The sequence below is a fragment of the Elaeis guineensis genome, chromosome 5 (assembly GCF_000442705.2).
Source record: "Elaeis guineensis isolate ETL-2024a chromosome 5, EG11, whole genome shotgun sequence".
NCBI classification, from domain to species: Eukaryota; Viridiplantae; Streptophyta; class Magnoliopsida; order Arecales; family Arecaceae; genus Elaeis; species Elaeis guineensis.
In genome coordinates this window covers 20,140,932-20,213,020 of record NC_025997.2, presented here as the reverse complement: position 1 = coordinate 20,213,020, position 72,089 = coordinate 20,140,932, and the positions used below count along the sequence as shown (strand labels likewise).

The following is a 72,089-nucleotide window of genomic DNA, read 5'->3' as shown; positions in this document are numbered from 1 at the left end:
TAGGTCCCTAAAAATGAAATGGTTATGGTGATAACTAGATCGTAGCCTCCTATTAAATTGGGTGATAATGAATCTAACAGTTTAGATGATCATTGAATGTGCCATATATCTGGTGCTTATCTGACTGTCGGAATTATCATTCATAATATATTGAATTAGTTGTGTCTTTCTGATGATGATCAGGTTGGTCGAGCTACACTCGAGCCTGATCACTCGTTTGTTAAATGCACTAAATTCTAGCATGTTAATAGTTGGATCTAACCAAAACTTTCAGTGAAGGTGCTACACACCCGCTGAAGAGGTGTTTGGGATAAAATTGAATATTAAAAATTATTTGATAAAATAATTGGTTAAGAACCTACCCATAGGTGACAGAGGTTGGTCGAGGCACACTCAGACCCGTGTGCAGCCCATGTAGATTCTAGTACCCACTAAGAAATTAGTGTAATTTCTCGAATTGGAGGTAGAGACTACTAATTCGAATAAAATAGTGAGAGAATCTTTAGACTAAAATTTATGTCTTTAGACTTAATCAATTCATATGCTAATTAGGTTTTGATTTTATTTTTGCAGTTATGGCCACCATCTTGTCGCTCCGATCACTATTAGCTAGTGATAAATTGATGGGATCAAATTTTGATAGCTGGTATCGAAAGCTCAAAATAGTTCTAGAGCACGAACGGATTTTGTATGTATTGACAGATCTGACATCCGAAGAGCCAGCTTCGAACATATGTAGTACGGTTAGGGACACTTATCAGAAGTAGCTCAACAACTAAACTATGATTCGTTGTATTATCTTAGCGGCAATAAATGATGAGTTCAGCCATCATTTCGAGAATGCTCAGCCACAGGACATGTTGCAAATGTTGAACAAGTCTTTTGTCACACCCGACGATGTTGAGAGGCACAAGACTAGTTGTGCCATCTTCAACGCTCGAATGAAAGAAGGAGCATTAGTCACTGATCATGTACTGTTCATGATCGAGATGATTGAGCGCTTAAGCAAGCTCGACTTTTTTCTGCATGAGCAACTGAGGAAAGATGCCATTCTGAACTCCCTGCCCAAGTCCTACCTCTCTTTCCTTACTCATTTTTAAATGACAAAGCCTGCAGTCAACTACTATAGTTTGCTGGGGTTGCTGCAAAATTTTGAGAAGGATCACCAGCTCCACAAAGAGTCGGTGAATGTTGTGGGAGGGTCTTCTTCTAGATGTCGACCCTTCAAGAAAAAAAAGAAGAATAAGAAGAACAAAAAAAGGATGCAAAGTGCTAAGGTACCCAAGCCAAGTCTGACCAAGAAATTCAAATTCGATTAGAGTCAGGCAGAATGTTTCTACGTAAGAAGCAGGGGCACTAAAAAAAATTATCCTCAGTACATTACCTCTCTGGATCCGAACAGACTGAGAAAGAAGCAAGTTATTACAGGACAAGATAATTATATGATAACATCTTATAATTTTTTAATTTATGATTCTACTATCTGGATACTGATACCGAAAGCCCTTTTAATATTTACAATTTATTACAAAATCTACAAGTCAGTAGGAGATTTGAAGAAGATGAAAGATTTCTTAATGTTGGAGATGAAAGATTAGTTTCAGTTCTAGCATTAGGGATTATTAAGCTTGTATTCAAGTTCAATATAATTATTCTTAGTGAATATCATTTTTGTCCTTCCTTTTTATTGAACATTATTTTTGTAGGCCTCTTGGCCATATACGGTTATGAAGTTTTAATAAAAAAATAATTTTAATATCATTATGAATGGTGTTAATGTGATGAATGGACAGCTGAACAATGATATTTATATATTGTTGCAACCTGTTAGTGTAATGTACATGTCCAGAAAATATCCTACAATTAGTGATATCTCCGATATCTATCTTTGGCATTGTAGGTTAGGCCATGTTAATAAGAACAGAATAAACAGGTTGACACAAGAGAGAATTTTTGAAGTCAGTGATTGTGAATCACTTTCAATCTATAAGTCTTATCTTCTTGAAAAAATGATCAAGTCATCTTTTATTGGAAAAGATGAGTGAGCCAGTGAAGTTTTAGGTCTGATACATACTGATGTATGTGGATCGATGAATACCAGTGCCAAAAATAGATATTATTATTTTATTATATTTATAGATGACCTATTGAGGTATGGGCATGTCTACTTAATGACACATAAGTCAAAATCATTTGAAATATTTAAACGATTCCGTAATGAAGTAAAAAAAATAAACTGAGAAGAATATTAAAACTCTTCGATCTAATCAAGAAGGTGAATACTTCTCCAATGAGTTTCTAACATACTTAGAAGAGAATGAAATTCTCTCATAATGGACCCCTCTTGGAACATCACAGTATAATAGTGTATCGAAAAGGAGGAATCGAATCCTGTTAGACATGGTTCGGTCCATGATGGGCTTTATAAGTCTGTCGATCTCCTTTTGGAGATATGCACTCGAGTCAGTTTGTTATATTTTAAATAAAATTTTGAGTAAGTCCGTAAGTAAAATACCATATGAGATGTGGACAGGACGTAAGCCAGCACTCTCTCACCTTAGTGTTTGGGGATATCCGGCTTACATCAAACATTTGAAAATTGACAAGCTTGGATCTAAGTCTGACAAGTATTTATTTATAGGGTACCCAAAAGAGATCAAGGGATATTACTTCTACCATGCTGATGAATAGAAGATGTTCATCAGCAATAGGATAGTCTTTCTAGAAAAAGGTTTCTTGGAGAAAGAACTAATGCTTCAAAGATTGAACTTGATGAAGTTCGATCGGTAGAAGAACCAACACAATCTAGTAAACCCATAGAGTCAGACTTGATTAGATCAAATTTAGAACCTATTGTAGAAACATCTTTAAGAAGATCCGGTAGAGTACCATGTCAACCAGATAAATACTATGATTTTTTGATCTGGATGGTGATCCAGTTGAACTCAATGAGAACAATGAGGATCCGATCATCTATATGGATGCGATGCAGAGAGTTGACTCTGATAAGTGGCTGGAAGTCATGAAATCCGAAATAAAATCCATGAAGATCAACAATGTATGGACATTGGTTGACCCACCTGAAGGGATAAAATCCGTACGGTGTAAGTGGATCTTCAAAAAGAAGAGGGGTACAGACAGAAAGGTGGAGACCTATAAAGCTCATCTGGTTATCAAAGATTATTGTCAGCATTATGGTATTGACTATGACGAGATATTTTCTCCTGTGGCAATGCTCAGTCTATTCGGATCATGCTTGTGATAGTAGCATATTTGAACAATAAAATCTGACAAATAGATGTGAAAATAGCCTTCCTAAATGGAGAGCTGGAAGAAATGGTGTATATGATACAACTTGAAGATTTCATATCCATAGATGAGTCTAAGGTATGTAAGCGTCAGAAGTCTATTTATGGACTTAAACAAACATCTCAGAGTTGGAACATGTATTTTGATAAAGTGATCAGAACGTATGGCTTTATCAAGAATGGAGAGAAACCTTACATATACAAGTGGGTTAATAACTCTATGATAGTATTTCTTATTTTGTATATGCATGATATTCTTTTAATTAGGAATGGCATCCCTACATTACAGAAAATAAAAGTTTGATTGTCATCATAGTTCTTTATGAAGGACTTAGGAGAAGCATCCTTCATCTTTGGGATGAAGATCTATAAAGATAGATCTAAAAGGTTGCTTGGATTATCTCAATCGACGTACATTAATATCGTGCTGAAAAGATTTAGCATAGAGAATTTTAAAAAAGACTATCTTCCGATAGATCAAAAAATTTTTCTCTCGAAGAGTGATGTCCGATAACTCCTCAAGAGAAAGAACGTATGAGTAGAATTTATATGCTTCGATAATGGGATCTATTATATATGCCATGATATGAACGTGGCATACTCATTAGGGGTAGTGAGTAGATACCAATTTGATTCAAGTGAGAATCACTGAAAGGTCGTAAAGACTATCCTTAAGTATTTAAGAAATACTAAAGACCAGTAGCTTATATATGGAGAATCCGACTTAAAATTTATGGAGTTTACAAACTTCAATTTTTAGTCGGATCATGATAATAGCAAGAACATGTCAGGATATATTTATACTCTGAACGGTGGAGCAGTCTGTTGGAAGAGTTTTAAGTAACACATTGTGGTCGACTATACTTGCAAGGTAGAATATATCGCGATATCCAATGCTGCGAAGAAAGCTGTGTGGTTACAGAAGTTCATCAACGAGCTCGAAGTGGCACCCTCCCTTGATGGCTCCATCTTGTTGTACTATGACAGCACTGGCGCCATTGCTCAAGCGAAGGAATCGAAGTCACATCAACAGACCAAGTACATTCTGCCCGCTACCATCTGGTCCAGAAGATCGTGGATCAAGATGATGTCGAGCTTCAAAAAATCGATAGAAAGGAGAACCTGACCAACCCATTTACTAAAGCCCTCAGTGTCAAGGAGTTCAAAATTTATAAATGAAAGATAGGTATATGATACTGTACCAATTGGCTTTAGTCCAAGTGGGAGTTGTTGAAAATTGTATCTTAAAGTCAATCGTCAGTCTGTTGATGGTTGAGCTTATTATTATAATTATATATAAATTATTGAATTAATAAATATTATTTAATTTTCTCATCACTGTGTATATTTTATTTTAAACTTCTGTTATGTGATGAAGTCCTTAGGACTATTTGATTCGATATAAGAGGATATATCGTTTAGTTCTTAAACTTTAAGTTCACGACTAAATGATATACTATTCTTAGGACGATAGCTATATCAAGTAGAGGTCGTTGTGTGCCATGTATGTTGGTTGTCCTCTTAACCAAAAAGTATGGAGATACTAGTATGGCATGCAAGTGAGACGTAGGAGTACATCTAACTGAATGTGACCAACTACTGAGCACTCTACTGTCAAGAATAACTCATGAAGGATATGGGTATAAGTGTTCCTCTGATCTGAGATCATCACAGTGACTTACAAGTAACTCACTATATTTTGATACCGGACTATCTGAATTTCTAATTCAGTGATGAAAAATTTTTGGATATAGTTAAGTACTTGCGAAGTCGGTGTGTGAGTCAAGATGGAATTGATCCCTCTGAATAAGTAGGAGTTAATATATCAGTGTATTTCAATTCAATAAAATCTCGACAGAGATAATCCATATGATAGATTTTAAAAATTAAAATATAATATGGATAATCATATCAGGGTTAACAGTTAAATTCTAGATCATCTTGAGCATTTGGATCAAAAAAATGAATTATACAGTAACCATATGCCAATAGGTCTTGAATGATGCTTTGCAATCTTTCGATCTTTTCAGATGTTGGGTATCATTGCTAAGGATCACTTTGATTGATATAGAAAGATTATTCTTACACTACCGGCTTAGGTTCGAATCTATGAGGTCACATTCAAAAAAATTTCTGACTGATCATATAGCTGATCGACGATTAAGATTCATTCTAGGATAAAATAGTCAATTCGATTGATGATTAATCCTGTGCAAAAGTTGTAATAAACCAATTCACTAATTATTAATGAATTGTAGGAGGATTGATTAGTAATTAGATTGCTAATTAGCTCAATTTGATTGAGCATTGAGGTTTGGATCAAATCTAATTGAATTGATTTAATTTGATTTGATCCGATTGGTTATGAGATGACCTAATTGCTAAGGGTATTCGATTCTTGATTTGATCGAAATTTGAGCTCGATTAATTTTTGATTTGATTAAATTTAATCAAGACTATTTGCTATCTAATTAGATTAGCTTTAATAGTCCAATTGGGTCTAACCTAATTCGATTGGGTTAAGAATCTAATTGGATGAAAAAATAATTTGAATTCAAATCTCTTACGCCTTCTTTCTTCATGCCCTCTTATTCTTCACACGAGAAAATTTTTACGTAAATTTTTTTCTCATACCCAGAAGCTATTCCATATCTACATCTAATTTTTTTTAAATTAGAAATTGGTTGGTTTAAATTTGAGTTCAAATGGATTCGAATTTGAATGAAAATCTAGAGTCCAAATTGAGTTGGACTCTTCTTTTCACGCCACCACCTTTCTCCATGCATGAAGTATTTTTGTGTGAAATTTTTTATGCCATTCTAATGTTGGTTAGCCTCTCTCTGAATTCATAAGATGAGAATAAAATTTGATTCAAAATTTAATTTAAAATTGATTTGAATTGATGATAAGGATCAATCAACGTTTGAAATTGAACCGAAACTATCTCTTCCTTATCCTTATCTTCCATGAGATGCCACCCTTAAGAAGAGATCAGTTTTGTATGAGAATAGAAGTAATTTTTGACATGAGAAATCTGAGAGTTGGGGCATAAAAAGTTGAGACCGGGTTGGATTTTCGTGCATGAAAAACAAAAGAAGTGATCTTCCTCTCGGGTGTGAGGTGTAGGGTGGGTTCTAGGGTTTCAACTTTAGATTTTGTGAGTAGAAAAATATAAGAGTCAGTCTTGTTCAATCTCCCACACTACCATCTCTTTGTAAAATTTTATCTTTTGATCCGAAGAAGTTTGGGAGATCTGAAGAAAGGAGCTTGGATCAGCCATCCAGAGCCTTCGATGCGAGCTAGCACTTCCGTGAAGGAAGATTCGATTAGAACTTCGAGTGGATGATTTGTAGAGGCCGAATGACCTGTGCGACTGCTCGACATCAACGAGAGCTTCGTACCATACCTACCAATAGCAGAGATCATCGACCCATAAAAAGATGATGAGTTTTGAACTCAATCGATATGATCTAAAGGTTAGATCAGATTTAGAGCATCGATGTGATCGATGCAGTTTTTTATTTTATATCAGATTTTATATGTAAATTTTTTATGTCATAGATCCTTAATGATAGTTTAGATCTGATCTAAGGTATATTTAAAAGATTAAAATATTTAATCTTTTATTTTTTACTATAAAATTTTAAAAATACATGCTTTGAACTATCCATTTTCTCTTCAAATTACATATTAATACACACTTGCTTCTATCTTACTGGAGTACTATCGATTCAAGACTCCTCAAGATGAGAATGCTGACCGTCGAACCTTCAAGGAGGTAGCCATACAGAGATTTCGAGATGGCTTCTACAGCCTCAGGCAGTCTGACATCCAGCACACTGATTCCCAGTCACCATTGGATTGGAGGTCTTTCACAGATCCCTAGATGTGGACAGATATATGATAGGTGCTTTGCGATCAGTGGAACAGTGAGGAGTACTCTGATAGATGACAGAGGATCTAATAGAATCGAACTATCCAGCAAGATTCGATCAGTCACACAAGTGGCTCGATCGACACACATGTTGTGACCGACAAACTAGTAAAAAATTCATACCAAAATACTTCACTAGAACTGTAAAAACTCTTATTTGTATGCTTTAATTAATTTAATTTTATTAATAATTTATTATAGATACGGTAGCTAGATCGTCCATCAGACTAGCTGTAGTTGTGGGAAGCCACACACCAGTCTAAGAAGGCTGATGACTATTTAGATTCTACATCGCGACAGATCGTGATAATAACTTTAAATTTTATTTACTAATTAAGTTGTTATAGGATTTAATTTTTATATTAGAACTAATGTATTTCTGAACTATGCAGACTCGTTATGTAGAGTACGTTGCTGAGAGGTACGGCGATGACCCATCTTCTTAGTCTCCTTGATCTTAAAGGATGGCGCAGTGCCACTAGAGGGGTGAGTGGAGTCGGATCATAAGATTCGGCCACAGCTTCAACTCTCCATTGGCTTGATATCCTTCGGCATCCTCACAAGCCTCGACGTCCCAGACCTGGAGTGATGTGCACATAGAAAAGGTTGTGTAGTGGCTTTTGAGCTAGCAACCTCAGAGCCTCCTGGATGCCATCTGCGATACGATCGTGGAGCTTTTCTGAGACCCGCAGCTGTACGATCGATTGGGCTCATCATTCCAACCATCATATTAGGTAATTATATTACTAAACTCTTTTACTTGTTTTAAGTTTTCATATTTAAAAGCTTTATACATTTAGGTTTGAGTTCGAAAAAGAGATTTAGGATCTAAAAATTCAATCTAACCATCCAATCGATGGATCAGAGGTATCTATAGCTCTGTATCATTGAATAAAAAAATATGTAAGAATAATCTATCCAAAAATTAAAGTATATTAAAAGATACACTTTCATATCGAAAGATACACCTTTGTATCGAAACTTACTAATATTGTTTTATTTTTTCATTATAGGATGCTAGGACATCCGGCTCTCATCCACCAACTATTGAAGAGGAGCGGGAGGAGGAGGCAGACAACAATGAGGATTGGATCTGATTTTTTTTGATATATTATATTTTTTTAATATTGATTGTAAAAAATTATATAATTTATATTTTTAATATAATATATTTAATTTTTAATTTTTAATTTTTAATTTTATATTATCTTTGAATTTTAATTATAACAGATATTAGAAATCATAATTCATTATTATTAATTGAAATAAATTTTAAAAAATATTTTTATTAATTTTTAAAAAAAATAAGATTAATTATTAGCGATGAAAAATATCATAATTAATACTTATTAGAGATGGTATTAGCGACGATACCGCCATCTCTAATATCTTTTCTTAAAAAAAATTAGAGACGACATTAGCGATGGTATTTTTTATCACTAATAATTATTAGCGACAGCGTTAGCCATAAGAATAACATCGTTAATATTTTTAAAATTTAATTTAAAAATTAAAAAATAATTAATGATAGAGTTATTACATCACTAACACCATTGCTAATAGTCATATTAGCGATGATGGTATTTATCGTCACTAATAAGGATATTTAACGATAAGATTTTTGAGATTGGCTATTACGACGGAATTAACGATGGCCACGTTATTAACGATGGTAGAAGAACTATTAGCGATGGTAAATAACCGTCGCTAATAGTTCGAATTCTTGTACTATATCATAGCATGCAGTTGATGTATCGCAGTATGTAGATGAAGCATCATGGCACACACTTGAAGAATCGCAGCACATATATACATATATACACATAATTGAATACATCTGAATCAGAATATATCCATTTGAAAATGATACATATCTGAAACTATATTTGAATCAACTTATACAACATCGAAAATTGATATACATCCATTTGGCAATAAAGAGTCCGAAACTGCCGAACTTGAACATGATATCAATATTGCCACACATACACATTGAAAACAAAATAAAACTGATGCATCTTCAAACATACCATATTGTAGTTAAATTTTTGGACAATATTAAATAAAAAATATTCAACAAATTAGTACAAGAATGGAATTTACAATTGACGTAAACATAATAGAATGTTTACACAACCATCATGTCCTAATCTTTAGTCCTTGGCATCTTCTTCTCATATCATGACCAAAATTCTTTATATGTAATATAATACCCATGAAACAAGATATTTCCTGCAACCCAACTCCTATATAAAGATGCATCCTTAAAATCATCATGTAGAAATCTTGAGCTATCTCTTGCAAGGATCTCTGCAAACATCAGCATATATACTCTGCAATTGACAGTATCATAGCTCTGCTGCAGACAGTCACGAACATATTGAATTTGAGCTTTCGAAATGTTGAAGCCTACTCATTCTGACAATCAAAAACATACGAATGTTGCCTACACACTATGGTAAGAAATACAATTAATTACTTATAGATGTTGTTACAAATAAAAGTAACAAACAAATATCTAATAATATTACATACATATTTATTGGCATCATCTGATACATTATAGCTCCACATCGAGTTATAGCAGTCAAAGCATTGCTCCTTCAAATCCAACAATAAGAGGTACCAATGCCAAGATGTGTTCATCGGGACGAACAAATATTTGCAGTGCTCGAGATCTGATGATCGGATATCAACCAACCATTTCTGTATACTTGGTTGTGCTGAATATATGATCTGATTGGTGACTTCAGGGGTCACTAAGGTGACTGCTGAAAGGCATTGAAGCACAATAGTCTACACCAAAAAAGAGAAGAAGAAGAAGAGTATGTATACACATCTATTAGTTGAAAATAAAATACATGCTTCTAATAAATTTCGTACCTATATCTCACAGTACAAAAATAAAATTGTATTCTCCATGGGCTCCTTATACTCTATATGGAATAGCTCCATTATATGGAAGTTTTGTTGGAATTCTAAGTTTGGTGCATGCATATGTGTTTCAAAATATTTATTTTTTAAACACCATAGCAGAGAATAAGATTAAAATATTTTTAATCTAAATTTTACATGCATAAAAAAATAAAATCATATGAATCTATTTCATATGCTGAAATTGATATATACTGAAATTTAGATTGTGATCAAATCACATATCTATTTTGCAATCTCTTTCTTCAAAATTGGATTTGAAAGAAACAAGGCTCTCTGTTAGCCACACAAGTATCTGACCTCTATGAATATCCACTCGAGATCAGCTTGGAACAGCCCTTTCTAATCTAAATTTTGATTCTCCAAAATTCAGTTTGCAGAATTTGAATAAAGCCTAGATCACGATCAACACTTGATCTTTCTGCTTGATCTTCTTCTTCTCCTCTTCTCTAGAGTTTCTTCTTGCTATGTGCTGCTACCAGATGCTAGAAACTAGCAAAGAAGAGGCACCCAAACTTCTTTGAGCATGAAACTCCTTAGTGAAGGAATCAGATCTAGGGTTTCAGGGTTAGATCTTGAAACTTTTTCAAGATCAGATAGCGGAAGACTAAAATAAATTAAAATTTATCTTATAAAACTAAAAAAATCTCTAGATCTAAGATCTTATTACATGATTATTATATGATATTAAATTAAAAATTAAAATATAAAGAGCACGAACTACATGTTGATCATATCAATATGTTTCTATACTACATCTAATATATGTAAAATATAATAGATCAGATCTATTACCTTGCAAGTTAGATGTTCTAACTTTACTGATCCGAGCTTGAGGATGATGTGTGAGCCGCACATACATCCAGCCTCTAGAAGTCATCCACACGAGCCCACGAATCACGATCAGAAGTCCTGATCCAGGAAATCAGCACAGTATGCTAGTACTGTGCTGATCCTTCTTCGATGGTCGATCAGATGCCTCCTTCTTCTTGATTTGGACTCTTCCAAAGATGAGAAGTAGGAGAAGGAATTTTACATATGAGACACTCTCTAAAAATTCACAGATGGAGGAAGGAAAGAGGTGAACTCAGCAACCCTAGAAGAAGACCCTCTTCTTCTTCTCTTTGCTCTAATCCAGATACTTAGTTTTGTGTCTATTATATCTCCACACCTCAATACTCTTTCTCTTTGATTTTTACATGCTCTAAAGGCCTCTGAATGCTCTGTAATTCATAAAAATCTTAAGAAAAAATTTATTTTAAATAATGAGATATGAAGAATCTTTGTCTAGATCAAATACCTAGTCAAGAAAAATTCAAACAGGGCAAGACAAGGGATGGCCAACTCATGGATGCCCCTCTTTCTTTTTCTGTCATGGATTACTAGTAAAGGTGCATAATATGTGCCATAAAAGCCACAAAAATTTCAAAAAAATCTAGATAAAATCAGTGCCATAAGGAAAGAGTTTTGGTTTCCTAAAATTCTATCTCATAGAATTTAAAATCCAAACTAATTCCTACTTTGACTTGGTCCACAACCACATTCCATGTAAGAGAGAAAGAGTGAAAAGCTTTGGACGTGTGTGAAGGCCTGGGAGAGAAGATTTGTCACACAAAATAAGAGAGAGTGGGGGTGGGGGGATAAGGTAGTGCAAGGTGGAATCCTAGTCTTACTAGGATTCAATCTATGACTTGTTCAAATTTGGTTTCTCAAACCAAATCAAACCAAAACTAAATCAACCCAATTAAAATAGGTCTTAATTCAATTAAAAATTTAATTTAATTAGATTAAATTAAATTTAAATCTGATTTAATTTTTTAATCAAATTAGAAATTAGGTTGACCCAAGTTCTAATTGAACTAGGACTAGTTTTTTCTTGCATTTGGTTTATCCAATAAACTAATTGGACTTGATCCAATCAAGCCCAAACCAAATTTAATTAAATCATATTCAATTAGACTTAATCTCAGCCCATTGACTTAATCAAATTAAGCCAATTAGCAATCGAATTGCTAATCGATCCTCCTGTAACACTTGCACTAGATTAAATGTCAATCGTATTGATCGTTTAACCCTAGAACGATTCTTAATCGTTGATCAACCATCCGATCGGATCGTGAACTCTAATGTGTGTGACCTCATAGGTCCAAACCTAAGTCGATAGTACCAATCGAAGTGACCATCTAGCAATGGTACCCGAAGGTCGGATAGGTCGAATGTGTAGAACAACATCCTTAGAATCCATGCGGATATAGTTTTCATATAATTCATCCTCTTGACCAAAATGCTCATAGGATACCTCAGAGTTCAACTGTCAACTCTGATCAGGTTGTCTACATTGTATTTTAAAATATCAAATCCATCTGATTGATTATCCTGATCAAGGTTTTGCTAAATTGAAATACGGCGACTCATTCTTCTCTAACTCTTGGAGTAGTCAATCCCATCTTGATCACACTCTGACTTCGCAAGTATTTGATTGTACCTAAAAGCCTTCCGTCACTGAATTAAAAATTCAGTTAGTCCAGTACCAAAGCACAGTGAGTTGCTTGTAAGTCACTGAGATGATCTCAAGTCTAAGAGACACTTATACCTATATCCCATCAGAGACATTCTCGACAGTAGAATACTTTGGAGTTGGTCACGTTCAATGACGATGTATCCTTACATCTCACTTGTATGCCATACCAGTATCTTCACACTCCTTGGTTAAGAGGACAACCAACCTATATGGCCTACAGTGACCTATGCTCGATAGAAGCCATCGTCCTTATTAACAACCTATCATTTGATCGTGAACAGTTTTAAGGACTAATCGATAAATCCTATTGTTGGGTATAAAATACCCCCAGTAGAAGTTCGTAACAGGATTAACCGACTTCTGACCTCCGACGATGTCTCTTCAAACCTCCCAGGCGACCGAGCCTCCACAACACTCCCAAGTTTTGCTGACGGATAAGCCTCCACCAACGTCGATCGGATTCTTCACGGCGGACGGACTCCTACGGGAGCCGGACTCCACCCACGACTTCAATCACAGGTAGACCTCATCCAGACTCCTACGGGAGCCAGACTTCGCCCCCAACTTCAATTGCAGGTAGACTTCGTCCGGGCTCCTACGGGAGCCGGACTTCGCCCCCAACTCCAATTGTAGGTAGACTTCGTCCGGGCTCCTACGGGAGTCGAACTTCGCCCCCAACTTCACTTGCAGGAAGACTTCGCCCGGACTCCTACGGAGCCGGATCTCGTCCCCGACTCTGGCTGCAGGAAGACTTCGCCCGGACCCCTATGGGAGTCGGACCTCATCCCCGACTCCGGCTGCAGGAAGACTTCGCCCGGACTCCTACGGGAGCCGGACCTCATCCCCGACTCTGGCTATAGGAAGACTTCACCCAGACTCCTACAGGAGCCGGACCTCATCCCTGACTCTTATTGCAGGTGGACCTCACCCCGAACCCCTACAAGGATCGGACTTCGAGCCCCTATTGCATGCGACCCACTCCGAGTTTCTGCCACAAACGATCTACTTCGAGCGGTCCGTGTCAGATCCCCACTGCAAGCCTTTGGCCGAGCTACCATCGAAGGCGGATTCTGCGAATTCCTTTTGAATTTCTAGAGCAGACAGGCCTTGGCTGAAACTTCTCGACAAATGATCCCCAACCGGGCTTCTACGGAGGATCAGACTCCGACCGAACTCCGACCGACAGGCCTGGACACCCTAACAGGCCGCAGTAACGGCCACAACTCTGCTCCACTTCTTATAACGGATTTCGCACGGCCCCATCACTCCCTGGCAGGCCGCAGTAATGGCCACGATTCTGCTCCACCTCCTGCGACGGATTCTGCGTGGCTCCACTACTCCCTGGCGAGTCGCGACAATGGACGCACTCCACTATCCGCACAGACTCCACGTGGCGAGCCGTGGTAACAGCCACGACTCCATCCCACTATTCTTCATCATAAATCTCTCCTGGCCCCATGCGGCCTATGACCAGGCGGTTACGAACGTCGCCATCAATCCGTTGCCCCCTCCGCCTATAAAAGAGGGACCCCAGATACGTTATTCTCTAAGCTCTCATTTTCTTACCCAAAAATTTTGCTAAAATTTTCATTCGAGCACTCCATTCTTGTTGAGGTAGAGAACTGACTTGAGCATCGGAGGATCTTGCCGGAGCAACCCCACCTCCAGTTTAGGCTTCTTTTGCAGGTCCCGGCGATGACCGCGACTCCCTCGACTCCAGCTTCTCCGACGCAGGCTGATTTTTGCACCAACACCTATCTTTATCGAACTTAAATAGTCCTAAGAACTTCATCACAACAACAGAGTTCATTAGAAGATGAAAACTTATGATGAAAATATCAAAAATATATTTTATTTATAATAATTAATTACAATACAAGATTTCTCAATCGTCAACAGTTGATGATTGACTTTTGACATATTTTCTAACAACTCCAACTTGTCCTGAAGCTATTCGGTACCAGTATCTAATACCCATCTTCGATTTATGATTGTCGAACTCCTTTATCATCAGGGCTTTAGTGAAGGGTCGGCCAGGTTCTCCATTCCGTCGATCTTTTGAAGGTCGAGTATCTCGATCCACGATCTCTCGATCAGGTGGAAGTGGCGCAAAATATGCTTCGTCCGCTGGTGTGCTTTGAGTTTCTTCACCTGACTATGGCACCAGTGCTTGTCGCAATAGAACAGGTCTGGACCATCGAGGGAGGGTGCTACTCTGAGCTCGATGATGAATTTTTTCACCATACAGCTTCCTTCACGGCATTCGATGCTGTGATGTACTCCACCTCGCAAACAGAGTCTGCCACAGTATGCTGCTTAGAACTCTTCCAGTAGATGGCTCCCACCATTCAGAGTAAAGATATAACCCGATATGCTTCTGCTGTCATCATGGTCAGATTGAAAACTGGAGTCTTTGAACCTCACAAGTTTCAGATCTGACTCACATAAACCAACCATTGTCCTTAGTATTTCTCAAAACTTAAGGATGGCTTTAACCACTTTTCAATAATTTTTTCAGGATCAGATTGGTATCTACTCACTACTCCTAGTGAGTATGCCACATCTGACCTTGTACATGTCATGGCGTACATGATAGATCTCACGATCGAAGCATATGATTCTACTCATACACTCTCTCTCTTCAGGAGTTGTCGGACAATCCTTCTTAGAGAGAGAAAATTTCTATGGCCTATCGGTAGATAGCCCTTCTTGAAATTCTCCATGCTGAACTCTTCAGCACAGTTCTATATACATGGACTGGAGATAATCAAGCATCTTTTTAGATCTATCCCTATAGATCTTATCCCTAGGATGTGGATGCTTCACCAAGTCTTCCATGGAGAACTGTGATGACAACCAAACTTTTATTTCCTGTAGTGCGGGATGTCATTTCGATTAAGAGAATGTTCATCCACGTACAAGATAAGAATATCACAACTGGACCATTTGTCCATTTATAGATGCAGGGCTCTTCTTCATTTCTTAACGAAGCCATACATTTTGATCACCTTATCAAAATAGATGTTCCAACTCTGAGAAGCTTGCTTCAATCCATAAATGGATCTCTGAAGCTTGCACACCTTGGACTCATCTGTGGATGTAAACCCCTCAGGTTGTATCATATACACTTCTTCGATCATCTCTCCATTCAAGAAAGCTTCTTTACATCCATCTGTCAGATCTCATAATCCAGATGGACAGCTATTGCAAGCATTATCCGAATAGATTTGAGCATTGCCACAGGGAGAACGTCTCGTTATATCAATATCATAATGTTGATGATACCCCTTGGCAACCAGACGACTTTATAGGTCTTCACCTTTCATCTGCACCTTTCTTCCTTTTGAAGACCCATTTACACCTAATGGGTTTAACCCCTTTAGGTGTCAACCAATGTCCATACATCATTGACTTCATGGACTCCATTTCGGATTTCATGACTTCAAGCCATTTTTCAAAATCAGGTCTCTGCATTGCATCCATATAGGAGATCGGATCCTCATCATTCTCATCAAGTTTGATGGGATCACCGTCTCAGACCAAAAAATCATAGTATCTGTCCGGCTGATGCGGTACTCTATCGGATCGTATTAATGGTGCAGGTACATTGGGCTCTGATCTGATCTAATCAAATCTGACTCAGGTTCAGCTATTGGTGTCGGTCCTTCTACCTGTTGAACTTCATCAAGTTCAACCTTAGAGGCAACGGTTCCTTCACCAAGGAACTCTTTTCTAAAAAGATTGCCTTAAGGCTGACGAACACCTTTTGTTCATCAGCATGGTAGAAAAAAATATCCTTTGTCTCTTTGGGGTACCCTATGAATGTGCATTTGTCAGACCTAGTCCAAGTTTATCTGTAACTAACCGTTTGACATAGGCGGGCACCCCAGACCCTAAGGTGTGAAAGTGCTGGCTTACGCCTGTCCATATCTCATATGGAGTCTTAATTACAGACTTACTTGAAACCCTATTTAACAGATAACAAGTCGATTCGAGTGCATATCCCAGAAGGATATCGGCAAGCTGGCAAAAATCCATCATGGATCGGACCATGTCTAACAGAGTCTGATTTCTCTTTCAGACACACCATTATGCTGTAGTGTTCCTGGAGGAGTCATGGAGAGAATCCATTCTCTCCTAAATATGTGAAAATCACCAGAAAGTATTCCCTCCTCGTCAGACGAAGAGTTTTAATACTCTTCCAGTTTATTTTTCTACTTCACTTCGAATCGTTTGAACATTTCAAATGAATCCGACTTATGTTTCATCAGATAGACATATCCATATCTGGATAGATCATCCGTGAAAGTGATGAAGTAGAAATATCCACCTCTAGCACTTGTGCTCATGGGCCCGCATACATCAGTATGTACTAGGCCCAAGAGCTCAGTAGCTCTCTCACCTTTTTCAGTAAAAGGTGACTTGGTCATTTTACAAGAAGACAGGACTCACAGGTTGGAAGTGATTCACAATCACTGACTTCGAGGATTTCTCTTGAGTCAACCTGTTTATCCTGTTCTTGTTTATATGACCTAGCCTACAGTGCCATAAGTAGATATCTGATACACTATCTAATCTAGGGTGCTTGCCAGTAGAATAGACTACGTTAACAGGTTGTGATAACATATACACACCATTGTTCAAATATCACAAAAAATAGTAACACCATTCATAATGATATTACAAACTTATTTCTTTATTAAATTTCATAATCATTTTTGGCCAGAAGGCCTACAGAAATAATATTTAAAAAAAATGACAGAAATGACAATCATTAAGAACAACGGTATGGGACTCAAATACAAGTTTCAAGATTCTAATGCTAGAACTGGAACTGGTCTTCCATCTCCGTTCAGGAACCTCTCATCTTGCTCGAATCTCCTACTGACCTGCAACCCTGCAATGAATTGCAAATATGGTAAGGGCTACGGTATCCAATACCCAGTCAGTTATATCACAAATAGAGAAATTAAAGGAGTTATCATATAAATACCTTGCCAGCAATAGCTTGCTTCTTTCTCTGCCTGTTCGGTCCAGGGAGGCAATGTACTGAGGACAGTTCCTCTTCCAGTGCCCCTTCTTGCAAAAGAAGCATTCAGTTGACTCTTATCGGCTTGATCTTTCTGGTCTGGCCCTGCACTGATGTCCCAGCCTGAACTTGCACCTTCTTCACTTTCTTCTTCTTGTTCTTCTTCCTTTCTTAAAGGATCGAGAATCAGAAGACAACCTCCACTAAGTTCACCGACTCCTTGTGGAGTTGGTGATCCTTCTCAAAGTTCTAAGCAACCCCAGTAACCATGATAGTTTACTTTAGGCTTTGTCATTCTATAATGAGTGAGGAATGGAGATAAGACTTGGGCAGCGAGTTCAGTATTGCATCTTTCCCAAGCTGCTCATGCAAGGAAAGCCGAGCTTGCTCAAATGCTCCATCAGCTCGATCATGTATAATACATGATCAGTGACAGAGCACCATCCCATTTTGCATTGAAGATGGCACAACTAGTCTTGTGCCTCTAGACGTATCGGGTGTGCCAAAGGCATCCTCAACACTTAAAGCATATCCTTTGGCTGAGCCGTCTCAAATCTGTGACTGAACTGTTGCTCATAGTAGCCACATAATGCAGCACACCGTGATCCGATCATTGAGCCACTTCTGTAAGTATCTCTGACTGTTCCAGTGCATTGACAGCTGGCTCCTCAAGTACAATCTGTTATCACATATAAGATCCGTTCATGCTCCAGGACTATCTTCAACTTTCCGTACCAGCTACCAAAGTTGGGTCCCACCAAATTTCATTGTCCAACAATGATCGGAGCGATAGGAAAGTGGCCATATCTGCACAAAAAAAATCTATAACCTAATTAGTAATTGATTCATTAAACCTAAAGATTTGGACTTTAATCAAAAGTTTCTCCCACTATTTTATTCGAATTGGTAGTCCCTCTAATTCGAGAATTACTCTAATTTCTTAGTGGTACTAGAATCCACTTAGACTGCACACAAGCCCAACCTTGGTTGGCCAACCCATGTACATCTAAGGATAGGTTCATAACCAATATTTTCTAAATAATTTTAGTAATTTTAATTTTTCCCAGTCCCAATCAATAGGCTTTGACCTCCACTAAAAAGGTCTGGTTAGGTCCAACCATTAACATGACCATACTTGGCCCATCTAGCAATGAATGATTAGGCCCAACTTGGTGGCTAATCTAACCACCATTTAAAAGATGCAGTCAAAAATCATATTATGAATGACAATTCCATCAGCCGATAAGCACCAGGCCTTTGGCCTCCAATGATTATCCAACTGATGGACCCATTATCATCCACTTAATGAAGGCTATGATCTAGTTATCATCATAACTATTTATTTTAAGGACCTAATAATTTTAGAAGATTTAATTGATTTAGAGGATAAGGTCAGATGAACCAGCTTATCATGATCCTCCCACTGGCTTCACCAAGTCACTTAAGGAGACCATTAAAAGGCTGATCTAGGAGCACTTAAATCAGTCACACTGATTTACCTAGCTGACATGGGTCAGCTCGAATAGTCAAGTGATCGATCAAAATATAATTTCACCAAGAGGTCAGGTAAGTTCGATCGGTGGAGGTCTCCAAAGCTTGCCTTAGACACCATTAAAATCAGTAAGCGGGCTGCCAATTAAAAATCACTGATCTGGTTTACCTTAGACACCAACTGGTTTAATAGTTTGATTAGATCAACCTAACAGTTCGTGCTAGACTGCTTAGCCAAGAATCAAATCCATTGATTCTCGTTAAAGATATGGACTTGACCAACTACAACTATTGTAATGATCTAGAGAATCCTTGACCTAATCTAAGACAACAATTGATTAGATTTAGTCAATTCTCTAATTAAGTCCATCTTTAATCTAACCTTAGGTCTAACCAATTAATGGATTAATTCTCACTAACCCATTAACCCAATATGTTATGTTTGTGTCTTAGGTTCTTCAATTCACAATCCTAGAACTTAAGCAAACAACTTCTTAATTCTCTATTAAGTTTTGGACTGAGGTTGAGGTTGGCTTTTCGAAAATAATTTTTATATTTATAAAATATTTTTATAACATGATTCTACTAACCAAGTTGCATGTTTGATTCATAATCAAAATGAAGTGAAATAAGCATGAAACTACTTTAATCTAATCTAAACTGGTTCAAGTAATTGAAACAATTTCAACTTTAAACTGCGTAAATTTTTCAGACAAATATATATGGTTCTTTGTCGAAAATTATTAACAAAGAGATTTTATTTAGATTTAAATATCTTCTAAATCTAATAAATCATAAATTTAATCTAGATCATATTTAATAAATTTATGATTAAAGATAGATCTACACGAACTAGGACAACCTTTGCACCGTAAGGAGTAAACCTTACAGCAGGACAACCACAGTTCGTGATAATCTAAAAATTTTAATTTTAGATTTAACAATCAGATTATAAATTAGATCTAATCTAAGAAGTAATCTAAGTGTGTATAAATAATCATGTAATAAACAACCTAAGCTTGATACCTTTGAAGGAACCAGATCTAGAGTTTCAAGGTTAGATCTTGAAATTTTTTCAAGATCAGATAGCAAAAGATTAAAATAAATTAAAATTTATCTTATAAAATTAGAAAATCTCTAGATCTAAGATCTTATTACATAATTATTATATAATATTAAATCAAAAATTAAAATATAAAGAGCAAAAACTATATGTTATCATATCAACATATTTCTATACTACATCTAATGTATGTAAAATATAAAAGATCAGATCTATTACCTTGCAAGTTAGACATTCTAACTTTACTGATCCAGGCTTGAGGATGATGTTGTGAGCTGCACATATGTCAGCCTCTAGGAGTCATCCACATGATCCCACGAATCACGATCAGAAGTCCTAGTCCAGAAAATCAGCACAGTATGCTAGTACTGTGCTGATTTTTCTTCGATGGTCGATCAGATGCCTCTTTCTTCTTGATTTGGACTCTTTCAAAAATAAAAGTAGGAGAAAGAGTTTTATATGTGAGACACTCTCAGAAAACTCACAGATGGAGGAAGGAAAGAGGTGAACTCAGCAACCTTAGAAGAAGACCCTCTTCTTCTTCTCTTTGCTCTAACCCAGATACTTAGTTTTGTGTTTATTATATCTCCACACCCCAACACTCTTTCTCCTTGATTTTCACATGCCCAAAGGTCTCTGAATGCTCTATAATCCATGAAAATCATAAGCAAAAATTCATCTTAAATAATGAGAAATAAAAAATCCTTGTCTAGGTCAAATACCAAGTCAAGAAAAATCCAAACAGGGCAAGTCAAAGGGTGCCCAACTCATGGGCTCCCCCTCTTTCTTTTTCTACCATGGATCACCAGCAAAGGACACATAATATGTGCCATGAAAGCCACAAAAATCTCAAAAAAAGTCTGGATAAAATTAGTGCCATAAGGAAAGAGTTTTGGTTTTCTAAAATTCTATCTCATAGAATTTAAAATCCAAACTAATTCCTACTTTGACTTGGTCCACAACCATATTCCATGTAAGAGAGAAAGAGTGGAAAGCTATGGATGTGCGTGAAGGCCTGGAGAGAAGGTTTTGTCGTACAAAATAAGAGAGATTGGGCATGGGGGCTAAGGTGGTGCAAGGTGGAATCCTAGTCTTACTAGGATTCAATCTACGACTTGTTCAAATTTGGTTTCTCAAACCAAATCAATCCAATTAAAATAGGTCTTAATCTAATTAAAATCTAATTTAATTAGATTAAATTATATTTAAATCTGATTTAATTTTTTAATCAAATTAAAAATTAGGTTGACCCAAGTTCTAATTGAATTAGGACTAGTTTTTCTTGCACTTGGCTTATCTAATAAACCAATTGGACTTGATCCAATCGAGCCCAAACCAAATTTAATTAAATCATATTCAATTAGACTTAATCTCAGCCCATTGGCTTAATCAAATTAAGCCAATTAGCAATTGAATTGCTAATCGATCCTCTTGCAACACTTACACTAGGTTAAATGTCAATCGTATTGATCGTTTAACCCTAGAATGATTTTTAATCATCGATCAACCATCTGATCGGATCATGAACTCTAATGTGTCGACCTCATAGGTCCGAACCTAAGTCAATAGTATAGAAATAAATTTTTGTGCCAATCGAAGTGACCATCTAGCAATGGTATCCGACGGTTGATAGGTCGAATGTGTAGAACAACATCCTTAGAACCCATGCGGATATAGTTTTCATATAATTCATCCTCTTGACCAAAATGCTCATAAGATACCTCAGAGTTCAACTGTCAACTCTGATCAAGTTGTCCAATTGTATTTTAAAATATCAAATCCATCTGATGGATTATCCTGGCCAAAGTTTTGCTAAATTGAAATACAGCGACTCATTCTTCTCCAACTCTTGGAGTGATCAATCCCATCTTGATCACACTCTAACTTCGTAAGTACTTGACTATGCCTAGAAGCCTTCCGTCACTGAATTAAAAATTCAGTTAATCTAGTACCAAAGCATAGTGAGTTGCTTACAGTCACTGAGGCGATCTCAGGTCTAAGGGATACTTATACCTATATTCCATCAAAGACATTCTCGATAGCAGAATACTCTGAAGTTGGTCATGTTTAATGATGATGTATCCTTACATCTCACCTGTATGCCATACCAATGTCTCCACACTCCTTAGTTAAGAGGACAACCAACCCATATGGCCTACAGCGACCTATGCTCGATAGAAGCTGTCATCCTTATTAACAGCCTATCATTTGGTTGTGAACAGTTTTAAGGGCTAATCGATAAATCCTCTCTTTATCGAATCTAAATAGTCCTAAGGACTTCATCACAACAACGGAGTTCATTAGAAGATGAAAACTTATGATGAAAATATCAAAAATATATTTTATTTATTAACAAATCAATTACAATACAAGGTTGCTCAACTATCAACAGATTGATGATTGACTTTTGGGATATATTTTCCAACACTTAGGACGTGCATCTCAAGGAAGGGGTATAGAACACCCAAGAGAAAAGAAAGAGAGAGGAAGAGAGGGCATGGGGAGAGCCTTTAGGTGTGAGGGCTGCTGGTTTTTATGCCCTAAGGATCTTAGGGGAGGTCTTTTTAAATAGGCATAAGAATTGAATCCTATTCAATCTCATAATACAAGTCCTACTTGCATTAGGATTTCTATTAGCTTAAGTTATCCAACTTATATTAGGAAGCCCATTAGGCGCCAACTATTGGAGCCCTTGCATCCATAATTAGACCCTCTTTTGCACCTAAGAAATACCCCATATGAAAACCAAAGGCGCTCTAATTAATGGACATGCTCAAATTAATTAAATCAAAATGACATCCCATAATAACTATCAAGGAGATTCATAAGGAACTTGCTTCCTTAATTTATATGATCCATAACTTTAGACACCCAATAATTGGAGTCTCATGAATCTTATTCATATAGATTATTCGTAGGTAATTAAGTTAGAATTATCTTATCAAATAAATAATCTTAACAGAAAGAAAAATTGGGTCTAATCATGTACTAGCAAGGTTACCATGAATCTAATAGATTTCTCTAAACCCAATTAACACTTCATAAGCTCAATTTCTTATTCCAGGCCTAATCTCTTTGTTATGTGACCCTATAGGTTTAATTCTATTTAGTAGTGAGATATACAATGATCTCTATCATTATATCATGGAAACTCTTTTCAATGGATCGGAATAATTTCACTCTAACTCAGCAAGGATTGTCGATCCGGAACAATCCTAGTGAGCTCTCACAATTTACCAGCAACACCTAACAGTATGTAGTGGCAACCTAGTAGAACTGAAATGAACCTCTAGATATAGTTAACGTGTAATTTTATCCATCTATCGTGAGTTCCGACTAGATGGCAGATCATGGATAAATCGTCAAACCTCAACATCAGTCATATGATATATTGATTAGCTCAAGTCCTATTGTGACTTCTATGAAAACTCTTTTCCATCAATCACACTGCTGTGGCCACAGACTCTTGAACTTAGTCTCTCAAATTTTATAGGACTATTCTCTATCAAGATCGATAGATCCTATCTTGATGCGCATCCCATTCCTACAGTGGACCAACTATTGCCAATATCCACTACAAAGGCTCATTGAGACCCATGTTATGTGTCAATCAAAGTCCACCAGTCTCACTATGAGTAGCAGTACCATCTCAAGTCAAAGGACCAGTCACACAATTACAGCATCGAGACAATCACTGACGATTGAATAAAAATTCAAGTGATCTCTCATATGGTCACGCTTAGTGCTAGTTGTTCTCTAACAACCATCCACACTTGTCGTCTTGTGTCTCTACACAGTAGACTAGAGATCTATCTTTTTCGAAGGAAGTAATTTGTGTGCTAGTCTATCCGGATCTATCATCATCCTCATGATGATCTTATGATCGAAAGTATTTAGAAATTAAATATATATCTTTAATTCTCAATACTTTGAGAATATGTATCAAAACTAATTTTATGGATGATTCAAGGACACATCACATTTGAATGAAAAAAAAATTATTCTTTTATTGATCATATCAATATATTAAGTATAAAATTGTATCCTAAATTTATTATAATGTGTCAGCCATATTGGCTTATAGGACATACATCTAACAATCTTCCTCTTGGACTAAAACTAATTGGCCAGAAATCTAAGTCCCATCTTTATAAGGTGGACTTCCATTTTTGGTTAGCTCAACTGCTTAGTCAGTGGGTCTGTCACGTTATCTGCGGAGTCTACTCTTCGCACCTCGATATGAAGTAGTCACGTATATCAGTGCTCTATGTGTTTGGACTTCTGGTAAGACCTTGGCTCCTTATCAAGGGCTATGGTGCCATTATCTTTGTAGTACTGTATCATGGTATAACATCCAGTTTTATAACTAATATTAAAATCAAAATTTATCCTACACATTTATAGCACACTCAGCCTCTATTGATCGATTATTCAGAACCCTTCTAGTAAATCGAACAAGAATACACCCTCGAATCGCAACTCAGAATCACCTCCAAAGATCAAGAACAGATCCTTAGTCTTTTTTAAGTACTTAAGGATTTCTTCACAGTTATCCAACGCTCCTCACCTAAATTTCACTGATATCTACTCGTGACACTAACAGTAAAGATAATATTAGGTCGAGTACATAGTATGACATACATAAGGCTTTCTATTATCGAAGCATAAGGAATCCTACTCATACACTAAATCTCCTCAGATGTGGTCGGACACATCATCTTGGAGAGACGAATACCATGCTTAAGAGGTAAAAGACCTCTCTTGGAGTTTTTCACGCTGAACCTCTTTAGTACTTTCTCTATGTACAGCTTTTGTAATAGGTTAAGCATCCGTTTAGGTCTATCCCTATAGACTATTATTCTGAGAATATAGGATGCTTCTTCTAGGTCTTTCATGAAGAATTCTTTGGACAATCATCTTTTGATCGTGGTCAGCATGGGAATATCATTCTCAGTAAGAAGAATATCATCCAATAGGTACAATACCTTCAGGTGGATCTACTAAAATTCAGACTTGGTTTAAGTGCATCGAGTCAATTTCTGACTTCATAGCATCTAACCATTTCTCGAGATTGATGTTAGACATCGCCTCGTCAAAGGTATTGAAATCATCACCATGACCCCTATCTCTCATAAGAAATATTTCTTTTACTTCCTTCGTAAGTATACCCATATACCTTTTAGGAGGTCGGGAGATCCTGCTAAATCTATGAGGTGGCAGAGGAACATCAACTACTGGCTCATAGACTATGGGTTCATGAGGATCTATAGCTTTAGACTCTTCAGAGACCTTCTCTTCGAGTTTCACTAACCTCCCACGACTGCCATCTTGGATAAACTATTTTTTTAGGAATATGATATTTCGACTCACAATCATATTGTGGTCTTGTGAAAAATAGAAATAGTATCTCATGGATTCTTTTGGATACCCTATAAAGTGAGCTATAATAGATCTATTCTTCAACTTTTTTGCTATCTGTCTCTTGATATAGGCAGGATGTCCTCAAGTCTTAGGATAACCTAGACTCGGCTTCTTACTGAATCATATCTCATACGATGTGGTAGGAACAGACTTTGAAGAAACTCTATTCAACAAGTGAATGAAAGTTAACAAGGTATGTCTCCAAAAAAATAAAGGTAGATCAGTGAAGCTCATTATGGACATGACCATATCCAATAGGATCATGTTTCTCCTTTCGGATACCCCATTGAGCTGAGGTGTTCCTTAAGGGGTCCACTAAGAGACTATGCCGTTGTCCTTAAGATATCTCAGAAATTTCTAACTAAGGTATTCATTTTCTTGATTAGATCAAAGAATCTTAACGGGTTTACTCGTCTGCTTCTCTACTTCATGCCTGAATTCTTTGAACTTTTCAAAGACCTTAGACTTGTGTTTCATTAGATACACATATCCTTACCTAGATAAATCACGGTAAAGGTAATGAAATAGCTGTAACCACCACTGACCTGCACATCAAATGACCCACACACATCAGTGTGTACTAGAACAAGTAACTCTGTGGCCCTTTCTCCATGTCCTACAAAGAATAACTTAGCCATCTTTCCTTGAAGACAGAATTCACAAGCTGGATATGACTCTGGGTTAAAAGAGCCAAAGATCCTATCATTTTTCAGTCTGTTTATCCTATTCTCTCCAATATGGCCTAGTCTATGGTGCCATAAGTACTTCTGATTAATCACATCTCTGGATCTCTTTTGACCTACGGTACTCACTATTTACTCATTTAAGTTCACATTCGCATCAACATGCAAGTACTAAAGACTGTCAATTAAAAGACCTCATGCAATCAATTTATTTCATAAATAAATGAAATAAAAGTCTTTATTGAAACTAATTTCAAAACCTTCCTGTGTTAGCATAGATACGAAAATCAAATTCTGACTAGCTACAGAAATATAATAACAATTTTTTAAATCTAATCTAACTTCCGACGGTAATCAAAGAGGGTAAGTGCCGACGACCTCTGTAGCAATCTTTACTCCATTGTCGACTCGAAGGATCATGTCATCTTCCCTCAACCTCTTACTTTCTATCAGATCCTGCATTGAGGTACATATATGAGCACTCAAGCTAGAGTCTAATACCCAACTAGAAGTAGAAGAAATCGTGAGATTAGATTCTATTACGAGCATACCTTCGAAATGTTTGTCACCCTTTTTGGTCTTTAGGCTCTCAAGATATTTCAGACAGTTCCTCCTCCAGTGGCCTTCAGCATGATAGTGAAAATACTTTTCCTTTGCCTCAGCCGCCTTTGGACCATTCTTCTTTGGCTTGCTCTCTCTCTTCTGCTTCTTTGTGGATTTAACCTTCTTTCTTCCAGTAGACTTTCTCTTGGAAGAAGAAGTCCGCTTCATAGCGAGAACAGTACCCTTTGAACTCTTCAAGGTACCCTCCATTATAACCAACATATTGACATATTTGGGAATAGTGCAGTCAAGTTTGTTCACATAAAAATTTATGATGAATTGACTATATAAACTGGTAAATGATTGAAGGATCAGATCCATCTGCAATTTTTTCTGCATATCAAGCCCAAACTTTTCAAGCTCCTCAATATCCTTGATCACTATCATACAGTGCTCATGGACAGATTGCCCCTCACGCAACTTTAGGTTGAAGAGTCTCTTGGATACTTCAAAGCATGTAGTACGGCTCTGCTCACCATACAACTCTTATAGATGAGTGAGTGATCATGGCCCGGGTAGTGGGCATATGCTCATGCTAGCTTTGTAACTCGTTTGATATAGATGTCAGCATATAGCACTTGATCCGACTGTCTTCATCCATCCACTTCTCAAAAGTAGTTCTCTGCTCAGCAGTAAGACGGTTTGGTAACACAACGGGATCCTGATCGAGAACATGGCTTAATTTTTTTGAGATCAGGACAATCCTGAGATTTTTGAGTCAGTCTTTATAATTATTATCAGTCAGATTGATTTCAAAGATACGAGCTAGAGGGCTTGAGGCTAACATGATGGTTTAACTGTGAGAGTAGAGATTCAAGTTAGACTTTTGTACTTAATATTTTAATTTACTTCTAAAAATTTTAAAATACAAATAATGACTCTCACTAATTTTTTGGATCCCTTCACTCCCCTAGAAGGAAACAGAAATCCTAACATGATAAAAGATTTCTAGTGAATGCTACGATCCCATTGATGATATGCACCCACCTAACAGTTATTGGTAACAAACACACCGATGCATAGGCAACTCTTTGCCCAGATGCTTCACTAAGCATGTTACAGCCACTTAGTCTCTAAGTCATGTGGGCTCACCTAACAGTTATTGCCCACACTTCTTAGTTAAGTCCGACCCACCATTCACAAGTAGATGTAAGGCCGTCATTGGGTCCCTCACCTAACAGTTATTGGGTCCAATCTCATCCTTATCCTGGAGCAACTCTTTGCTAATAGAGTGGTTGGTGTTTTCGATGCAACTGAACTACTGTGACCAGCCGAGAATAATCAACGTCGGTAACATGTCCGTACATCTACAATGATGGAAGATCTATAGACTTAATATTTATGGAAAGATTTGAATTTAGGTCTTATCTAATCAGTCATCATATGACTAATCTAACTGGCATAGACTAAATCCAACCGCTAAGCAACCTAATTCAAAATCTAATCTTTCAAATTGGCCAGATAAGTGGAGAATGATGGGGGTCCCCCCATTGCCTTTCTTAGACATCAATGAATTGGTCAGATCGGCTAACAAAATCAATTAAATAATTGCATCTCATTAACTTGTCTTAGACACCAATAGGTCGATTGATCAGAATTGGTTAGCTCAAGCGAATCGGACTCAAACCAACAAGTCAAATTAGGTCCTTAAGTTAATTGATTCTACATATGAAACTCGATCAATTTGATCAATAATAATTATATGATCATTAACTTAATTAACCTAACTTAATTCAATACTTGACTCAGTTTGATCAATTACTTAATCGAATTAGACCCATATGACTTAAATAAAAAATCTTAGATGTAATCCTATTACATGACCTAATTTTTGATTTTTTCAAGATCAAAATTCTCATGCATAAATATAAATTTTAGATTCTAAAATAATATTTTAGATTTAAATTTTTTGCATGAAAGTAAGTTTTAAAATATAAAAATATTTTTCATATTTTAACATACAAACATATATCATATATATGCATGTATAATTAGATCTAAATAAATTTTAGATCTAAGCATGATATCATATATTTCATATACTAATCATGAATGAGATTAAAAATAAATTTATGATCTAAATATACAATCATATATCACATATATGAATCAAAATTTAGATTATAAAAAAATTTCAGATTTTATGCATACATCTATATTTCACATGAATATTAACTAGAACTCTTTCTAGATCAAAATTCAGATTTATACATGCAACAATATATCAACTATATATTCTAAGACTAAATCTAAAATTTAATTTTAGATTAGTTGATTCATCTATACATCTCATGCATCAAAGAAAAAATTAATTTTAAAATCTTTTCAAAAATATGTATGTCAAAATTCGGCATATGAAAATCCGTGGCTCTGATATCATTGTTGGAATTTTAAGTTTGGTACATGCATATGTATTTCAAAATTTTTATTTTTTAAATACTGTAGTAGAAAATAAGATTAAAATATTTTTAATCTAAATTTTACATGCATAAAAATATAAAACCACATGGATCTATTTCATATACTAAAATTGATATATGCTGAAATTTAAATTGTGATCAAATCACATATCTATTTCGCAATCTCTTTCTTTAAAACTAGATCTAAAAAAAATGAGGCTCTTTGTTAGCTGTACAAGTATCTGATCTCTACGAGTATCCACTCGGGATCAGCCTGGAACAGTCCTCTATAATCTGAATTTTGATTCTTCAAAATTTAGCCTGCTGAATTTGAATGAAGCCTAGATCGCGATCAACACTTGATCTTTCTCCTTGATCTTTTTCTTCTCCTCTTCTCTTGAGTTTTTTCTTGCTATGTGCTGCTACCAGATGCTAGAAACCAATAAAAAAGAGGCACCCAAACTCTTTTGGGCATGAAACTCTTTGAGATGCATGTCTCAAGGAAGGGGGTATAGAACACCCAAGAGAAGAGAAAGAGAGAGGAAGAGAGGACGTGGGAAGAGCCTTTGGGTGTGAGAGACTACTAACTTTTATACTCTAAGGATCTTAGGAGAGGTCCCTTTAAATAGACATAAGGATTGAATCCTATTTAATCTCATAATACAAGTCCTACTTGTATTAGGATTTCTATTAACTTAAGTTATCCAACTTACATTAGGAAACCCATTAGGTGCCAACTATTGGAGCCCTTGCACCCATAATTAGATATCCTTTTTTGCACCCAAGAGACATCCCATATAAAAACCAAAGGCCCTTTAATTAATGGACATGCCCAAATTGATCAAATCAAAATGATGCCCCATAATAACTATCAAGGAGATTCATAAGGGACTTGCACCCTTAATTTATATGATCCAAATCTTACACACCCAACAATTGGACCAAAGACCCTCTAATTAATGGACATGCCCAAATTGATCAAATCAAAATGGCGCCCCATAATAACTATCAAGGAGATTCATAAGGGACTTGCATCCTTAATTTATATGATCCAAATCTTACACACCCAACAATTGGAGTCTCATGAATCTTATTCATGTAGATTATTAGCAGATAATTAAGTTAAAATTATCTTATCAAATAAGTAATCCCAATGGAAAGAAAAATTTGATTCAACCATGTGCTAGCAAGATTACCATGAACCCAATGAGTTTCTCTAAACCCAATTGATACTTCATAAGCTCAATTTCTTATTCCAGGTCTAATCTCTTTGTTGTGTGACCCCATAGGTTCAATTCTATCTGATAGAAAGATATACAATGATCTCTGTCATTATATCATTGAAACTCTTTTCAATAGATCGAAACAATTCCACTCTAACTCAGCAAGGATTGTCGATCCAAAATAATCTTAGTGAGTTCTCACAATCCATCAGTGACACCTAGCAGTATGTAGTGGCAACCCAGTAGAACTGAAATAAATCTCTAGGTGTAGTTAATGTGTGATTTAATCTCTCTATTATGAGTCCCGACTAGATGGTAGGTCATGGATAAATCGTCAAACCTCAACATCAGTCATATGATAGATCGATTAGCTCAAGTCCAGTTCTGACTTCTATGAAAAATTTTTTCCATCAATCACACTGCTATGGCCACAGACTCTTGGACTTAGCCTCTCAAATCTCATAAAACTACTCCTCTCTATCAAGATCGATAGATCCTACCTTGATGCGCACCCCACTCCTATAGTGGACTAACTATCGTCAATATCCACTACAATGGCTCATTGAGATCTATGTTTATATATCAATCAAACTCTACCAATCTCACTGTGAGTAGCAGTACAATCTCAAGTCAAAGGACCAGTCACACAACTACAGCATCGAGACAATCACTAACGATTGAATAAAAATTCAAGTGATCTCTTGTATGGTCATGCTCAGTGCTAGTTATTCTCTAACAATCATCTATACTTATCATTCTGTATCTCTATATAGTAGACTAGAGATCCATCTTTTTTGAAGGAAATGATTTGTGCGTCAGTCTGTCCAGATCCATTATCATCCTCATGATGATCCTATGATTGAGAGTATTTAGAAATTAAATACATATCTCTAATTCTCAATATTTTAAGAATATGTATCGAAGCTAATTTTATGGATGATTCAAGGACACATCACACTTGAATAAAAAAAAAATTATCCTTTTATTGATCATATCAATATATTAAGTATAAAATTGTATCCTAGATTTATTAATAAGTATCAGCCATATTGGTTTATAGGACATACATCTAACAAGTATACATTAACAAGTTGTACATAATACAAATAAAATCGTTAAGATCAACAAAGAAAATATTGGAGCAAGGAAAACATATAAGTAGTTAATTTTCATACATCACTCTATAGTCGCCCATCATTAAGGAGCTAATCCAATGCATGACATGTGCAAGAAGGTTTAGAAGTATCTTGATTCTCTCAGATAGTCTCACTACATAAAATATGCAGGTATTAACAACAAAACTCATTATGAACATTGAGATAGAGAAAAAATATAATTCTATTAACTTACTCAGAATGATCACCATCAATATAAAAATCAATTGATGCTTTAATAAACAGTGGGAGTATACCTCTCCCCTTCCCATAATAGGTGCGCCTGCATGCCAATCGTATTGGTTTATCTGGCAACACCGATGACTCAACATCTATAACTGTAGTAGAATCTCGAACATGCTAAAAGTGATAAAATATAAAAAAGATTTTTAGTAAGTATTTTGAATGTTTAACATACGTCATACAAGCACACGATACAAAGACAATAACTGACACAATGATTAATAATTAATACATCAAAAAATTCTTAATCCTCTCTAGGGGGAGGATCTCCTTGATCCTTAACTGCTTGACTTAGCTCCATTAGTGTGGTAGTGATAGACTCCAAAATTGGATACTGATGAGCATTTACATCACTCTCGCTAGTGGGTAAGGCCGTGCTTTCTTCCTTGCACGTTTATAGGTCTTAAGAAGGTATGATATGGCCTTTCCTTTCACCTTGGGCTTTCTCTTGTGAGCTTCCATTTTTATCCGTCTGCGTAATGAGGACATATGTTTTGAGGCAGCATCTTCTTTCTCGCACTCCACTTTAACCATGAAACTAATCTGAAAAGAAAAAAATACCGGTACAAAGTTAATAAGCATTCATATTATAATAAAAGAACATATCTTTAACTATAAATTAATAAAAATTACCTCCACCACTTCACTGCTACAAGGTATAGCAAGGTCCACTTCAACTGAGTGGGGTTCTTCACGTACAAAAGAATGCTCTGCCCTCATCTAATAATAAAGATCAATTAGGTCAGGAATAACATCATTTTCAAATTTTCATATTACAATTACAGTATTGTACTCACCTCAGCAGGATCTGCATTCATGGCTACAATGTCTTCTACCGATATCAAGCCTTTGTCATGGAGCATCTTCTCGATGCATGAAAGCCTTCTATCGAAGGCAAGAGTCTGTGCATCCTTCACTACGACATCCTCGATGGGTTGAGGGTCCTCTAAGTGAAAGCCATGACTAATCAAGAACTTCTTAACTGCTGTGATATATGTCTCTAAATCATTAATTAGATGTCATTTGGACTGGCTAGATGATGGAATTTGAAAAAGAAAAAAAAATTAAAGATTATATGCAATAAGTAATGTGCAATGAGGAGCTATACATATTCCTACATAGTGAAATTTTGTGTATGGCATTTAAATATAGTGTGCCAAACGAAAATAAGTGTATTCCATATGAAGCTATGTGCCAAACGAAAATAAGTGTATTCCATATGAAGACAATGATATACTACAAAGAATTAAAAAAAATATAGCAAAATCTCAATTGTCTACAAATGCATTATAAGTGTGTGCAAGGTGGACTTTACTGTATGCCGGCACATAGTATGTGTGTACTAAATAAAAAATAATTTATGAATCACATAACTAATATGAAGTATAAAAAATAAAAAAAAAATCAGATTTTATATATGGCTGCCCCTGTATCGAAACTGCCCCCTATGGCCTTTTTTGTGATAGGAGGTGCACCTCATCCTCCTCAGGTTGTATCCTCTAGATGATCACCTGTCACAAAACAAAAAAAAAATTCTAAAAAAATTAGTTATGTTTCAATTGAAATGTGTATGATGTTAGATATAAAAATTAATACCTCAAATCTTTTTAATTTCTTTATTGCTTGGGTGATCGCCTCCACCTTGCGAGGGAATGGGGCATTGCTCCAATGCAAAAGATGGGGATAAACGAATGATGGTTTGTACTTTTCAAATAGACTGTTCGTACGCTCAACAGCCCATGCCAATCATACCAAAATAATATTAGATTAACTCTGTACTATAATAAATTAACTGTATATCATACCAAAATAATGTTAGATTAACTATATACTATAATAGATTAACTATGCACTATGATAGATTAACTGTGTAAGAATATAAATTAACTATATACGAATAACAGATTAACTATGTACCAATATAGATTAATTGTATACCATAATAGATTAAGTGTGTACTAATATACATTAACTGTGTACTATAATAAATTAACTATGTCTCCGTATAGATTAACTGTGCATCAATATAGATTAACTGTGTACCAATATACATTAACTGTATACCAATATATATTAACTGTGTATCATAATAAATTGGCTGTGTGTCATTCTATATTAATTATATACCATGCAAGACTAATTATGTACCATATTAAAGTAACTGATACGATATTAGATTGACTATCAAATAATTGAATTGAAAGTAAACACAGACAAGCTTACCAACAGAGCCACTGTGCATCCTTCCATATAGCCAGCAGAGCTTTTTCTAGTGGTATTCTTTATGTGCACACTCTCTGCTATGCTAAGGATCTACTGTCGAAGGAAAGAAAAAATTGCAAGATCCCAACTATATGATCCTAAACAATCCAAATCATCAAGATATGGGCATAATGCCTTTGGAACATAATAGCGTACAGCTGGAAAAAGAATAGTTACAAAAAAATAAAGAACTCAACACTTGGTAAAGCCTCTACATTCTGCAATCCAGACTTCCCAACAAGAAACATCAATTGATTTTTAACTAAATCCCTACTAGTCTTTTTATAGTCATCATCAAAAAATTGAGTAATGAGGTCCAACTGAATACTCTCCTTCCTATACAATTCAACCTTATCACCCTAGCCCTCAAATCAAGGATGAGGGTAATGTCAGTCCCCATAAAAGGAACCATAGTCCTACCCAGCCTAAAGCCCTCCTTCTCATCATCCCAGAAGGAAAGCAATGCATCTAATAATGGCTTGCTTTGCTTGATATATGGAGGTCGGAGCAAATGGGCAAATGGAGTCACAGCCACCTTTGTCTTCTGCTCTTCGGACATGGACTCCATAAGTATGTCTATGACTTCAATATAATGACTGAAATAGCATCTTCCATTCACCATATTCATTGGGCTAATATAAAATTCTTTGGCCCTTCTTCAACTAGCCATCGTAATACTGCATCACAAAGCAAATTCAAACAATATATATTAGGTTACATTATCATAGAAGCTAATTTTGACTAACAAAATTCGATTACATATGAATATAGTTGAAATTCAAATTGTGTATCATTGATGTATCATTAAAATAAGATTCATAAGATTTTAAATTTTCCAAATTTTTGGGAAAGAGGATAAACAATTGATGGGATTTGATTTTTTTTTTCTAGATATATTTTCTATAGCATTACTCTTTCCAATATTTTTTTATGAAATAATTGTTTGATAGTTTTTATGTAACCAATTGTATTTTCATTTGGTTACTTAAAACAACAATGAGCATTCATGTGATTAAACCAACTGATTATATTTACAAAATCAATTCATAAGTAACAAAATCCCTACTCTAAGTAAGAGAACCATTTATAAGTAAGACCATTCATACAGTCCCATTCATAAAAAAGAGAACCTCTGCTCCAATAATGCGTCGATTGAAATTGCTAACATCCATGGAGAGAGAAGATAAGGGGAAAAAGAGAAGATAGAATCTCTGCTCCAATAGTGTGTCGACTGAAATTGCTAAGATCCATGAAGAGAGAAGAGAGGGGGGAAGAGAGAAGATAGAAGAAAAAAGAGAGGGAGAGAGAAAATATTACTGACGGATTTTGCCTCCACATGCGTTCGTCATCTCAGTCATCATTTCTATCGAAGAGAAGCCATGAAATACCATCATAGTCCTTACCATCGGTAGCATGAGTAAAATCGTGCAGTAATAGATCAATAGAGGTATTTGTTAGGAAGAAAGAAATTGAAGAGATGAAAATTTGGAAAGATATGAGGATTCAATTTGAGGGCTCCTTAGCTTTATTGAGGGACCTAAAGTTAAATTCTAATTTGTAATAGATTGGGAGTTATAAATTGGATCAAGGTTTAAAAATTAAACTCCAATCCATAAATGGGCTGATCATTAATTTTTTATTTATTTATTTGTTGGTGCAATTAAGAGTAAGACTACACTTGTCAACACATCAATTCAACTGGATCGCAACCATTCGTCCGCATTTCATATGCCAATCACCCATTGGGCAGGGACATAGACGTCAAAAGACCAAAAGAGAAACCCAACCGCTCCAAATGCTTGTCACATGGACAAGCGCAAGCTCCGCGCGGCGCACGCTAGATCCGGTTCCGACAACGTGGGCTCCAAAGAGGAAACCAGCTCCCCCTCCCACGATACCCTAGGATTTCCTCTAACCTGCGCCGAGCGTAGGCGGCGCTCCACCCCGTTCCCGCCGCGCGGGCCATCGCTTCCGTGAGCCCCAAGTCGTGCGCCGCGAGCTAAGGGCGAGGATTCTTTCGGAACCCCCCGATCGGACGGCTATTAACCCCTAGCGCGATAGCCCCCTCCATCCCGGTGGCGCACGATAGATTCAGTCTCCATCCCCTCTACATAGATACGGTGTTCTCCTCTCCCGCTCTTTCTTCTGTTTTCTTCTTTTCTTTCCTGTTCATCTAATTTGTTGTAAATTATTCCAAATTTTCTCGGAGATTATAGGGTTAGGTTTTTTTTTTTTTTTTTGTGAGCTGGCATTTGGCGGGATTGGAGATGTGATCGATTGAAGGTGAGATGCAGAACCCATCGCGGCCGGCGATGCATAGAAACCCGTACGATGTGTTGGGGGTCTCTAGGTTTTGCTCAAGCCTCGAAATCAAGGTTGCTTACCGCAAGTTAGCACTCAGGTAATTTGATCAACGAACACCTTTTTTTGTGATTTTGTGCTTCTTTTTTTCGGTTTTTTTTTTTTTTTTTGGATGTACGTTCCTTAAATAAAAATGGCTCCTTTATGTAGTTTTCTGGAGTGCAAACTTAGCTGTTTTCATTCTCTTACGTAAAGATCGACATATTTAAGAATCAGAAAAGCTCTGGCTGCGGTCGTTATATCACTATCCAAATTATTCTGTTATCCTATCACAATGGCGTCGGTAACTGAAATAACGTCCACTATTTGACTGCCCTGGGTTCGATTGGATTCTTGTGGAGTATAATAGTGGCTGTTAGATTCGATTTTAGTAGTTATTATAATGGGAAAAAAGGGACAATAACAATGAGCTGTCTGATTATATGCATGTTAGCAAGATGGATTTTTCCCCTCTCATTGGCATGGACATGCGAATTTGATAATAATACTTTCATCTGATGAATCATGAGATCAATAGCAAAAAGGTCTTTATCACAGTCGTTATTCTTGTTATATAATAGCTGATATAACAAGATAGAAGCTAAATATCAGCTGTTTATCCAAAAAACTTTTATATATGATGTTATCAAAGCCTAGAAATTTTCATCAATGAAATAATGGACACTTTTTCAAACCTTATACTCAAATGACAACTCCTTAGCTTCAAACTTGGTGAAGCATTGTACACCAGAAGCACTTCTTCCTTTCATTTGATCTGATTTAATTTGTCATACTTCTTCTTGTTCCTGTTCTTTTTTTTTTTTTCTAAATATAGTACAACATAATTTTAACCATCCCCATTAAGCCTTATCCCTCCTATTTGCGGTTGGCTTTTCGGATCCTTATTCGCTAGTCATTGTTAATATCCCTTTCTCACAACTTCCATTGTGTTGGTTGAGCAGCTCTCATCTTTCATCCATGTTAACTGGGAACTTCTCATTAGCATAGTTTCAAGCACCTCTCTTAATTAGAGTATCATCAATCTTTCTTTCAACATGTCTATTTCACTAAATTAATTATATTGTAGTAGTATTTTGGTGTTACTTCTCCATTTCCTCTAATATGCTTATTCCTTATTCTATCTCTCCTTGTTTACCCATGCTGTACCCATGTGTCTAGTTTATGCCAAAGCCATCTTCTTGGGTCACTAATTTTGTTTGAGACGTTATCTTCAATTCTATATCCAATACTTAATAAAATACAGTGTCATGTACTTGTAAATATCAGCCGCTAGTTCATATATGACAAGTTAATGAGGAATAACACTATCACCAACCCTTCTACAGAAGATTTATCTTTGTTGCTCTAACTACATCTAATGCTTGCAGTTTCCCCCACCATCTCACTCACATACATATCGTTAATAATTTCCATATATTGCCTTGCTGAGCATATCTTTTTCTTTAAAGTTCACCAAATAGTTTGTGTCTTCTACCATTTGCCTTCTACAATTCAAAAAATCCATGTGTTAATTTTTTCTCTTTATCCTAAATCCTCCCTTGTTGAGATTTGAGTTGGTTTTCCCAACAAGTCAAAAAATCTATGTGTTAGTTGTTTCTCTTTATACTAAACCCTCCCTTTAGTTGAGATTTTAATTGTGTTTCCATGATCTTATTTCAAGTGATCGAACAGGTACCATCCTGACAAAAATGTTGATGATCCTGAAGCTTCTGAGCATTTTAAGGAGGTTTCTTATTCTTATACCATTCTATCTGATCCAGAGAGAAGAAGACGTTATGACAATGCTGGACTGGAGGTAACACCATAAGGGTGCATCATACTTGCTGAGAGCCATAAGACCAAACTGTTATCATAGAACTGTTTTTATCCTTCTTTTACTTTGCAGATGATAATGAGACAATGATCATGGTGTGTTATAATGAGTATATATTCACAAATTCGTAACTTGTAGTGATTAATAAAAGTTGCAGTAGAAGTAACTTGTCACAAAAGTATAACTTAATATGCATCTTTTTATACATGTGTATGAACATACGTATTTGTCTTTATGACTTGCATGGTGGTGCAAGAACATGTTGCTTATGTCGCTGGTGAGCATTCAAGATGCAAGAGTGTTGACCTGGGATGGAGGAACATGGGCTACGGAAAGATCTCTATAGTTTTAAGAGGAGGATGGGTTTATATTGTTTCTCATATTCTGGACAGGGTAAATACATTTTTAAATTTTGTAATTTTATGAGGCACCAGTGGTTGAAGAAAACTATTTTAGAGACTAGTTTGAGGAATGGATATAACAACATGAAATGAATGTACCCTGTTTGAGGAAGAGTTCCATAATAATTTAAATAAATTCGAACCAAGCCAGAAAATAAATGTAATAGTGGATATTCATATTCATGACCAAGATGATATACAGTTATCACCTTAAGATGTAATTGTTATCATGAAGTCACACCATGAGGTAAAGAGAAAATCTTTAAATGTTAATCAGGAGGTACAGTGTAGTTTTAAAAGAGTCATCTTTTATGGTAAAAAGAGGATGTTTTTTGATTAAAACACAAAAAAAAAAATTCTAGATCATTTAGAATTCCTATATTTCAGCATCTCTAGTGTATCTTTCTAGGCCTAGTGATCTGCTAGCTTAGCATGGTTCAAGACAATGCTATCTTCCTTCAGCTTGATCGTAAGCAGAATATATATCTTTATACAAACATTGTTTCAGTTGTAGATGTGCTCTTCATCAGGGAGGGTGATAGTATCATAGGTTTTTAGTTCAAATCTTCAGCGAAGAAAATTTTTAGGTCATGATGCTCCTGTACATGAGGAGACCCAACAAGTTAAGGCTTGAATTTGGCACCAATAATAAGGTTCAAGGAGAGGAGAATCTTAAACTAATTACGTGGATATTGATAGTGCAGAGGGCTCTGGAAGGTCTATGATTATATGCATAAGATGAAGTATCGCTCATTAAGTAGATGCTACATATTGCGACAAGACCTTCTGGTTAGCATTGGTGTTTCTAGAACTGGAGCGTCTTAATATGTAGACAATATGAGGGAGGCAATCATCTCAAAGGCAGAAAAGTGTTACAACTGTCACTGATAGTTTACCCTCAAGAGTATCATTATACTGTTTACAATGCATTGCACCTTGCAAGCCATTTTCTGTTAACAAGAAGCATGTTTGTCTGTTAGAAGTTCCATGTTTATAGATTTGCATAGGCAAAAATTCATGTATATTGCTGACCGTTTGTTCATATACTCTGTCTCCTCTTTGTTTTCACATATAAAATAAACCCACTACGGCATACTTTGTGTTGTTTCCTTTGCTTTGTAAATTTCTTTACATGGCACATTTCTGCTTGCTAGCTTTAGCTTTTTATATATGCTAAAACTATAGTCTTGAATTTAAACTCACTAAAATGATGAAATTGTGTTTAAATCAGGCGTCAAATTTGAGCTCAAGTTTATCTATAACGGACAAAGCATCAGAAAATCCTGGGCTTGTTATAGATGCATCTGATACCAGCACTGACTTATCTTCAAAAGACGTTGACTCCATAGATGAAACTCCTGAAGATACAATTCTATCAAAACAAACTTCTGTAAATCTTGTCCCATTCATTGGCCAAAGATTTGTCTCTCAGGATGCTGCTTATGAATTTTATTGCACCTTTGCAAAGCAATGTGGCTTCTCTATCAGACGTCATCGTACTAGAGGAAAAGATGGAGTTGGTCGAGGAATCACCAGAAGGGATTTCACCTGTCATCGTGGTGGATTTCCTCAGGCAAAGCAATCAGATGACAGCAAGCTGCAGAGAAATCGAAAATCATCACGTTGTGGGTGCCAGGCATACATGAGAATAGTTAAAAGGGCAGACTTTGATATCCCTGAATGGCGTGTCACTGGCTTTAGCAATGTCCACAACCATGAGCTCCTGAAATCAAACCAAGTGCATCACCTTCCTGCTTATTGTACCATATCAGCAGATGATAAGAGCCGCATTTGCATGTTTGCTAAAGCAGGAATGTCTGTACGGCAAATGTTGAGACTAATGGAGCTTGAGAAAGGTGTGAAACTTGGTTGTCTACCCTTTACAGAAATAGACGTAAGGAACTTACTACGATCTTTTAAAAATGTGGATCGGGATCATGATGCTATTGACCTTCTTGTGATGTGCAAGAAATTCAAAGATGAAGATCCCAACTTCAAATATGAATTCAAGATAGATGGACATAACAGGTTGGAACATATTGCTTGGTCATATGCTTCATCGGTTCAGTTATATGAAGCTTTTGGAGATGCTGTGGTTTTTGACACAATTCACCGAGTTGATGCTTATGATATGCTTTTAGGAATCTGGATTGGAGTGGATAATCATGGAATGAATTGCTTTTTTGGATGTGTCCTTCTACGAGATGAAAATATGCAATCATTTTCTTGGGCTTTGAAGGTACGAAATTAACAAGGTTTTAAGTAGTTGTTTTGGTAACGTTCCTGTTTCTTTTCTATTCCTTTTTTTTCTTTTTTTGGGGGGGGGGGTTTGGGGTGGGGTTCCACTGGGTATTATTTCCTTGCTGGTATGAGACACCAACCATTTCCCTGCTGGTATGATACACTAACCATTTCGTTGCTGATATGGTACACTATGTCCTATACTGGCCAGCAAACACCGGAACTCAAAGCACTTAATTTTCTCATTTAAAAATTCAGTGATTGTTAGCTAACAATTCTATTTAACTTATCACAGACATTTTTGGGTTTCATGAAAGGAAAGGCTCCACAAACAATTTTAACAGATCAAAATATGTGGCTTAAAGAGGCAATCTCTGTTGAAATGCCGAATACAAAGCATGCCTTCTGCATTTGGCACATCATTGCAAAATTCTCTGATTGGTTTTCAGTACTTCTTGGGTCACGGTATGATAATTGGAAGGCTGAGTTCCACCGGCTTTATACTATGGATGTAGTTGAGGAATTTGAAGTTGAATGGAAGGAAATGGTTAATGCTTATGCACTTCACACAAATAAGCATATAGCCAGTTTATATGCATTGAGAACATTTTGGGCATTGCCGTACTTGAGATGTTACTTCTTTGCAGGAATGACTTCAACAGTACATTCAGAGTCAGTAAATGCTTTCATCCAACAGTTTCTCAGTGCACAATCTCAGCTTGATCATTTTGTAGAGCAAGTGCGTAGTTATTATCTTTTGTCTCCTTCTCGTTGTTATGTATTATCTATCTGATCCTTGATTTAATTTATGTGCAGGTGGCAGTTATTCTAGATTCTAAAGATCAAGTAGTAGCAAAACAAAAATCACAACGAAAGCCCAACAAGATATGTCTCAAAACAGGGTCCCCTATAGAGTCCCATGCAGCTAGTGTCCTTACACCTTATGCCTTTTGCAAGCTCCAGGAGGAGCTTGTATTAGCTCCACAGTATGCATCATTTCCGATAGAAGATGGATGCTTTCTTGTGAGACACCATAAACAGGTGGATGGAGGGTGCAAAGTAATTTGGGCACCTCAGGAAGAGCTCATAAGCTGTAGTTGTCATCATTTTGAGTTTACGGGAATCCTTTGTAGGCATGTACTTCGTATTCTGTCAACGAATAATTGCTTTCACATTCCAGATGAATACCTACCTATTCGATGGCGTTGTATCAACATGCCTCTGACTAGATGCTCTAGAACTGCTCTGAGGGAACATGCTGAACGAGTTCATTTATTGCAATCTCTGGTGTCTACTCTATTGGCAGAATCAGTTGAGTCAGAGGAGCGACTTGAGATTGCTTCAGAACAAGTGGCCACGGTGTTATCTCGCATTAGAGAATTTCCTGGCTCCACACATGGTATGAACGGTACTGCTTATGGGAGCCCTTCTGAGTCACTAATTATACCAGAAGTAGAGGACAGTGATGGCATTATCCGGAGCTTTGCTGCTGGACAGACTCATGAATCTTGTACTTTGGGCAAGCTAAAAGAAAGACGAGCAAGAGATGGGGTAGAGATGTCGAGGAAAAGGAGGCATTATCCAACACCTTGCTGTGGGCGATTTGGAAATGATGCTAATGACTGTCCAATGATGGGAACTGAAGGTTTGAATGGAGATGATTTGGGATTCTTGTAGGATGCCTGGCTGATATTTAAAATGATGATAGTTCCTTCAGCTGTTGTACATAGATGTATTCCTTTTTTCCCCTCCAAATTCAGATGCAATCTCTCATCTCTTTTTAGTCTCCCAAATTTGTAACCAAAATTCATGTACACAGCCTTGCATGTGTTCAAAAGATTTTTTTTTTTTAAATTTTTCGAATTCATGATATGCAATTTCTTACTTGCCTCAGATATTTTTAATAACAGGACGGAAGAGGTCCTATTTTATTTTTACTGAAGGTTAATTTTTGTCTATGAGAAGGAAGTGAGTTCTTGGCATGAAATGCACCATCTATGCAATCATAGTTTTCAAGTTTTGGATTAACATGGACCATGTTCATCTTGAAGGTTACCTGCTACATTTTAGGATAAACTCTGAAGCATATGATTTGCTATAAACTGTGCTCTGAAATTTGTAGCTAGTGCTGTAGTGGGTACCTTATGTGTTCTTCCTGATGAAGTTAAATTCTTATGTACAATTTTGCGTGCAATGCATCTTGCTGGTTTGTTAACAAATGCTGTTTATATCTGAGAGTTTTTTTCCTTTGCCCATGTCTGGGTTGGTTTTTCTGACATTCCATCACTATGATGGACGAAGTAGATCAAGATAAAATGGAACCATAAAATGCCTTTAGGGGCTCTGATTCTACAGAAGTTACGTAAATGACAACTAACTATTACATGAACTACAGAAAAATGAAGAATATTCTAAATAAGCTTTAAGATGAACCTTCTAATTGGAAATTCATATAATCTACAGTCCAATAGGATGTCCATGCTTCGCCGCTCGCTAAATGAATATACAGCAAACAATTTAATAAAGAAATAGTGATACGCATGGATGCCACATCATTTTGTTCTAAAAATTATAAATCACATATATTACTTCTCTAGGACAAACAAATTAAGCCTCAAGTTCTAAGGCTTCATATTTTACCATCAGTTATATCTTTGGAAGTTCTTTTCTACGTAGTTAAAATGGGTATAAATTGGGCTGTGACATGTGCATCATAGAAGAATTTCCTATTATATTCTTCGTATGCCCTTGGCTATTTAAAAAGATGGGTCCGCTGAAGACATTTGACCTTGATATAAATGTGTGGTCTATGCGGTCATACAATATACACATAAGTTTCAATAATTGTTTAAACTTAATTGTTAATACTTAATAGCTTATTCGTATACAAGTTGCTGCTCAGTGGCACAGGCGATGGTACGGTAGCTATTTGTATAGTAAGGTTTGCAAATTTTCTGACTTTAATCTGTTATTCACTACATTAAGGAGATATTTGATTTGTAATCGAAATCGAAATGAGAATAAAAATCGGAATGGTTTGGAATCGGAATCAGAATAGCTAAATTCTCCGAAGTATTTGATTCGTGATAGGAATCGGAATCGAAATTGGAATGAAAATTTGAATCTATAGAAGAGAGTAGATATTGAGTTCTATATAATTTGAGTCATTCCCATTTCACTCTGTAATCGGAATCAGAATCGGAATGGGACTCCTTCCAACCAAACGGTTGAAATGGGGAGTCATCCATTCTGATTTCAGATCCCACTCTCCCCAACCTAACATCCTCTAAGAGTGTAGTGGTGTTACATACGAAGGTTCTCTAATGTTGTTGTAACTGATAAATGTTTCAAGCTGGCAACTTTTGGAAATATCTCAAAATTAAACTACAATGTAAATGCCTCTTAACTATCTATCTTCGAAAACTACTCAGCTTAGAATGCAATTGTATTTTGCTGATGCTCCAATTGGGGAGATTTATTCTTACCATGACTTGCTTTATTTTTGATATGGATGATGCCTACTGGTCCATTATGAGGTCATGCTCAGGCGAGTCACACCACTAGATACCAGCAGCATATTGCCATGGCAAAAAGGCAAGGTTCCTTTTTTTTTCTGTCGAACTGAACTTAGCCATGTCTGTCATTCTTTCTGACGTCCGCGATAAGCATTGCAGATAGAGATTTGAAATTGAGGCAAAGATTTGAAATCAGTAACCGAGTTCAGCCAAGTCAAATATGTTAGACCATATTTGATTAAAATTCCTGCCAATTGAGCTATCTCTACCGTCCTTGGGTAATTTATGCTCAAAACTAAACTTGGAATAGCAGGTGAGTTGGTCAAACAATGCAAATCAAGCATAATTATTTTACATGAGCAGTTTGCTCAACTTAACAAGCCTTGATCCCAAACCAGTATGCAGTGCTTAAAATTAACTTTATTGGGGGTGCTTCGTTCGCAATTAGAATCGAAATTGAAATGAAAAGTAGAATGGATTGAAATCAAAATCGAACCCCCAAAGTGTTTGGTTTGTGGTCAGAATTGAAATTGGAATCGAAATGAAAATTCGAATCCTTAGAGAAGAGTAGAGATTGAATTTTAGATAGGTTGGATCATTTCCATTCCGTCCCATAATCAGAATCATAATAGAACTCCGTCGAACCAAATGATTGGAATGGAAGTCATCTATTCCCATTCCGATTCTAGATTCCAACTCCCTCCACCTAAACACCTTCTAACATCTTTGATTTAATTGATTTTGGAGTTAGTTGAGCATATTAAATTAAGGTCCAAGCTTATACATGATTTCTTTAGCCGCTAAAAATATCTAAAATTAGCTTCACCTTCTCAACTGCATTATATCCAAGAAACAATTTGGATTATAAGGTTATGTTGAATGAAAGATCACAGTTTACACAAAAATATCACCTTTGTAATGCAATCTGAATCTGTGCTTTAATAAAATTTTGAATGTCATGCGACTGGGGTTTGCCTCAGTAACCGTACTCCTTTGCTTGGCAACCAGGGGTCCTCGGCTCCATTATTGGGTGGTGCGTCCAAAAATATCTATCGGGTAATTGTATGGATCTCCTGTTGCTCCTTGAATTGATTTTGATGATTACAAAGCATTTGAGGGGATTACTAATGATCTTGGCTTGGAAAAAGACTTATTGTATTTCAGGGGCAAAATTGTAATTTTATCAACACCTGATTCAGAAGCCTCAAGAGCAAGAATAAAAGACGTGTAGTCTACTGGAGAAAATTTTAACATTTTTAAAAGTATATTTTGCAAAAAAATCAGATTTTTATTTTTGAGTCGACCCCATGAGTCGACTCATGGCTTAAAGAGCTGAACGACACACTGAAATTTTAGCTGGCACTCTCTGTGAGTTGACCCTATGAGTCGACCCACTGACATGAGTCGACCCTATAAGTCGACCTCTGCTGCTTTGCAGGTCAAAATTACAGAACAGTCATTTTCTGTTCTGTTCCACAGAGGTCGACCCTATAAGTCGACCCATGAGCATGAGTCGACCTTATGAGTCGACCTCTGTGACGGAAAAGTTCTGCAACGGCTAGTTTTTAACCCATTTCAATTGCATTTAATGCTCATTTAATGTGCTCTAACGGCTCTATTTCAGTCCAGATTACTCTCCACCATTTATTTGAAGATGTATAAAGGGACTTAAAGGAGGGAATCACAAGAAAGATAAGAGAGAAGGGTTTTGAAGAGGATTTCAAGCATACATTTCAGCCCTAAGCAAAGAGCCCTCTTGAAGTTAAAGAAGCTTTCATTTCAAGTTCACCAACTCCTCGAGCTCATTCAAGTCTCCAACCACGTTGAGAAAATCAGAAAGAGCTTCTTTCTAATTGTGTAAAGTGTATTTAAAGCTTTATTCGCTCATTAAAGGAGCTTCATCTGTATTTTTGTGCAATTAACTGTAATACTCTTTTTGAGTTATTATTTTTGTTTTGGAAGGATTCCAAAATATGGAAAGGTTGATCCGAACCTTGAATCGGATTGTATTGGATTGGCTTGTACCCAAAAAACAAGTGTTCTAGCTTGGAATAGCTAGAGTCGGAGGTTTCAATGTTGTATTGGGTTGGCTTGTACCCGAAAAATAAGTGTTCTAGCTTGAAATAGCTAGAGTCAGAGGTTCCGATGTTGTATTCGGTTTGAATACAGTTTAGTGGATTTGAATTCCCAAGTAGAAGCTTGAAGAGTGGATGTAGGTGCAAGGTTGGCACCGAACCATTATAAATCTTCTTGTTTGTGTTGTGCTTACTTGCTCTCCTTTTAAATTTCTTTATCCTCTTACATTCTTGCATCAAACTTCTACATCTTGCATAAATTACACTCTCCATACTTATCTTGCTCATTGTTAAATATTCTTCATAGTAGTAAGTTAAGTTTAAATTTTTCAGAAACCCAATTCACCCCCCCTCTTGGGTTGCATAGCTGGGCAACAAGTGGTATTAGAGCCCGGTGCTCTAGCCCTACTTTGATTTAACCATCAAAGAGTTAAAGATCTATGGCAACTCAAGTTGGCACTTCTCTAGCTGAGGGGCAGTCCACTAACCGACCTCCACTTTTCAATGGATCAAACTATACCTATTGGAAAGCTCGGATGAAAATTTTTATTCAAGCACTTGACTATGATATGTGAAGTATCATAGTAAACGGCCCTCACACACCCACTAAAATTATTGATGGTGTGGAATCAACCAAACCTGAAAAAGAATGGGATGAGATTGATAAGAAAATGGCTCAACTAAATGCTAAAGCCATGAATATTTTGTATTGTGCCCTAGATGCTAATGAATTCAATCGTATTTCAACATGCATGTCTGCTAAAAAAATATGGGATAGATTAAAAGTAACTCATGAAGGAACCAATCAAGTAAAAGAATCTAAAATTAACATGCTCGTGCATAAATATGAACTTTTTAAAATGGAGTATGATGAATCTATAACTGAAATGCTTACTCATTTTACTGATATTATAAATGGTCTGAAAAGTCTTGGTAAGTCTTATTCTAACAGTGATCTCATGAGAAAGATTCTTAGGTCATTACCAAGAACTTGGGAAGCCAAAGTGACCGCTATCCAAGAAGCCAAGGATCTGAACGTCCTACCCTTGGAAGAGCTTCTAGGATCACTGATGACACATGAGTTGAGCATGAAACAACACCAAGAAGAAGAAGTCAAAAAGAAGAGGACAATCACGCTCAAATCCACAGCTCAACTTGAAGAAAAAACTGATGATACAGAAAATGAAGAGCAAGATGAAGAAATGGCTCTCATTACTAGAAGGTTTAAGAAATTTTTGAGAAAAAGGAAACAAGGAATGAGGAAGAGGCCACCCACAAAAGGGGAATATAACAAAGAAAAGGATAAGGACCAACCTCTCATTTGCTACGAATGTAAGAAATCGAAATATTTTAAGTCTGAATGCCCACAACTGAAGAAGGATCCCAAGAAGCACAAGAAGAAGGCCATGATGGCTACTTGGAGTAGAAGTGATGAGTCAAGCTCTGAAGAGGAAGACTCAAATGAACAAGCCAACTTGTGCCTTATGGCACATGAAAATGAGATGTGTCTAGCATCTCAAGGAGCAAATCGAAAATGGTATCTTGATAGCGGATGCTCGAGACACATGACTGGTAATGAATCCCAATTCATCACACTTGATGCTAAACATGGAGTGATGGTCACCTTTGGAGACAATGGCAAAGGAAAGATCATTGGTATAAGTAACATGGGTATCACTCCCTCCAAGTATATTAAAAATATTTTATTAGTAGATGGTTTAAAACATAATTTATTAAGCATCAGTCAATTTTGTGATAAAGGATACAAAATCATTTTTGAATCTTCATAATTAAATCAAATCTTTTAGATCTAAAAATTAGCATATATAATATGTTTAATTTAAGTTTAGTTCTAAAATTAGAATGATTAAAAAAAAAAAAATTTCACATCAAACTGATATAAGGTTGTCCTGATATTGGGTTTACCCCTATATTGTAAAGGTTGTCCTAGTTTGATGTGAATCGATTTTTGAAAAGATATTTTTTAAAATATTTTAATCATTATTTTAAATTTAATTATATATATATTTGATATGTGTAAATTTAGTTTTAGATCTGAAATTTGATGTATTTGTGATGCATGCCAAATGGGTAAACAAACACGAGTTTCATTCAAATCTAAAAATATTGTTTCAACTTCTAGGCCATTAGAACTATTGCATAACTACTAGTCTAAGTGAAAAATGATATGGTTTTGTAATTATTGATGATTTTTCTCATTTTACATGGGTTTTCTTTTTGGCATATAAGGATGAAATTTTTCATGTTTTCTCAAAATTTTATCAAAAAATCATAAATAAATAAAAATTTTTAATTCAAAATATTCTAGGTGATCATGGAACCGAATTTGAAAATCAAGATTTTGAAAAGTTTTGTGATGAAAAAGGTATTGACCACAACTTTTCAGTACCTAGGACACCCCAATAAAATGGGGTAGTAGAAAGAAAAAATAGAACTCTTGAAGAAATGGCTCGTACCATGCTAGGTGAAAGCAACCTTCCAAGATATTTTTGGGTGGAAGCAATTAACACGGTATGTTACATATTAAATTGTACTTTAATTAGATAAATTTTAAAGAAAACTCCCTATGAGCTTTGGAAAGAAAGAAAACCAAATATTGCATATTTTTATATTTTTGGTTGCCGATGTTTTGTGTTAAACAATGGTAAAGAAAGATTAGAAAAATTTGATGCAAAATCCGATGAAGTAATTTTTCTTTGTTACTCCTCTTCTAGTAAAGCCTTTAGAGTTTTCAACAAAAGAACCTTAGTAGTAGAGGAGTCAATACATGTTGTTTTTGATGAAACAAATGATCTTCCTTCAAGGAAGAATGAAGGTTTTAATGATGCAGATCCACTTATAGAAGGGATGAAGGAGATCACTCTAAAAGATTCAACAATTCAAGATGATGAAGAACATGAAGACAAACAAGATGAGGAAGGTGAAGAACAACCTCAAGGTATAAACCATCTACCCAAAGAATGGAGGTATGATCACAATCACCCCAAGGAACTAATCATTGGTGATCCTACACATGGGGTAAGAACTCATTCTTCTCTTAAAGATGCATTCAATCATTGTGCTTTTGTCTCTCATCTTGAACCTAAAACTATAGACGAAGTTGAAAAAGATTATAATTGGATAAATGCAATGCAAGTAGAACTTAATCAATTTGAAAGAAATAATGTATGGACCCTAGTATCAAGACCTAAAAACTACTCAATAATTGACACAAAATGGGAATATAGGAATAAACTGGATGAACATGAAAATGTGATAAGAAATAAGACAAGATTAGTTGCAAAAGGTTATAATCAAGAAGAAGGAATTGATTTTGATGAGACCTTTGCACCTGTTGCTAGATTAGAGGCAATTAGACTTCTACTTGCATATGCTTGCTTTATGAGATTTAAATTATTCCAAATGGATGTCAAAAGTGCCTTTTTAAATGGATATATTGGTGAAGAAGTCTATGTTGAACAACTCCCAGATTTTGAAAATCATGCTTTTTCCAATCATGTTTTTAAATTAAATAAAGCTCTATATGGTTTGAAACAAGCACCCAGGGCTTGGTATGAAAGGCTAAGCAAATTTCTACTTAATAATGACTTTTTAAGAGAAAATGTAGACACAACCCTATTCATTAAAAGAAATCAAGATGATATATTAGTTATACAAATATATGTTGATGACATCATTTTTGGGTCTACTAATGAAATTCTTTGTCAAGATTTTGCAAAGCTCATGCAGGGGGAGTTCGAGATGAGCATGATGGGAGAACTTACATTCTTCCTCGGACTCCAAATCAAACAAACAAAGGAAGAAATCTCCATCATCCAAAGTAAGTACACAAGAGAATTACTCAAGAGATTTGAAATGGAGAACTCCAAACCGATTGGCACACCCATGAGCCCAATATGCAAGCTTGACAAGGACGAAGAAGGTAAGAGTATAGATTTAAAATTTTATAAAGGTATGATTGGTTCTCTATTATATTTAACTGCTAGTAGACCTGATATCATGTTTAGTATTTGCCTGTGTGCTCGATTTCAATCAAATCCAAAAGAATCACACTTGAATGCTGTTAAAAGAATTCTTAGATATTTAAATGGTACACAAACTCTAGGATTATGGTATTCTAAGGATTCATTAATTGATTTAATAGGATATTCAGATACCAATTTTGCTGGATATAAATTAGATAGAAAAAGTACTAGTGAAACTTGCCAATTTCTTGGAGTAAACCTAATCTCTTGGTTTAGCAAGAAATAAAATTTGGTAGCGCTGTCTATGGCTGAGGTCGAATACATTGCAGCCGAAAGTTGTTGTGCTCAAATCTTGTGGATTAAGCAACAACTCGAAGACTTTGGTATCAAATTTAATGAAACTCCCATAAGATGTGATAACACTAGTGCTATAAATCTCACTAAAAATCCAATCCAACATTCTAGGTCAAAACATATTGAAATTAGGCATCATTTCATAAGAGAACATGTCCAAAATAAAGACATAATTCTTGACTATGTTTGTACTGAAAGACAATTAGCTGACATCTTTACCAAGGCCTTAAGTGAAGATAGATTTTGTGAAATTAGGAGAGAACTAGGAATCCTTGATCCATTTGCTTAAGTGTCTCTCTGATTTTAAGGTATCAATACCAAAAATTTTTTTAGCTTAATTCTCATCTTTTGAGCTCAAACATCCAAAATAATCATTCTCATAATCAATTTTTGGGTATACATTCTTCTCCTAATATTTCAATTTTTTTTAAAATTGGTTCATCATTTTTCTGAATTTCTCTGTACCATGAGTCGAACCCCAGGACCCTAGGATAAACTTATAATTTTTGATCAAATCTTTCGGGCACTTCCTTTTGTTGGAAAACCTCCCTTGAGCCGACCCAACTCTTCATCTTCTTCCTTCCACCAAGCCAAAAGACTCCCTCTCTTCTTCCTCAAACCCAAGTTCTTCCCCAAAAACTCTTCTCCCACCATCTCTTATTCTCAAAATCGCCCTCTTGGAACCTAGCTCCTCCTTTTTCCCCTTCTTTGTTTGGAGCAAGTCAAGCTTGCCCTAGACTCTACCCGTCTTCTCCAAATCGGCACTCCTCTTCTTCAAAATCCTATCCTTCTCCTAAAAACCTTTTATCTCTCTACACATTTGCTCTCCCAAGATCCTTGCTAGCTCTGGTAGTGCAAATGGCTCCGAAAATGAAGCTTCCACAGAGGAGGAAATCAGTCTGCGGTTTGGAAGAAAGTGTGCGCCGGAAAAGACAAGCAACCGGGACCACATCAGCTTCAAACCCTGCTCCTGCATTTGCTCCAGCTACATCTCGGTCTCCAATTAGCCTCAGTAAGATACCCCTCTCCGATAGGAAGGTAGAGCCCGGCAAAAATATTGATTTCAGATTTTTTGATAAGGAGGGATTCTCTATCGGATCAAAAATCAAGGACCAAGGTTGGTGATAAACACTTAATTTAAGTCATTTAAAGCAAAAAATTATATTTAATTTATTTTATTTATTAAGAATTTGATGTTTCTTTTTATGTTTTACAGGAAAGGTAATCGTCGATACAAAGAGTCCGATTCATAGATCAAAAAGATTCAAGTTTGAAGAAAATTGGACTTAAAACAAAATTAAAATAAAAAAAAGATGCATACGGTATTATAGAAAATGAAGATACTATGCAAAGAATCCAAAAGGATATAGATGTCATTTTAAAGAAATAAAAGTTTTTTTTTGTAATTTGGAGCGTAAAGCAGTGGGTTCACGCGGAAGCAGCACGCGGGCGTGCGGGCGAGCACGCCGGCGGACGCGTGGGCGCGTGGGCGAGCGCGGAGGCGGGCGGCGGACGCGGGCGGACGGACGCGCGGGCGGTCGCAAGCAGGCGCGCGCACAGCGGGCGCAGCAGTGGGCACGCAGGACGGCGGGTTCGCGGGGAGAATTTGGCATGGCGGACACAGCGGCAAGCAAATTAAAGGAAAAAATTTAATATTTGGAAATGCTTCAAGTGGAAAAATTTATATTTTCTTTATCTGTTTGTGATCTTTCCATCTCATCCATCCATTTTTTAGTCATTAGTATTTTCTTTAGTCCCACATCGAAAAATCATGTAAAACTCCTCCCTCCTAACACCTATAAAAAGGCTTTTGTACTCCCATTGGAGGGGGAGCCCAGAAATTCTTCTAGAGCCTTGCATAGAGGAATAGAAAGGGACTACTTCATGAGCAGCTAGGCTAGCAGTCTCAGGAGTGGAGAAGAAATTTTGTAACAACACAGAGATGGTTTATTATTCTAAACTTTCTTGTATTTCTTTATATGCAATAAAGATTATGCTTTTTATTTAAATCGCCATGAGTTCTTTATTTGCTCTCTTTCATATGCTTTTATTTATGCTTTCTTGTTAGATTAATATTAGGAATAACTTTTACTTTCTGGAGACGCACCGTGATCTACGGGTACGGGGCGTGTCGAGGAAAGAAGAGTTGTTTACCTAATACCTTCCGGAGACGTGCCGTGATCTACGGGTACGGAGCGTGTCGAGGAAAGATAGATATTTTTTCTAAGATTAATCGTATCTATTTAATTAAAAGAAAAGAGATACAACTCTACTGGTGTAAAATTAATTCAAAACTCCCGAGCTCTTTTCTAATTATATCAATTTTAAGATAATTTATTTTGTAATCTCAACTTAGTCCAAGATCCCTGAGGATACGATCTCGACTCATCCTACCTACGTAGTGAGTAGAGTTAATTTTGGTGCTATCAATGACTACGCATCAGTTGAAAATTCTACTGCTCCTTAAAAGAAAATACTTATGTGGATCTTATTAGGAAATTTTATCTGAATTTGGGATATGGCAATGAAACAGTAAAATCCACAGTAAAGGGTATAGAAATTAGCCTTGATCCTATGCTTTTGGAGAAAATTCTTCATTTATCCTGTGAGGGATACTCAAACATGGAACTCCCAGTTAAGGAGGAGGGAATAAATGCTATTCTAGGAAGAACCTTCACTGGAAGCCTAAACAAATTAGAGGCCAAGATCCTTTCCATTGAAATGAGGCTACTACATCAAATGGTAACTAAGTTATTCTTTCCTAGAAGTGGTAGACATGATCTCCTCTCTGGCCGAGACATCTGCATTATGTATCATGTTATTACTCAAACCCCCTTGAACCTCCCGGCATTGATGATTGAAGCTATGAGAGAGACCTTGAATAGGTTCAAGGCACATTTGCCTTTCGGCATGGCTCTCACTTTAGTATTCAGGAGGTTTGGAGTTAGCTTTGAGGGGGAGGCAGTAGCTAGGCTTTCTCACTCTGACACTATCAACCGTCATACTTTGCACCGCATGGAATTTTTCAAGACTGATGGTGGTTGGACAAAAGGTGTGGAAGAAAGAGCTGAGGACAGAGCAGAGGACGAAGGACCATCATCACCTCTCCGAGATTACAGAGCTGTATCTCCAGACATTCAGTTTATTTCTGACCATGAGGCTGGGCCGTCAGAGTCTACAAGGAGGCACACTTTAGTCCAGTAGCCGGACAGCAGAGCACATCCCTTAGAGATCAGATTGGATGATGACCAGATAGAGATGATATCTCAGCGTGTAGCTTCCATACTATCTCGTCAGATGGGTACTTCAGCTTTTGCTCGGGGATCCACATCTCACGATGTATCTGATCAGACATTGATCCCCCACATCTCTACTGTGTTCCAGATGATTTTTGATCAGTCAGTTCGCATCGAGCAGCTTGAGGGTTGTGTAGTGAGACTGACTGGCAGAGTATTCGACTTGCAGAGGCAAATACTTGCTCTAGCCCATCCACAGCCACATGAGGACATCACTGAGGTCTCAGACCTATCTGCGGAGGCAGCCAGACTGCGAGGAGTCTTGGAGAGTGGCTTTGATTTTCTGAGGAGAGAGATTAGGGGCTCTAGTGAGCATGCTTTCACTCAATTCACTGCACTGCTACAATCTGTTTCAAGAGCTTTAAACCTTTTGGATACCATCAGACTATCACTTGTAGCACAGTCATTTGCTTCTCAGCCTTCAGGATCCTCTCACCCCTCCACTCGTGCTGGCACCTCTACCCGTGGCAGAGGCAGACGCGGTCGAGGTCGAGCCCATGGTCGTGATCCTTCATCTCCTCACCCCATCTTCGATTCATCTGACTCTGATCCATCCAGTCATGATATCTACTAGATCCAGTGTAGTCAGTCTTTTCTTTTTTTTGTCTAGGATTTATCTTGTAGGCCATGTAATGCAATGTTGACTGTTCGACTTTTGGATAGTTTCTATCCATGTCTTTTGTACTCTAAGTCAACACTTATGTATTAAAACATCTTTGTACTCACTCATCTTTTGAATATATATATACACTTTGACTTTCAATGAATGTCTCTGAATGTGATCAATTTGAATTACTTTTAAAATTATGAAATACTTGAATAGCAATATCTTTTCAATGACCAAATTGATATATCTTTTACAATTGCTATATTGAGGGGGAGTAGAACAATAAGCAATACAAAAACAAGCAACTAAAGAAGGAAGCTAAAGAAGTAAAATTGATTCCATCAAAAGAAAGGAATAAAAAAAAAAAAAAAAATTATTCAAAAAAAAGAGAGTAGAGAATCTCAATTGATGCTGTCAAAAAGAGAGAGTAGAGAATCAAGATTGATGAGATTGAGCAAAGCAATAAGAGCACTAAAGATTGAACATTAAGATTGAGATTGAGCAAAAATCCAAAAATCGAAATTGAGATTGAGCAATAAGAGCAATACAGATTGAACTACAAGCAAATTTCAAATTTATAACCAAAGTTCAAATTTATAGCAAATTTCAAATCTATCTTAAAGCTGCTTATGATGCATTTCGTTCCAATACTTGGCTATGATATTTGAAATTTATGCTCAATGCTTTATATATGCTTTTGCTCAAGTATTTTGTTATCATCAAAAAGGAGGAGATTGTTGCTCCTTGAATTGATTTTGATGATTACAAAGTATTTGAGCAGATTACTAATAATCTTGACTTGGAAAAAAACTTATTGCATTTCAGGGGCAAAATTCTAATTTTATCAATACCTGATTCAGAAGCCTCAAGAGCAAGAATAAAAGACGTGCAGTCTACTGGAGAAAATTTCAACATTTTTGAAAGTATATTTTGCAAGAAAATCAGGTTTTTATCTTTGAGTCGACTCCATAAGTCGACTCATGGCTTAAAGAGCTGAACGGTACGCTGAAATTTTGGCTGGCACTTTCTGTGAGTCGACCCTATGAGTCGACCCACTGGTATGAATCGACCCTATGAGTCGACCTCTGCTGCTTTGCAGGTCAAAATTACAGAACAGTCATTTTCTGTTCTGTTCTACAGAGGTCGACCCTATGAGTCGACCCATTAGCATGAGTCGATATTATGAGTCGACCCCTGTGACGGAAAAATTCCGTAACGGCTAGTTTTTAACCCGTTTCAATTGTATTTAATGCTCATTTAATGTGCTCTAACGGTTCTATTTCAGCCCAGATTACTCTCCACCATTTATTTGAAGATGTATAAAGGGACTTAAAGGAGGGAATCACAAGAAAGATAAGAGAGAAAGGTTTTGAAGAGGATTTCAAGCATACATTTCAGCCCTAAGCAAAGAGCCCTCTTGAAGTTAAAGAAGCTTTCATTTCAAGTTCACCAACTTCTCAAGAGCTTATTCAAGTCTCCAACCACCTTAAGGAAATCAGAAAGAGCTTCCTTCTAATTGTGTAAAGTGTATTTAAAGCTTTATTCGCTCATTAAAGGAGCTTCATCTGTATTTTTGTGCAATTAACTGTAATACTCTTTTTGAGTTGTTGTTTTTGTTTTGGAAGGGTTCCAAAACGTGGAAAGGTTGATCCGAACCTTGAATCGGATTGTATTGGATTGGCTTGTACTCGGAAAACAAGTGTTCTAGCTTGGAATAGCTAAAGTCGGAGGTTCCGATGTTGTATTGGATTGGCTTGTACCCGAAAAACAAGTGTTCTAGCTTGAAATAGCTAGAGTCGGAGGTTCCGATGTTGTATTCGATTTGAATACAGTTTAGTGGATTTGAATTCCCAAATAGGAGCTTGGGGAGTGAATGTAGGTGCAAGATTGACACCGATCCACTATAAATCTTCTTGTTTGTGTTGTGCTTACTTGCTCTCCTTTTAAATTTCTTTATCCTCTTGCATTCTTGCATCCAACTTTTACACCTTGCATAAATTACATTCTCCATACTTATCTTGCTCATTGTTAAATATTCTTCATAGTAGTAAGTTAAGTTTAAATTTTTCAAAAACTCAATTCACCCTCTCTCTTAGGTTGCATAGCTGGGCAACATCTCCCAATCTTTCTCTCCGTAAAAATAAATATAAATTATAAAAAAAAAGAAAAAGAAACTCGCCCAATTGCTGGAGGCTGTCTTTTTTAGGAAGTGGTGGCGTCACACTGTTGGTATTCCCTTTGCCTATTCAGCTTTTGTATTTATATCTGAAACATCTTGACCAGAAAGGGCTCCTCACCCATAGAAAACATCTCACTCTTTCTTTGTTTAAGCCATATAGATCTTGAAAAGCACAACCTGTCCCAGCTGGGGTGAACCACGTGTTGCAGATGTTGAACAATTACGATATATGGCGATCTAAACCACTTCCAATAGTTCAAGGTAATGCCAGTAAACAAGGTGCTAGCTTTAGTTCAAAGTAAATATAACATCTCTATGTGGTCTCCTCTAAAAGCACAAGCCAAAATCCAGTCTAATTCAATAACCTCAGCTCTCTATGAACACTAGATTTGATGCCAAGATGCATTCCATTCTTCATGGGTTGTATACATAGAGGAGGCACTGCAGCACATATTCAAAGCCACCACAGTTCAGAAACGATATAATATTTGATAAAGGTGAGAGAGAGAGAGAGAGAGAGAATTCAAATCCATGTGGGCGCAACAAGAAGCATGGTTTAATTCAATGCGGCACGCGTGTCAATATAATACAGCTAGACAACTTGCTTCTAAGGTAGAAGAGATTGGTTAACAATCAGTTGCTGAAGTTCAGACCAGAATCGGTGTACTCCAGAATTTTTTTCTAATCAGAGATCCAGGTATCCACTGCTGTTTACAAGCTCTTGCATCTTTTCAGCAGCAGCATTTAGAGTGGCATCGCTCTTGCAGAAAGCAAACCTGACATATCTATTGTGGTACTCCCGGACATTAGGATCTGCATGAAAGAATCGACAGCCAGGTACAGCTGCTACCCCTGCTTTCTCAATCAACTCTTTGACAAATTCCATCTGCAAAGCAATGATGTATTCACCAAATAACCAATTATTGTTGCATCATAACTAGTGAAGCACCAAAACAACCATTTCTGCCTGGCATAGTAAATGTTGCTAGTTTGCACATCAAATCCATCTCAGATAGGAAACAGAAGTGAAGAAACAATAAAGAAAACTAAGTAACTAGTCAGGACATCCAGAATAATTTCAGCACATGCTAGACTGGGATATAACCCTATTGTTCCCCTTTTCCATTGGGAGGAAATTCCATGTTCAAATGTTGAGAGGTGCTTCCCCAAATGTTTGAGCCACGCAATCTCCCATCATTTCTTTGAAATGATGAAACAGACAAGGACAAACAAGAAGACAACATGTTCGTCTTAAGCTCATGAAGATGAACTATTTAATACTTAAAAGAGATATTTCAGTCCAACTTCACAAGGAGCAATGCCTAATCATGTGCTTAATTAAAACAACTAATAATAAGTTAATAATTCCCCTTATTTTAGACATGAAGAACTAGAAAAGTTTGCATCCACCATATATTGTACTTTATTTTTATGAAAGCAACTAGCTGGATTTGACTAGAGAGATATAAGAAAGGTATGTATAAGCTCTGTTCCACTGAAACTTAGAGCGCAAGTTTTGTGCCAGTTGATTTCTCATTTTCAGTATTGTAAGGAATAACTTCACAATTTTCTTCAGGTGCTAGTTTATGCTCCCATCACCTGTCAAGTAGAATTCTAGAATTTTCTTATTGAAAAAACAAAATTTCAGGTGTTACATAGTTGTTATATTGCTCATACTAAATAATAAAGCATAAGGACCTACAAAGTTATCAAACTGAAGAAGTCTAAAAAGTCTGAAATAGCAGTCGAAGAACACATACATCAGAAAGTAGCCAGTTCTCAGGTAACTCTGCAAATACAAAAACTGAACCCCGTGGTTTGAACCGAATTTGAAGACCAAGCGATGAGAGCATCTGAACAACAAAGTCTCTTCTTGCCTCGTAGTCCTTTAACATCACGCAATAAGAATTAACAGGAATAAGCCTTTTTGCCACCTGTCCCATTTGGATTAATTATATCCACAGAAAAGAGGTGCTGCTTTAATTAGAAGAATGCATGCTCACTGCTTTTAAAGATTTAAAGTATGCTGGTGGGCTTTGCAGTGCAGTAACAGCAGCTTCCTGGAAAGGAGCAGGAGCTGAATCTGTGATCTTGATATGAATGTTTCTTATTGCAGATGCAACACAGGCTGGAGCACAAGCCCAACCAATTCTCCAACCTGTGAACTTTTCAAAATCATCACAATGATGACCAGTGCTAATATGCTCAACAAGAAGAGAGTATACTGTCTTTTGCAAATTAAGGCCTCCACAAAATATTGAAGAGAGCCTAGAATATTGAAAGTCACCAAGGAAGCAGCTATAAGCATAATGAAAAGAGGAAAAATACAATAGTTAATTTTCTGTACCAAGATTTGCTATGCCAATACCGAAGCCCAAATTGGTCGGCTGGCAGCATGGCTCGATGCGCCCCTATACCATTCTATATCGGGCCCAAACTGGTACAATAGAGACAAAGAGGGAGAGAGAGAGAACCTGAGAGAGGAACAGAGAGAGAGAGAGAGAGAGAGAGAGAGAGAGAAGGGGGGAGCGAGAGAGAGGGAGGAAAGGAGAGGGAGAGCTCGGAGAGGCCGATGTAGCCACTGGAGGGCTGTGGTGGCCCTCGGATGACCAGAGGAGTGGAGAAGAGGAAGAATTGAGAGAGGAAAAGAGAAAGCGTGAGAGAGAGGCGAACAGAGGAAATGGGAGGGAAGAAGAGCTCGAGGGGCCGGTGGTGTGCCAAAGGGCTGTGGATTGCAGTTGTCCCTCCCCGATCTCTTGCAGATCCAAATAAGGGTGCTTGCCTGCTGCTGATTTCACTGTGAATCAGTAAAAAAATAAAATTCATCGATCGAAACAAGGGCAAGCGCCCCTATTTCGATTCGCAGGTGTCAGGGAGGGAGGTCCAGCCATCCTGGGCCCTATAGCGGGCATCACTGGCCTCCTCTCTCTCTCTCCCCCCCCCTCTCTTTGAAGGAGGGCGGAGCTTGGGCAATCTTGGTGGCCCTCCAACGGCCTCCCCGGCCTTTCCCTCTCCTTCCTCCCCTCTCTCTATTTTTCTCTCTTTCCTTTTCCCTCCCCCCATCCCACTGGTGTCTTGTTTTGCAAGCTGGAACCGTCCTCGTCGGCCATCGATACGGTTCGACATGCCTCAAACCAAACGGTTTTGTCTGATTCAGCGAACCTGGATCGGTACCTTTTAAATTCATCTATAATTCATTTTTTACATTCAGGGGGGTAGGGGGGTTGAACTTTGGAAAAGGAATGGGAATGATCGACTCCCACTCCAGCCTTTCGGTTGGGAGAAGTCCCATTCCCATTTTGATTTCAAGGGATAATAGGAATGCCTTAATCCCCCAAAATCCAATGCCTACTCTTCCCTAATATTCAAATTCCATGTAAATTCTGATTCCGATTGCAGTCGAACCAAATGCATCAGGGGATATGGCCATTATGATTCCCATTCCAATCCATTCCTATTCCAATTCAAGTCATAAACCCAATGCACCCTCACTGCAAGAACTAAAAAACCACACTTTTTAGCTTAAGTTGCACATTATTACTTGTGATATATGTCTTTATTTATTAGATCTATTTTTGAACAGTTTGTGAGCACTAGCAAACTCTAATAAAAATTTCTCTCAATTTAGGAGAAATGCTAGTAACAATTTGCATTTGCACTTCAAATGAAGAAAAAAAATTGATCTAATAAATATTTAATTTCTTCAGAACATGCTAATTGTGCAAGATGTAACAACTCCTGAATGCAGTGCTCTAGACTATACAAATGTTCAGTTGGCAGAGGGATAACAACTAGTCAGCTGAGCATCAATAAAGAGGTACTGCTCTCAGCATCATGTGTCTGTTAGAGTGGCAGCTCAATCATGACAAAAGGTGGCGCTCACCTGTGACGCTGAAAGTTTTAGACAAGGATGATGTAATAATGGTCCTTTCTTGCATGCAAGGAAGTGTGGCAATGGATATGTGCTTTTGCATGTCAAAAGTTATATACTCATATACCTGAAAGGAACAGACATCTCTCAGTGAATCAAGCTAAATTCATGAGTAAAAGGGAACTTTCTTCAAAATTTCTCTTCTAGAACTTTCTGCATGATACAATCCAAGATAACGTAAATTATTAGGACATCATGGCTACATACAGTGAGAGACTTGCATCCAAGACCAAATATTGACAAAATCATTCTTACAAATATAATACATGCTTCATTGACATCATATATGGTCATGCCAAATATAAGATATAGAATAGTAGATCCATCTCCAGGTCTTCTTTTTTGTTTCTAACTATTATATCTATTTTCAATCTGATTGTTTCATAATGACCATTGACAAAAAAGACCATATACTCCCAAACTGAACTTAATACCTTCTATCTTCATACATTTGTCCAACTCTTGGAACATCCTGCTGCCTTTATTCTTAGGTCTGTCAACTACAAGCAGTGATACCCTGCCAAAGAGGCATGGTTCGCATTCTAGACACATAACAAACCATTTAATCAACTTAAGAACTACTGTTCTATACTTCTATCTACCATATTAAAGCTTCATCAGTTATTCCAAAGAGACCTAGTCGATTGGTTCTCTATCTTAAACATCAATGGGAACGAAGGCACATCACCTAGCCATTACCTTGCACACTATAGTAGCCCTGAGTATATTGGAGCAGTCTTGTTGATATGGATTAGGTTAGCCATCAACAAAGAGAAAGTCTTGGTTCTCCCAATGCAATAGACATAACAACAAATCCAGATAAAATAAAATGATGAAACAAAAAAAAAAAAGAAAATGCTTGAATTTCTTTCATATCACCAACTAAAACAAATAAAGTGTCCCTTAATGCATTGTTTTCATGATTTTAGTAAGAAAATGCTTTAGCAATACATGAAATCTCACATCCAAAACCCAATCTGGCAGCCAAGCAGTGCCAGTTCAAAAGGGAGTAACAGGGAGTTACACATAAACTTTGCAACTTTTCTATGCGATTTGTTTTACAATACTTTGCAAAATCCCACAGATTGCTATACGAGGAAACATGTTTAGGATTGCTATTGGTAGTATAGCTTTTAGAGCTTTTAGAAGTAGAGCTTTTAAGAAATAGAGATTTTAGAAGTAGAGTTTTATAGAAAGTTGTTTGATGTTTGGTAACCACATTTATAAGTTTTTTAGAACTTTAACATATATTTGGTAACTAAAATAAAAAAATACTTTTAGTATGATAAAATAACAATAAAAGATATTGCATAGTACTATATAGTAGAGAATAATACAACATAATACTATACATTATTATATATTAAAATATTATTATATTGTATAATATTATTATCATATATTAATATAATATTGTAATATAATGTAATGGATTATAATCTAATCCAATAATAGATTATAATATAACAAATTATATTATATTATTATAATATAATAATATTACATTATTATTAAATATTATTATATTCAATTATATAGTTATAATATAATAATACTATAAGAGATTATATATATCATAACATTAATTTATTATTATATTATATTATATTTATAGTATAATAACATAATATGGTATGATATAAGATGCAATTATGAGACTTGTTGGTGGGTATTTTGGTCAGTAGAAAAATAGTTTCTCGATTTTTTATCAAATACCACCATAACATCCAAAAGTGCTTTTAGAGGGCTAGAAAGTACTTTCTGGCACTCCAACAGAAAGTGCTTTCTGACACTCCAAAAGCTTTGCCAAACAGGACGTTAGTAGTATGGTTGTTCTCCAAGCATAAGCCTAGCTGACACTATATTATGATATCCATCTCAAAGGACATAATGCAAGAGTAGACATAGTTCATGATTCAAACTTAGATTGTAACATTTGGGAGATTGAATTTCACCAACAACAGGTGTCCCTCTCATTGGGAAATGTCCATCAATATGAGAGAACAAATCAACAACAACCTTTATGCAAATCTAACATATCATGATCTCTAGGGAATCAACATGCATGAGATATTCAAATGACACAGTTGAAATAGGATTTGATAGATTCTAACACTTGAAAAGTCAACATATTTGATTTTCAACAATATTTTCTTACGTATCTACTTCTTTAACTATTTCTATTATTATTAAGTTGAAGTTAATTAAGCTATATAAAGGCCATATAATTCAGTGACTGCTGATATAACTATTTAGCCATTTTCTAAATATTATGTTCTGTTTATTTGTTTGAATTAATGATAAAATTCATGAAGAATATATATAAAGAAAATGAATGCATACTTCGTCTGTAATAGCAATGCAGTCCATTTTGCAGCAAGCTCCAGCAATGGCCTGAAGTTCTTCCTTACTGAAAACTTTTCCAGTTGGATTGTGAGGACTGTGCCAATGTCAATTAGTTTTTTTTGCACCAATCTAAAAATTGTATGAGAATATTAACTGCAGCACTTCATATTCTTGTAGTGAGCAAAAACTTTAAGAGTAAGTGACAATAGAACATATGAAAATCAAGGTGCCATAAGTATTCTTTCTGTGTATTTGAGGTAAATTAAATCCATTCTAAGAATATAGAAAAACCACTAGTTGAATGGGCTAGCTAGATATTATGACCGAAGATAAGTCATGCAAACAACAGGAACTTTTAGTAGTAGTCCAAAGGATTGCCAGGAACCCACAAATTTCAGTGAATTAGTACATATAGAGTCATAGAAGTGGAAGAAATTGTGCTAAAAGGCCTTGCCTGAACAACGTGGTTGATCCTGCTAACATAAATTCGAAACTTCATTCAAATTTTCAAATATGTGCACCTTGATTTTTTCATCATTGGTAACAGTCACAAGTAATGATGATTTAATCAAATCCAGGAATTGGATTTAAGATGGGCTAATCATGACTTCACTCAGGTCCAAGATAATAACTGAATTCTATGCTCCACCTGCAGCACTGCTAATTCTGTCAAATTATACATTATTTTATGAAGAAACAATCTTTATATCATAGTAACAGTAATTAGTGTCAGATTTGCAGAGGCTCAAACTAATCTCCAGCATATAGTATAAACTTAACTAACATTTAAAAGTCTTAACAGAGAGTCAAAAATAGATATAATATTACTAGAATCACAAATGTAGCCATGTAGGAGACAACAAGCCAATGCAAAATATCCAAACGACCACATCCAAATACAGAAAGAGGGTCTGCCAATGTGAAATACTATATTTGTAAGAAAGCCCTCTTTCAAGTTAGAGTTCATTTGGTTCCAGGTACAACTAACAACATCAAGATTTGCCTTAACCATGGAATCATGTATAAGTTCAGTTTGATAATTGATGCCAGTTTTATGTTAATGAATCATACACATAATATCCAACAGCATGGTACTTCTTTAAAATCCATCTCAAAGGTAGGTAAGGAGAAGAATAGCTAAGCCTTAGAACATATAAGTCATGAAAATACCAACTACTGCTGCAACTATTGAGAGATTTTAATGGAATATATCAAAGATTGGGCAACAACAAGAATCAAATGAAAAGGACAAGCAGCAATCTGCAGAATAGTACTATTTGTACAGGACATAGGCTTATTGTTTCGCAATTCACATATATAAATTATTAAATACAGCATAAATGTTCGTAAAACACTGTTTCTGATGCCATTCCTATAGCAATGAGTAGTCACCTGTTCAAAACCACAGCTTTTGTTCGACTGGTAAAAGATTTCATGAGTTTGTCAACATTCAGAGTCCAGTAAGGTGGATCCAATGGCACATAGACCTAAATCATCCAGTTAACAGTTCAATAATCAGATTAGTTTAGCTGATTCAGAAACAACTTAGACAAATCAAGGAGGTTATTCAGTCAATACTATCCAAGTCATATAACAGTAAAAAATTGAGCAATCCACAGATTTCACTCAGCTGAGAACATTCGGTCTCCAACAAGTTAGATGTACATTTGATACATAATATTCTTCTTCTTCTTCTTTTTTTTTCACTTCTTGGCGCAAAAATAGATGGGAAAGTCCCATCCTTGATGCACAAGCAAGAAGTTCTCAATTTTTCGCACGTGCAATTCCATAAAGCTTATTAGAGGTTAAAGTTAAGAAGACGATACTCACAGGAATTCCTCCAGCTAAAGCGATGCATGATTCATATGTTTCATAAGCAGGATCAAACAACAATACTTCATCACCCTGGTTAATTGCTGTTATAAGTGGAACTGATCTTAAAATTTTCAGAATAAAAAAGGAAGAAGTATGTGAAGGCTCCAGTAACATGCACAAGTATACCAACTTGCAAATATCGCTGCTGCAAATGCCTCAGACTGGCCACAGCATATTACTACATCTGTAAGAGGATTTACCTCAAGACCATAATTTTGTCTCATAGTTGCTGCCAAGAGGTCACAAATACCTTGCACATGCCTTGAAGCAAAAGATACACTTAAACAATTGGAAACAAAATCAAGACAAGCTGAGCACGAATGAAAACAAATCATATTGGTAACCAAAAGGTCATGGGCAGCACTGTAGCCTCTGCAAAAGTTATTACGCTATTAATTAATGTAATTTCATGATTTATTTGGTACAAAAATAAACTGCACAGGTAAAATAGATGCCTAAAAGTAGAGCTATGCTGAGTATACTATTCCCCTCACAAAATTGATGGGTTGGTTCGCCCCAAATCAACACCTCTAGCTTCAAATCTTCCTAGTTTAGTGCCTGCTTTGTATTACAAGATAAACCATTTTGGGAATCGGGGAACGTATCCAAAATACTCAAAGCCCAAGATGCCGGCTTTACAAGTTAACTGTGCCTTTTCGAGCCATATTAATTGAATGTACCTCAATGCAGTTCATCCCTCAAAAAGTCAAAAACAAATCAACTCCTTTAGCTCCTAAATTCCGGATCGACTTCCATCCAAAAAAACCAAATTCTCCTTCAAACAATCAGCTAGCACTAAAAACGGTATTATTCTATCTCATAAGCTCACTAATGTTCTCCAACTCCATTTCCACCTCTTGAGCTCTCAGTCAACTGCTGAGAATTAGTTTACAATCTTCATTTATCAAGATCTAGACCGCAAAGAAAAGAGGATGAGATGGAGAAGGAGGACCTGTATTGATTGAGATCGGCATTAATGGCGGAGATGGCGGCCTCCTTGACGTGGGGAGGGGCGGGGAAATCGGGGAATCCCTCGGCGAGATTGATGGCGCCGCATCTCTGGGCAAGATGGGAGAGATCTTGGATGGGAGAAGGGGTTAGGGTCTGCGAAACTCTAGAAAGCTTCGCTTCCATGGCTTTGCTTGCTTGCTTCCTTCCCCCGTATGTTTGGGCAGTCGTGTGACCTTATCTCTGACAAGTGAGTCACCGCTACCTTTTTTCTTTTTTTGGTAAAGTGAGTCACCGCTTCTTTCACTCCGTCCCTTCGTCGAAGGAGCCGAGCGGCTGTCGCGAACCAGACAGCGTACATCACTTTTGAGGCTCTAAAACTAAAACCATGCGGCTGCCTGATGAAGTGGGGAGGCTAAGGTGGGTCTCATGGACCATTTTGGGAGTCGGAGAGCTTGCATCTCAGTCAAGCGTCCAATTAGAATCTCTTTATCTTATAAAATAGAACATGTAAAACTGATTATAGAGGTAACATTCCTCTTTGAAACAATTGAGGTAGCATAATCCTGAGAGAAATCCCGGCCAATATAATTTTTGAGGCATAATCAAGCAGGTCATGAATGTTGTTTTCAAACAACCTTATAGGGTCACTCTCTTGTGGTTATTCATTGGATTACTCAAAAACAAGTTCCGTCTTCGTTGATGCTAATGCTTACAGAGGTTCATATACATGAGCACTGGGCCGTATCTGGCACGGCCTGGCTCAGACCCATCGAGTCAGGGTTCAAATGGGCTGTGCCAGGCACGGCTTGTGACCCACAGGCCTGATCGACGGCATGCAGACCTAATGGGCGATCTTTTTTTTAAAAAAAAAAAAAAAAAGTCCAAACGGATCATGCCAAGCACGATCTGTAATAGCTAATTTAATTTTTTTTAAAATTTTTTTGGATTGGATAACAGCTGGATAAAAATATTAAATACAAAGTCTTGTATGCTGGTGAAATCGATGCAATCACAATAATGATGCACTAAATTATCAATAGACTGCCTAAATATTTTATCCTCTTGTTAAAGTAAAAAAATTAGATACAGACTCAATAAAGTTCAATTATATTGTTTGACTTGCTCTCGATTTGATGATATCAACCATCAGAGAAACATACATATCAATAATACAATTAGGGCATATAACGAGGGCACAAAGTGTTACCTACTTACTTTTATCAATAGCAGTGTTATCAAACCATCAACCTGATTTTTGACAGCTATAGGTTAGTTAATATGATTAAAACTTTCAAAACTAAAACATACAGATAAATTTGCATAGAAATTACAAGTGTGTAGATGCATACAATGATTAGAAGATTGAAATAAATAGATTCTTTCTTTTTTTGAGTTTCATTACAATTAATAACAAGAAATGAACATGTAGATGACGAAATCATGCTTGGATCGGGCCTGATCGTGCCATGCCTGGATCGGGCCTGAATCATGCCGGGCCGTGTCATGCTTGGACGGGCCAGCCCAGGCCCGCGGGTCGTGCCAACCCTCATGAGCAGTGTCGGGCTTGGACCGCGAGCCGCAAACCCTGAGTCCAATCTGGCCCCTTTCAATGGGCCATACTGGACTTGGGCCATGGGCCGCAAACTCTCAACCCAATTCGGTCTCTTTTAATGGGCCACAAACTCTCAATCCATTACTGTAGCAGTTAGGCCATGTCAGGCATGTCCCGATTCGTGTCGGGCCGAGCCGTGTAATGGACGGCTCAACTTGTTGCCCATGTATAGAGGTTCATCAGCTCATGTCCTTATTTTCACTTTTTCAAGCTCAACATGTTCTTTGTCTAAGAGAACGTTTGTACAGACTAGCTGGCTGGCTTAGCTCAAGATATCCTCCTCACCAACAACTCCTTGATCCATCCTGACTTTGCCTTATTGCTTGAAGCTAATGCGTGGGAGACCCTCACGACGCTTCTTCTTTTTTCTATGACTCTGTTTCTTTCATTCTCCATTCCTTACGAACTTTACCCAAAAAAAAAAAAAAAAACTTATAGGGTTGAAATGATGGTGGGGTCTTAATTTCTTGATCATGTCAATGTTTAGACAAATAACTACGATATTACTTGCGGAGATTGGAACATTAAGTTCTGATAAATTGTTGATGTGATACTTCTTGGATGCGGATAAGTTTAATGGAATGTGAAGTAGATACTAATAAATTACAAATTGGATCATGTCTGGAAAAATTAGCTTACAAGCAAATCTGATTTTTTAGCTATGACCGTATAAATAATTGTAATGGTGCAATCCAACCGAAACAAGATAAAAAAGCAACTACTGCCATGAAGATATTGGGTAGTCTCCGGCGAGTTGATTTACTAATGAACAAATAGGAAAACAAGATATTTAAAAGTCCACTTTGGTATTGCGATGGTTTTGTTTGAGAAAGGAAAAAGTGTTGCGAGGGTTTTGTCTAGCCAGTCAGCTGTTGGGAATTTGTCCGATGAAGACCAATGCAACCGTCCTTCGAAGGGGGTTTCCTTTTCAGAAACATATGCGAACCAAGAAGGCTTGGCCAAAGGGGTGGCGGCTTCGCCTCTTCACGATGTGTCCCAATGTTTTGCTTCTTGATCATCAGATAGTGGGCGATCTTGGTCCTAGATAGTTCAAGGCACTCATAGATTTCACCAGGAGTCTTCTAAGGTGACCGAGGATGAAGTGATTTTAGAAAGTTGTTATGTTCTCAGTGGATTGAAATTAAGCAATCTTCTCGCCGATGGAAGTCTACATTGCTTGATAACTTCTTAGGGCAAGGATTTTTGGTTGATTTTGTAAAAAAAGAATTGAGGGCTCAATGAAACATTGAAGGTGAATTTAATGCTTTGCTGCATTCCGAGGGTTTGCTTCTCTAGTGAATTTTTGACTGAAGAAATCAGAGATCGTATGTTGGCGAAGGGACCTTGGTCTCTTACGGGTTTAGTTACGGGCCGTTGAACCATGGAGGCCTAACTTCCGTCTTGAGAATGGATGAGCTTCATTTTGCTAGGATTTGGTTATGCCTCCTGACCTATCTTTATGCCTTAGTTCAAAAAAAAAAAAATAATAATAATAATAATAAATAAATAGTAAAGAAAGAAAAGAAAAAAAATAAGTATATTTTTTTTCTCTTGATTGAGAATTAAAAAAAAAAAGTAGTCTCTTCTCTTTATGGTTGGAAGCAAAGAAGAAAGGAAAAGAAAAAAAATATTATAATTTCTTTTTATTATTATATTTTTAAAAGAAATCCAACAAACTTAAGAAAAAAATAAAAAAAAATTCATTTTTTAAATTTTTTCTATCTTTTCTTTTATTTTTGTTGATTTTTTCCATTCATGAAAATCTCAATCAGATGAAAGGCTTAGATGGAATGCTTAAAATAAGTATTAAGATTAAAATATAATATTAATTTTATTCTTTATTGTTAAAGAGATAAGATGAAAATTATAAAAGATTCACTAACTCTCAATTCTTTTCTTTCTAATTCTGCTCGATTTGAAGAAAAAAAATATGATGGATTTGAAGAGATTTATATTCTCTCCGTTTCTCTCTCTTTTTTTCTATTTCTTTCATAAAAAAACTTCCAACTAAAAAAAAAAAGTAGTAACTCTCTCTTCTATTTTTTTTTTCCTCTCATATTCTTCTCTCCCAACTAAGTCTCTAGGAACTTGATAAAATTTTCAAAATAAAGTGAAGAGTTGGGTCTCCCTCGTTTCTTGATGCTCAGACAGAGGGTTCATTTTAGATGGATTTTTCAAGAGTTTGTATACTTCTTGATATAACCAAACCAATTTGCTCTGATAGTAGGGTGAGTGTGGCTGATTTCCTTCCGTGGCAATAATTTATTTATGAAGATCTATTGAAGATGTGTTACTTACTTGAGTCTTGTGGAGGGCCAAAGTCTGGGATGCTAGATGCAAAACCTGTTTCTGGCCCTTGGAATAGGGCCATGAGGGTGTTGGTCCAACAAGCCTCTTCGAGTCCATCTTCCAATACACCTAAAGGCTACTGACTGGGTTCAGCCAAAGAAAGCAAAATAGTCTCCTCCTCGTAGATAAGCCACTGATGTTCCCTCTTTTGGTCAAAGTATTGGTTCCAGATTTGAGACCTTAGCTGTCGCTACTTCGGTGCAAGGCCTGGAGAGTCTATACAAGAGGAAGAGCCCATGGCAATTATGAGCAGCCAACCTCTCAAAGAAAAATGGAAATGCTCTCCACCAAAGCACTCGAAGCAGACTTCTTCTCCTGGTTCAGATTCTCCCCCACAAACTAAGATAGTTATTTTGGATGAATTAGGGGCCTCTAATACTTCTCCATCCAAGCAGAAGGTGGTTGCATCAAGGGCTTCTGAAGGCATTTGCCAGCTTGTGGACTTTAGAGCACATGTTTCTGAGCTGAATCCTTCTCAGGGTGCTGATCCTATCCCTTCCCAAGTTATGGCTAGTAATACGCTTCTATCCAATGATTCTTGTGTTCAGTAATTAACTGTTTTACTTAATGAGTCTGCCCAACCTACCGTGCTATAGTCTGATTATACTCACCCAATGCCTAAGGATCCTTGGGGGTCCAGAGGCTTCCACTTCCACTTCCTAGGTGCGGATTTTGGTTTGGAACTGTAGGAGGGTATCAAAATCCTCTTTTGTTAATTATGCTAAGTTGTTAATTAGGAGTCATAGTCCATCTATTGTTTGTTTCCTTGAAACCATGTTGTCTGTGGATGCTCTTCTTAGAGTTAAGAGACTGTTGGGTCCTTGTTGGGAGATCTATATGATCCCTATTGTTGTGCTTTTTAGCAGCATTATTATTGCTTGGATAAAAAATTTAGGTCGTCTTAAATTTATGTATTTTGATCGGCAATTTGCTATTGATGTTGTTATAGACTCTTCTGGGGCTACTTGGTTGCTGGAGGTAGTTTATGCTAGCACTCCTTTTATTGAGCATCACCAAATTTGGGATCAACTTATTATTATTTTGTCTATGGGCCTTTCCTTTTTACTTGTTGGTGATTTTAATTGCCTCTTGAATGCTTAAGATAAAAAAGTTGGGGGCCTTTTTGTGTGAACCATGCCATTCATGAGTTTCAATCTTATCTTCGTACAATAGAATTGGTAGATTTGGGTTATAAAGATCCTAAGTTTACTTGGTGTAATAATCAATTTGGGTGTGCTAGAGTTTGGAAGCATTTGGATAAGATTTTTGCTTCTCACTGGTGGATTGATCTGTATCTCGAGTTTTCTATTAATTATCTTACTCGATGTGCATCTGACCATTGTCCGATTTTGGTATCACTTCTTAAGGAATATTCTTCATGGTCATTCTTCCTTTAGGTTTGAGAAATCTTAGCTTACTTATCCAAGTCTGTGTTAGATTATTTTAATTATTTGGATTGGTTATGATCATTCCCCTCCTATTCATCCTTTTATGCTTTTGCATCGTATTAGATATGCAATTAGACAGTGGAAGCAGGGTATCGAGAATTCATTCTTTCAAGAAGGCCTGTTGGATAACATTACTCACGAACTTCAAACTCCAGAGGCTCGACACGATGGGTTGTTTGATCAAAATCACTTGCACTTGTTGGCCGACCTTCATGCTTATCATCGGAATTTGCATCAGCAAGAACTTTTGTAGGACTAAAAATCCCATGCTTTGTGGTTAAAAGAATGGGATAGAATACTAGTATAAAAAGGGGCTATGGCAGCCTTTATACAGTAGCAATTTCTAAAACTATTGTCATAGAACCTACGGCAGTGATTATTTATAATTGTTGCTATAGATCGGATCTATGACAGTGATTATTTGTAACTGCTGCGATAGGCATAATCTACGACAATGGTTATGAATAACCACCACCGTAGA

General features: G+C 36.6%; 2 protein-coding genes and 1 pseudogene across 5 annotated transcripts; 1 reads left to right on the top strand and 2 right to left on the bottom strand.

Annotated features, from left to right (window-relative positions):
* Nucleotides 1-33,451: 33,451 nt before the first annotated feature.
* Nucleotides 33,452-34,890, bottom strand: LOC114912852 (uncharacterized; annotated as a pseudogene).
* A 1,180-nt stretch (nt 34,891-36,070) lies between these two features.
* LOC105032817 (protein FAR1-RELATED SEQUENCE 11) lies at nt 36,071-43,026 on the top strand. The gene is made up of 5 exons (XM_010907392.4): nt 36,071-36,669; nt 38,301-38,424; nt 40,075-41,082; nt 41,380-41,823; nt 41,901-43,026. The coding sequence occupies exons 1-5, from the start codon at nt 36,557-36,559 to the stop codon at nt 42,759-42,761; spliced, it is 2,550 nt and encodes an 849-aa protein (XP_010905694.1). The 5' UTR covers nt 36,071-36,556; the 3' UTR covers nt 42,762-43,026.
* A 14,604-nt stretch (nt 43,027-57,630) lies between these two features.
* LOC105032816 (uncharacterized) lies at nt 57,631-66,517 on the bottom strand. Of its 4 annotated transcripts, XM_073257696.1 has the most exons (10): nt 66,201-66,517; nt 65,379-65,509; nt 65,204-65,289; nt 64,766-64,860; nt 63,371-63,467; nt 60,980-61,094; nt 59,100-59,254; nt 58,857-58,982; nt 58,659-58,695; nt 57,807-57,982 (listed from the first exon to the last, which is right to left on the bottom strand). In XM_073257696.1, exons 1-9 carry the CDS (start codon nt 66,380-66,382, stop codon nt 58,681-58,683), a joined length of 1,002 nt encoding a protein of 333 aa, XP_073113797.1. In that variant the 5' UTR covers nt 66,383-66,517; the 3' UTR covers nt 57,807-57,982; nt 58,659-58,680. The 4 variants fall into 4 exon arrangements, with proteins under 4 accessions (XP_073113795.1, XP_073113794.1, XP_073113796.1 ...); XM_073257694.1 differs by lacking the exon at nt 58,659-58,695 and having other exon boundaries at nt 57,631-57,982; nt 63,371-63,437; nt 66,201-66,503; XM_073257693.1 differs by lacking the exon at nt 58,659-58,695 and having other exon boundaries at nt 57,631-57,982; nt 66,201-66,501.
* Between the last annotated feature and the right edge of the window lie 5,572 nt (nt 66,518-72,089).

Coding starts and splice junctions, on each gene's coding strand:
- LOC105032817 (XM_010907392.4), top strand. CDS start 36,557: ATGCAGAACCCATCGCGGCCGGCGATGCATAGAAACCCGTACGATGTG. Junction 36,670..38,300: donor TACCGCAAGTTAGCACTCAG/GTAATTTGATCA, acceptor GTGATCGAACAG/GTACCATCCTGACAAAAATG. Junction 41,083..41,379: donor CATTTTCTTGGGCTTTGAAG/GTACGAAATTAA, acceptor AACTTATCACAG/ACATTTTTGGGTTTCATGAA.
- LOC105032816 (XM_073257693.1), bottom strand. CDS start 66,382: ATGGAAGCGAAGCTTTCTAGAGTTTCGCAGACCCTAACCCCTTCTCCC. Junction 65,290..65,378: donor TGCAGCAGCGATATTTGCAA/GTTGGTATACTT, acceptor CACTTATAACAG/CAATTAACCAGGGTGATGAA. Junction 59,255..60,979: donor TAAAACTTTCAGCGTCACAG/GTGAGCGCCACC, acceptor AAAAGTTCACAG/GTTGGAGAATTGGTTGGGCT.